The sequence below is a fragment of the Boleophthalmus pectinirostris genome, unplaced genomic scaffold (assembly GCF_026225935.1).
Source record: "Boleophthalmus pectinirostris isolate CB_2022bp ecotype Guang Dong unplaced genomic scaffold, ASM2622593v1 HiC_scaffold_9, whole genome shotgun sequence".
NCBI classification, from domain to species: Eukaryota; Metazoa; Chordata; class Actinopteri; order Gobiiformes; family Gobiidae; genus Boleophthalmus; species Boleophthalmus pectinirostris.
This window is the reverse complement of record NW_026571541.1, coordinates 2,158,005-2,230,093: the sequence shown is the minus strand read 5'-3', so window position 1 is coordinate 2,230,093 and position 72,089 is coordinate 2,158,005. Positions and strand designations below refer to the sequence as shown.

The following is a 72,089-nucleotide window of genomic DNA, read 5'->3' as shown; positions in this document are numbered from 1 at the left end:
TAGCAAGTAGCTGATTTTTATTTATTTTTTTTCACCTGTATTAAAATGAATACTGCCAAATCCTTCGTGTAGCACTGATTATAAAAATAAAATTGGAGAACAAAGGAAGTACAGAGCAGTGGGTGTGTGCTCATGGGGGTGAAAACAGGGCTAGAGTAAAGGCATTTGAATACAGGAGAATAAACTAATTACTCAAACATGCACAAATCACTCTGAATAGAAGTGAGAATACAGAATTACCTCTACACATGTCATATCTGCTGTCCATGCCCAACCAAAAAGTAAGATTATAAACTTCACTCCAAAAAATAAATAAATAAATAAATAATAATTATTACAATACATACATACATACATACATACACATACACCACATACATACATATGTACATACATACATACATACACATACATACATACATACATACATACATACATACATACATACATACATACATACACACATACACATACATACATACATACATACATACATACATACATACACACATACACCACATACATACATACATACATACATACATACACACATACACACATACATACATACATACATACATACATACATACATACATACATACATACATACATACATACATACACATACATACATACATACGTACATACATACATTTATCTACACTAATTCATTGCACACTGCCCCCTGAAAAACAGCCAACACAGGTGAGGATGCACATGAAAACTTTCGTCCTCCATTTGGTTTGGTTTGAAGGATTATGCTGCAATCATGTGATTTCAGAAACTTGTAAATGCTGCTTCCAGTGACAAACTAACCCTAAGCTCCTATGTTTGATGAAAAAAAAAAAAAAAAACAGTTCAAAAATAGTTCAGAGATACTGTAACATTTAACGGGGTTTAAATAATGCATCATGCATGTGTAACTATAACTAAATCTATATAGAGGTATTCAAAGGGCCTCTGTGTATTTGTCTCCCCTCACTTAAAGCAGTGATATAATAATGCCAGAGGACTTACCCAGACACTCCAGTCTCTCTTCCAGGTCAGTTCTTGTGTGAATAAGTCAAAGGTAACTCCTCAGCAGTGTTGGACACCTTCACTTCCAGCCTTTATATTCCAGCATAAATATTGTTCCAATTGCTCAGATTTTAAATTTGAGTCCCCATAACAATATATATCCACAAGCTTGGAAAATAGCAATAGCAAATAACAATTTTACCATTACCAAAGAGTGCAAGTGTTAGGGAATCACTGGTCGGACCCAAATGTGCAGAAGGAAAAAAGGTATTTATTTAACACAAATAGTCTTGGCGGGGGAATAAATTCCAGGGGAGGCAGGACGGGTCCGGGTTGGCTGCAGATGGGAGGTCGGTGGAGATGGAGGCTGACTGGAGACTTACAGAAACAGGAGGGTACGGGATGAGGCTGGCTCCAGATGAAGTGCTGGGGAATAGGACAAAAGAAACAGGTAAACATCAAAAAGTCTTTGGAGTTCTCAAAAAATCTTAAAAAGCCTGAGTTGATCACCACAGGGATGACGGAACGATCTGGCACTGGAGAGCAGGTCAGCAGGTCTTTTATTGTAGGAGATGATTGCTAGATGAGGATCAGGAGTGGAGCTCAGCAGGTGCATGATTGGGGCCCGCCCAGGAAAAGCCAAACAAGGTAAGTGGAAACAGGGAGCAGGGAAAGGAGGGGTAGGAGGAGCAGGGAGAACCCTCACAGTACCCCCCCCTCAACGGGCGCCTCCTGGCGCACCACCAGGCTGATCAGAGTGAGCGCGGTGAAACTCCTTCAACATGGTAGAGTCCAGGATCAGGGCACGACTAACCCATGACCGCTCCTCGGGACCGTACCCTTCCCAGTCGACCAAGTACTGGAGCCCACGTCCACGACGACGGACATCCAAAATCCGCCTCACAGTATAAGCCGGGTGACCATCAACCAACCGGGGGGGTGGAGGGGGCTTGGAAGGAGGGCACAGAATACTAGAAAGCACCGGTTTAATTTGGGACACGTGGAAGGTAGGGTGAACACGTAGCGCTTGTGGAAGTCTAAGGCGAACGGAAACAGGATTAATCACCCTTTCGATTTCAAATGGCCCAATGAAGCGGGGCGACAGTTTCTTGGATTCAGTCTTTAAAGGGATATGTTTTGAAGATAACCAGACTTTCTGACCTGGGGTGTATTTTGGTGCTGGGCGGCGATGACGGTCAGCCAAGGACTTAGTTTGAAATGATGTTTGCAACAGGGCCTTCCTGGTCTCCTTCCAGATCTTACGACACCTCCGCATGTGGGCTTGGATGGAGGGTACAGCAACTTCAATTTCATCCATGGACAGGAGAGGAGGTTGATAGCCAATAGAGCACTGAAAAGGGGAGAGACCAGTAGCAGAGGAGGTTAACGAGTTATGTGCATACTCAACCCAAGGTAAGTGTGAACTCCAGGACGCAGGGTTGTGACTGGCCACGCAACGAAGAGCAGATTCCAGGTCTTGATTGGTCCTTTCGGTCTGACCATTAGTCTGTGGATGGAAACCAGACGAGAGGCTGACGGTGGTACCTAGAGACTGGCAAAAAGCTTTCCAAACCTGGGAGATGAATTGGGGGCCCCGGTCGGAAACAATGTCGGTAGGGATGCCGTGTAGACGGAATACATTTTGTACCATGATGTCGGCTGTCTCTCGAGCTGAGGGCAATTTGGGGAGGGCCACAAAATGAGCTGCTTTGGAAAATCTGTCTACGATGGTCAAGATGACTGATTGACCGTTCGAGAGGGGTAGACCAGTTACAAAATCCACTGCGATATGGGACCAGGGACGATTAGCAATAGGTAGAGGCCTGAGGTGACCAGAAGAGGGTGTGTGAGATGATTTATTCTGGGAACATACAGTGCAGGCCGATACAAAACTGCGAGTATCAGCATCCATAGTTGGCCACCAAAAATGACGCCTGAGACTTGACAAGGTGCGCCTTACCCCCGGATGACAGGCAAAAAAGGAGTTATGGGACCACTGCAAGACCTCGCTGCGTACAGCAGATGGTACATAGAGTCTGTTGGGTGGTCCACCTCCTGGATCTGGCTCTGCCTCCTGCGCCTTTTTCACATTGGCTTCAACCTGCCAACAGAGGGCTCCAAGAACGCAATTAACAGGCAGAATGGTTTCCGGATCAGAGTGTTCAGACGGGTCAAACTGGCGAGACAGAGCATCGGGTTTCACATTCTTAGAACCAGGGCGGTACGTAATTGTGAAGTTGAATCTTCCAAAGAACAGAGCCCACCTGGCCTGGCGTGAATTTAGCCTCTTAGCGGACTGGATGTAGGCTAGGTTCTTGTGATCAGTCCATACGACAAAGGGTTGCTCTGCTCCTTCCAGCCAGTGCCTCCACTCCTCAAGTGCTAGTTTAACAGCAAGGAGTTCTCTGTTGCCCACATCATAGTTACACTCAGCAGGGGCTAGCCGCCTAGAAAAGAAAGCACAGGGGTGAAGACGAGAATCTGAGTCAGAGCGTTGGGAGAGAACAGCTCCAACTCCCACATTAGAGGCATCAACCTCAACAATAAACTGTTTAGATGGGTCGGGGTGAATAAGGACAGGTGCTGTAGTGAAAAGTCCTTTAAGCTTGTTGAAAGCACCCTCTGCCTCAGGAGTCCATTGGAAAGGAAGCTTTGCAGAGGTTAGACGGGTGAGAGGAAGTGCGACCTTGCTGTAATCCCGAATGAATCGCCTATAAAAGTTAGCAAAGCCAAGGAACCTTTGTAGTTGTTTTCTATTACAAGGAGGAGGCCATTCAGAGACAGCCTGGATCTTCTTTGGGTCTGCTTTGACTTGTCCACTTTCAATTATGAAACCCAAAAAAGAGACAGAACTGGCATGGAATTCACACTTCTCACCCTTCACGAACAGTTTATTTTCCAGAAGCCTTTGCAGGACAAGGCGGACATGTTGGCGATGTTCAGATGGGTCTCTGGAAAATATTAGAATATCGTCCAGGTAGACAAAAACAAAGCGATTGAGGAAGTCCCGAAGGACATCATTTACCAAAGCTTGAAACACGGCAGGTGCGTTTGTGAGTCCAAATGGCATGACACAGTATTCAAAGTGCCCCAGAGGTGTGTTAAATGCAGTCTTCCATTCATCGCCCTCTCTGATACGGACAAGATGATATGCATTACGTAAATCCAGTTTTGTGAAAATCGTGGCTCCCTGTAAAGGGTCAAAGGCAGAAGAGATGAGAGGCAATGGATATTTGTTTTTCACAGTGATATTGTTCAAACCTCTGTAATCGATACACGGTCGTAAAGTCTGATCTTTCTTAGCAACAAAAAAGAAGCCGGCCCCCACAGGAGATGAAGATGGACGAATAATACCTGAAGCTAGAGAGTCCCTGATGTAAGTTTCCATGGCCTCTCTTTCTGGTCGAGACAGGTTGTACAAGCGAGCAGGTGGAAGATGAGCTCCAGGAAGAAGGTCTATGGCACAGTCGTAGGGCCTGTGTGGTGGTAAGGATAGCGCTTTCTTCTTACTGAAGACTTCCCCTAGGTCATGATATTCTGGTGGAACATAGGTTAAATCCGGAGTTGACACAGGCAGTTTGGTTTTAGTCTCTTCTGACAGAGGGAGTGCTGACTGCAAACAAGACTGGTGACAAAATGAGCTCCAGCTGACAATCTTATTAAGAGACCAGTCTATCACAGGATTATGGATCTTTAGCCAGGAGTAGCCCAACACTATTGGAGTCAGAGGAGCAGAGAAAACAAAGAAGCGTGTCACTTCGTGATGGTTACCAGACAGAATCAAGTGGAGGGGTACAGTGTGGTGAGTAATCTTAGCTAGAACAGTACCATTCAAAGCACTGACCTGGATAGGCTCTGGAAGAGGCTCAATGGAGATCCCTGCCTGCAATATCAAATCTGAGTCCATAAAGTTTTGTTCTGCCCCAGAGTCCAGTAGTGCTTGAAGGGGAAGTGACTGGTTATGGAGACACAGGGTTGCAGGTAACAGGAGTCTGGGTTGGTCAGTGGGGTTTTTAGAAACCTCGCCCATCAGTACCCCCATTACTGATGAGCGGGCTCTTTTGGTCGGACAGGACAATGAAAGAGAAAATGGCCACCTTTACCGCAGTACAAGCACTCGCCAGCCTGGATTCTCCGTGACCGCTCCTGGACAGTCAACTTGGCCCGGCCAATTTGCATAGGAATCTCTGGGGATAGTGAAGCAGGGGGCAGAGCAGGAAAATTACCAGTCTGACTTAGGGCTGGAGGTGAGGAGTGAGGCACGGAGGATGTAACCCGAGGTATTCTCTCTCGTTTTCGCTCGCGCAGCCTGTTGTCAATACGAATAGACAGGGAGATTAATTCCTCCAGAGAGACGGGATCATCACGGACTGAAAGTTCATCCTTTAAAGTGTCGCTTAACCCTCGCCAAAATACTCCCTTTAAGGCTGTTTCATTCCACCCCACCCCGATTCCTCAGCCAAGATCCGAAACTGAATGGAGTAGTCTGCCACACTTTTGTTTCCCTGGTGGAGATCTAGAAGCCCCTTGGCAGCATTCGCCTCACAATCAGGGTGTGCAAAAACTTTTTTAAAGTCTGCTAAAAATTCAGGAAAACTGATACTTTCAATGCCCCTACCACCCAACATAGCCTCGGCCCAGTCAAGGGCTCTTCCACGTAACAACCCCGTAATAAAAGCTACCTTGGAATAGTCAGTCGAAAATGTCAAATGCTGGCAGGTGAAAACAGTCATACACTGCAAGAGAAAGCCTTTACTTTTACCCAGGTCCCCATTGTATGGCTCTGGATGAGGAACTGGAGTTTCACGGAGAGGGTGTACAGCGGAGGCACCGGTAGAGGCACCGGCAGAGGCAGCAGGGGCAGCAGCAGAAGTGGGATTACTGGGTTGAGAGTACTGCTGGGCAGAGAGTTGATTAGAAAGGTGCTCCACCAACCTGGTCAAATTTGAGACTTGGAGTCCAATATTTAGATTTGATTCTCTCAACTCCTGTAGTGATTTGTGGTGCTGGCCAAGTAAATTTCCTTGGGTGGCAATGATATTTTCCAAGTCGTTGGGTTCTGCTGGGTCCATTGTTTTGGCCAGATCGTTCTGTTAGGGAATCACTGGTCGGACCCAAATGTGCAGAAGGAAAAAAGGTATTTATTTAACACAAATAGTCTTGGCGGGGGAATAAATTCCAGGGGAGGCAGGACGGGTCCGGGTTGGCTGCAGATGGGAGGTCGGTGGAGATGGAGGCTGACTGGAGACTTACAGAAACAGGAGGGTACGGGATGAGGCTGGCTCCAAATGAAGTGCTGGGGAATAGGACAAAAGAAACAGGTAAACATCAAAAAGGTCTTTGGAATTCTCAAAAAAATCTTAAAAAGCCTGAGTAGTTCACCACAGGGAATGACGGAACGATCTGGCACTGGAGAGCAGGTCAGCAGGTCTTTTATTGTAGGAGATGATTGCTAGATGAGGATCAGGAGTGGAGCTCAGCAGGTGCATGATTGGGGCCCGCCCAGGAAAAGCCAAACAAGGTAAGTGGAAACAGGGAGCAGGGAAAGGAGGGGTAGGAGGAGCAGGGAGAACCCTCACAGCAAGTGCACCCTTCGGTGGGCCTAATAGTAGAGCAATTAGTTTGCTGCCTACTCTGAGCAAAAGTATGGGGAGGATAGTCTTTGAACAAATTCAGAATACATTTTCAGACAATAACTTCAATTATGTCTTTCAGCATGCTTACAGAAGTGGCCATTCGACTATGAAGAGCATGGCTCAAATGATGAGCTTTTGATCTTATTGACCACAACCTTGTGTTGATAAAAATGTAGTGTTATGGGTTCAGTTCAGCAGAATCAGTTTGACTTCAGTTATCTAGAAAACAGGAAACAGACTTTTTTTAATAGAAGTTTTTTCAGATGAAAGAGATGTTTTCTGTGGTGTACCACAGGGAAGCTATCTAGGTCCACCTCTGTTTTCTATATACACAAATGAGTTGTCATTGGTGCTACAAAATCCTAAAATAGCCATGTATGCTGATGTATCCTGGACTAAACACATCAGTGCTGTGGTGCGTGGGATTAGCAGGACCCTCGCAATGGTTAGAAGATGTTCCCATGTTATCTTTGAACATAGTTGTAAATGTCATAAAAACATTTACACTTTCAGAGTTAGATTACTGTGAGATTTGGTCATGTGCTGCTGTGTCGCACATAAAGGATCTGCAAATGTAAACTGGATGCATTCTGTGTTGTCCTGGTTAAAGGTAAAAGAGAGATTTAAAGCTTCCCTGAACCAAATGTGCTTCATCAAGAGCTCTGCTTTAGTTCAGATGGCACCAGTATGAAACCAAACATGGCACAGAGGGCAGATGCAAATTACCTAAAGCAAAAAAACGAGAAAAAAAAAAACATGGAAGAAGCAGTGTAAAATACAAATCAATGTCTGCTTGGTATAATCTACCAAGAGATATTATTTTTTGCAAATACTAAATGTAATTTAAAGTTCTCCTGAAAAGTCATCTGGTTTATGCTGATCTATTGTGTTGCAGTTGCAGTGAGTGACGTGTCTCTTTTGAGCTGAGGTAACATCAGTGTGAACTGGGTCCAGTGTGTGTTTGGTTTATTTATTATTTGGTTAAATTAGTAGGAAATACAGTAGAATACAGTAGAAAGCAGAACCTAAACCAAAGTGACTGTTTTTTTCACAGTTTACCCAGACTAGACAAACTTTATTGATGGGTTTCATTAGAAACAGCAAGGCTAATTTGGCAGTGTGGGAGTAGTTTCACTTTTGTAGTAAACTGCACAAATCAAATGTATTTATCTAGAATCAGGGGTTGAGCTCCACATTCTGGGCTCTGGTACAAATCATCGTAGTGAGCCCAAACTACATCTTGTCTGATGAAAAATGCACTTCACACTTTGTGAGGGGCTACAGTCCACCGCCCCTGTCTGGAATATGAAATTATTTGTTACATAAAAATACAGCCATAAAACACTCTTCTGAATGATGAAATGGTGATTTGACATTAGGTTGTATTAGTTTGTATGGGGTTGCAGATCCTAACAGCAAATAAAATATAAAAGAAAATACATAAAGCTGTTTTAAAGCATCAGTGCAATGTGACTTCCTGACTCGACCCAGGAAGGTCTCTGCAGGTTTCTGCACTGCCCCCTGTGGCTCAGAGATTAAAGTGTCTCTGCTTGACACAAGTGTCTCCATGGCTGTGACATGTTAGTGTCAAATGAACCATCTCACACTCTGAGGAGCTCAGGGACCGGCCTCCTGCTGGTGCCCAGAGTCACGACTACACACGGGGAGTCAGAGTTTGAGATTCATGCAGCTAAAACCTGGAACAGTCTCCCTGAACATGAGAGACAGCTCAGAACAGTTCTGTTGAGCTGCATATGAGTGAAAGGTTTTCATTCTACTCTCTCTTTTTTATAATGTTTATTTATGTTTTGATTTGACACTTTGAATTATTTTGTGTATGAATTGTGCTGTACAAATAAACTTGCCTTGTTGATGCCAATGAACATTGGACTTTTTTTGCTCATTAATTAAAAAAAAAATTGACAGAGGAAAAACAGCTCATTTCACACAAGTCCCTTCGTTGTCTCCTTTGACCTGCACCAACCTCAAGAGCAGCCAACCACTCCACTGACATGGGAATGGGAAACTATTCTGTTTACTTTCAAACACTGGAGATACATTCACCTTAAACTAAGCACACTGACAGCTGTCTTTACATTACAGTGGATAACAAGTATAAGGAGAGTTTATTTGGAAAGGTAAGACATTCACTTGCTCTTGAAGCTCTCTTTCTATTTCAGACTTAAACTACAGGCAGGCGAGGAGTATGTGTGTGTCTGTAGTATTGTGTGTATTATTATAATTAGTAGTATACTTATTAGATTTATCAGTACTTATACAAATGCTAACAACGAGGAGTCTGTTACAAATGCATAAAGCGCAGCTCCAAGTTGTATACTGTGCTCATACCACGGCTACAAACTGAAATGTATTCCTTGTGATGTGAAAAGTTTGTTCCCTGTTAATAAATGTCCAAAATAACAGTTATTTCAGTATTATAAATGGTGCTAGTCCCTACATTCTACTCAGAGCAGCTGAGGATGTGTTTACCTGTTGCTACTGTGATGTCATGGCGATGGCAGCAGAGCAGTGATATAGAACAGTGATTTGGCTGTTGCTGGAACTACTTGTGCATTATGCAGTACTGACCGTGGTGTAATAACACTTCAGACATGATTTCAGTACTAAGGAATTGACTCAATATTGCTCATTCTGATACCAGGGATATAAGTAAAACTCTCTTTAGGCAACAGAATGTCATATTCATCCTTAAATAGTAGTAGAGCTCTTATATTTGTTCTTATTCTCATTTGAGCAGATATCAATACCTGCTTCAATACTAGTTTAAGTATGGATTAATATCTGATTTTTAAAAATACTTTTAACACCCTAGAAGGCATGAAAAAGAATCAGATGGGCCCAAAGAAGGTGATGAACGCAGACGCAGAGATGGAACAGAGAAAGCAGCAGACAGTGCAGCAGTTCCTGAAGGTGAGGAGGGCAGAACCTGACAGACAGGAGCACAGGTCTTTACATTTGAGTTTTTTTCATGGAAGTCTGTTTTCCAGGACAAACTGAAAGAGGACGAGAGGAGCTTAGCCACCCTGAGACTTTCATCTGATCAGAACTGGAGGACTCTGTTTCGCCAGTGTAAAACCGAGGAGCAGAGGAGCCACACAGAAGCACTGAAGAACTCAATGGAGAAGCAGCTGGATCACATGGAATTCCACATGAAGGCCAGTATTGGTGCTTTTCAGATCTGAGAATGTGATGATGTCATACTCCCTAATGGGGGAAAGGGTTCCTGGGTTTTTTATTCACTCATAGAAATGATCCGATCCAAACTTTGTGACTTTAGCTTTAGGATATTCCATGGCAAATACAACGTGATCAACTGCTGGTTTTCAGATGACATCACACCATTCTACAGGTCAGTGTTATTTAATACAGATCGTGCAGCTAAACTGAATGTTGTTCAACTGCAGATTTTTGCTGTAAAACAGCAGATCTCAGGTCTAGTCAGGAATAGAAATGATCAGGTTCCATATTTGGGAATTTACATTTGTGGTATTTTGTAGCAAAGTACAGTGTGATCAACAGGAAAATCTGGCTCCTGCTCCTGTCCTGGACTATGACATCATCATTAGACACCTGCAACTCCCACCCTGACTCCAAATCCATCTCCTGCCTCCAACTGGTTCAGAACACAGCAGCTCAGCTCCTCACTGGGTTTAACAGACATCATCACATGACCCTGTTTTACTTTCACTGGCTGCCTGTGCGTTTTAGAATCGATTTGAAGATTTTACTGATCACTTTTAAAGCTCGTTTACGTCTTGCACCAAGTTACATTTCAGAACTTTTAACCCCGTATGAGCCCTCTCGCAGCTTTAGATCTCAGGCAGATCCCTGAGGCTGTTCCAAAGTCCAGGCTCTGGACGAGGGCTGATGGAGCCTTTTAAAACCCATTTTTATCAGTTGGCCTTCATTTAACTGGTTTTAGCTTGATTTTATTTGTTATTTATTTTCATTCAATTTCTTTTTATTTATTGATTATAAATAATTGGATTGTTTGCATCGTTGTCTGTTTTTGTGCTTTCTGTCTGCTTTCTGATTTTTGTATTGTTCATTGCTGCTTCTACAGCACTTTGTAAACCTTGTTTTTTAAAAGATTTTCTTCTTCTTATTATTATTATTATTCTTATTACATTCTAGAATCTGAAAACCACCAAGTGATGACTCTACTTTGGCCATGATGTTATTGCTTTGTCTCACTGTTTCACAGTATGATATTAAACCTTTCTATCTACATGGAGACCAAACCAGACCAATTTACAGGTCAGATCTGTGGAGAGACAACCCTGCTCACAGTCAGAATGCTTTTTTAGTTTTAGTTTTCTTTATGTATAAAACCAGACAGGGCAATGACATGTGCATAGAAACAAGCAGGTGATGGAAACCCCAAACTGAAGAGTTACACAGTGCACCTTTGAAGAGTCATTCTAAAGAGCCGCCCATCTGTGTGATTGGCCGTGCAGGAAATGTGCGAGGAGGAGGAGAGACACATGGTCAAGGAGATGGAGCAGTGTTTCCTCGAGCACGTGTCCCAGCTCAGTAACATACAGAAGAAGCACTTGGAGCGGAGGGAGCAGGAGTGGGAGCGCACCATGAACCGTCTCAAGAAGTACCACAGTCTCAAAGTGTGAGTCAGACACGTCCCTTAAAGCACCTGGAACATTTATAATACTAAAAAACAGTTAAGATCGTTGAACAGGGTGAACCCAAACATTTGACATCATTTCGCAGGCCAGTAATTTTGGCAATTCTTGTTGAAATAATCTCAAATTTTCACAGAATGAATAGAAATAGATCAAGATTTTATATGAATGTTTTGTTTTTGTTCTGTTTTCAGGTTGAGCCGTTCACTCCCAAAGAGAAGTCATTTTGCACCCACCAGAGACTGTGCAGCCTTCAGTGCAACATTTGGAAAAACTTCACCAACTGGCAAACAAATTTAGACTTGGTTCCAAAAAAGAGGAAATCTGTTTATGCAGGGCTGAAGGATTTACATAGTGTGTAAGAGCAGATTCCAAGACGCAAAATGACTTCTCTTTGGGAGTGAATGGCTCAACCTGAAAACAAAACAAAAATAAAACATTAGAGAAAATATGATATAAAATCTTGATCTGTTTCTACACATTCTGTGAAAATTTGAGGTTATTTCAACAAGAATTGCCAAAATTATTGGCCTGTGAAATGATGTCATTTTTTTGGGACACCCTGATTTAAGATTTTACTAAAAATGCTTACACAGTTTGGACATTTTATTTAGGTTGGGTTTCAGATTTTACTTCCTGGTTGGGAATTATGACATCACGCTAGGGAATTCCACTCTGTCACCTGGCAACCATGTTTTGACATCTATGTGGTGTTAACTGTTACGTTTTATTGTTCTGACAGATTGGACTCGTCATTTTTAATACTAAAATGCAGTTAAGATGATTGTATTTATGATTTAACAACACATTTTAACACCGCGGCCATTTTATTTTTAGGTTTCAGTTTTTTACTTCCTGTTTGGGAATTATGTCATCACTCTGGGGAATTCCACTCTGTCGCCTGGCAACCATGTTCTGCACTGGACCCAAACTCCTCGAACCTGCACAGGAGTTATTATTTGACAAATAAAAATACAAGAAAACACTTTATTTTGCTGAAATGACGTATAAAGTGCCAGAAATTTGACACAGAAAATTGTGACAAACTTTTGGACAGAATTCCCAGTGTGATGTCACAAAATGTTTCTTTGTGTAAAACGGTCATTTATATTTACAACAGGTATTATACCAAATTAAGCCACAGTTAGAGAGGGGTATTAAAGAGCGGGTATTTGAACCAGAGTACTGCATGGGTCGGTTTTTGGAGACCCGCACCCGCCCACACCTGCGCAGTAGAGCACCACACCCGCCCGTAAACCCGTCATTATATCAAAGTTAAACCCGCATCCGCCTAGACCCGTTACGCGCCCGTGCACGAGATAAACCACACACAAATGAAAAACATTCTAACTGAAGCATCCATCAGAATATGAATTGAAAAGTTACGACTTCAAGAATTACAATCACCAAATGAAATTGAACGGTTACGCTTTCTTCAGTACGACTACGAAGTCACAGACGCGACTCGACTGTCAAAAATCCATCCTCACTTCACAGGCTTTATTTACTGAGCAGAAGAAACACTGATTGAGACCACACACACCGGGACTAAACCAGGACTAAACCAGGACTAAACCAGGACTAAACCAGGACTAAACCAGGACTGAACCAGGACTAAACCAGGACTGAACCAGGACTAAACCAGGACTAAACCAGGACTAAACCAGGACTGAACCAGGACTAAACCAGGACGGACCCAGGACTAAACCAGGACTAAACCAGGACTAAACCAGGACTAAACCAGGACTAAACCAGGACTGAACCAGGACTAAACCAGGACGGACCAGGACTAAACCAGGACTAAACCAGGACTGAACCAGGACTGAACAAGGACTAAACCAGGACTGAACCAGGACTAAACCAGGACTGAACCAGGACTAAACCAGGATGGACCCAGGACTAAACCAGGACTAAACCAGGACTGAACCAGGACTAAACCAGGACTAAACCAGGACTGAACCAGGAATAAACCAGGAAGGACCCAGGACTAAACCAGGACTAAACCAGGACTGAACCAGGACTAAACCAGGACTAAACCAGGACTAAACCAGGACTAAACCAGGATGGACCCAGGACTAAACCAGGACTAAACCAGGACTGAACCAGGACTAAACCAGGACTAAACCAGGACTGAACCAGGACTAAACCAGGAACCAGGACTAAACCAGGACTAAACCAGGACTAAACCAGGACTAAACCAGGACTAACCAGGACTAAACCAGGACTAAACCAGGACTAAACCAGGACTAAACCAGGATGGACCCAGGACTAAACCAGGACTAAACCAGGACTGAACCAGGACTAAACCAGGACTAAACCAGGACTAAACCAGGACTGAACCAGGACTAAACCAGGATGGACCCAGGACTAACCCAGGGCTGATTCCAGGACAGAAGCAGGAGGACTAAACCAAGTCCAAGATTAGTCCTGGTGTTGTCCTGGTTTATTCCTGATTTAGTCCTGACCCGCCCGTGTGTAATCATACCCTCCTGTAAAATTCCAGAACATTAAAACCCGCCCGTTTCAGCAACTATTCGCCCGTACCCGTGAGGTATCCGCGGATATCCAACCCGGTGTAGATTTGATTGATTCTGATTTGAAAACTATGTGGTATTAATGTTAGGTTTTATTGTTTTTGAAAATGCTATATTCACCAAAAACAACATATTAACATGTTCTTTTTACTTTCCGCCCATCCTTTGCTCTCCAGCCTAAGTCACCCCCCCTTCAGAGCACTATTACAGTACACTCGTTGTGCGTTGCGCTAATGGAACTACTGCACATCCAACTGAAGCTGTAAAATTGTGATGTGGGAGCCTGGGAGACGTGGGCTTTTGGGCTGGATCATACATCTGTGTATTAAACGTCGTGTTGGTGGGTTTGATTGTGATTTTAGGGAGGAGACGTCTTCTGAAGACATGTTCAAGTCACTGACGCTGGACGACCCTTTGTCCAGTCCTGAAGACCAGTACGAAGAGCTGCTCAAACAGATGTTGTCCGTCATGTCCTCTCTGGTGGACAAGAACGAAAAAATCTTCCAAACCAAGGTCTGTGGAATTGTGGAAATGTTAAAGTGTGTTTTTCTTTGACTTCATTTGGTGGGATAATACCTGATGTAAATATTTAGTTTTACACCAATCAAGAAACAATTTGTGAAGAAAAGTCCCAGTCCATTCACAGTTTTAAAAACAAACAAAACAATCTTAAAATCAATTCTAAAACAAACTGGAAGCTTGTTTTTTTTTTTTTTTTTTGGTTCCTGTTAAAAGTGCGTTTTGAGCAGTGGTGGATAGATCAATTTGATTAGTTAAAGGTGCTTGTGTATGTATCTTTTTGGTTGGGGGTCCATCACCCGTCTGTTTCTATGGACATGTGACTGTTCTGCCTTAAACATTACATTCACATTCAACAGTTCTACTTTACATTTATTCAATTACAGGTAGTTTCATAGTTCAAAAGTATTTAGAAAAAGAGACATTCTGACTGTGAGTGGGGTCGCCTCTCCACAGATCTGACCTGGAACTTGGTCTGGTTTGGTCTCCATGAAAATAGAAAGGTTTAATGCCATACTGTGAAACATTCCAAACAAAGCAATAACATCTCCATGGAGAAAAGCAATGGACGGACCCTCCACCAAAAAATTTACACAATGTACCTCTAAGTAAAAGTACAGACACAGGGGCAAAAGGTTACTATTAAGTTAAAGTATCACATGAAAAAAACTGACTAATAAAACGTTTGAAGTACATGCTTAAAAATGTACTTTAAGACTAAAAAGTAAAAGTATTTTGCAGAGATGTTTACAACTATTCAAACTTTCTTCATCAGGGCATGTTGTCATCTCTTTTTTCAACTAGTAAGTTTATCTGCCCACTTGGAATCTCCGAGGAGCACCTGATTGTTACTTCTCTTAGAGGTGATCCAGCAAGCGCTCTAACTACATATTTTCTGTGTCACCTTCTCTTTCTTGTATTTTGCAGAGAAGGGAGATGTTAGAAAAGTACAGAGAAGCCATAAACAAGGAACAAGACCAAATGGAGACAGCAAAAGACAAGTTAGACATGGTGACCTCAGAGCACCAGCGCCTCACAGAGAGACTGGAGAGAGTTGCCAAGGAGCTCCAAAATGACAAGGTCCGTGCCCTTCACTTGTGTCCATTCACACAACATATGTCAATGGTAAATTATAATAGCATTTATCTACTCAAGCCGTTAGTGTTGTCACGATAGTACTGACATTTTCAAAACTCTGCTTATTACAATTTTGCGATATACAAAATATACAAAGCCTTGTCTCCAATAATATATAGACGTGGGCAAAATTGTTGATACCCCTCTTATAATGAAAGAAAAATCAACAATTATCACTGAAATAACTGAAAAAACTGAGAAAAGCAATAATAGATAAAAAATTAATGAAAATTGTCCAATGAAAATCAAACATTGCTTTTCACCTGTGGTTCAACAGAATAATTTGAAAAAAACAAAACAATGAAACTGGCCTGGACAAAAATGATGGTTCCCTTAACTTAATATTTTGTTGCACAACCTTTTGATGCAAACTCTGCAAACAAATGATTTCTGTAACTGTCAGTGAGACTTCTGCTCTGGTCAACTGGTATTTTGACCCACTCCACGTGAGCAAACTGCTCTAGTTGTCTCAGGTTTGAAGGGTTCCTTCTCCAGACAGCATGTTTCAGCTCCTTTCACAGATGTTCAGTAGAATTGAGATCTGGGCTCACAGAAGAACACTCCAGAACAGTCCAGTGTTTTGTTCTTAGTCATTCTTGTGTGTTTTTAGTTGTTTTGGGTCATTATCCTGTTGGAAGAACCATGATCTACAACTGAGACAAAGCTTTCTGACACTAGGCAACACATTTTGTTCCAAAATCCCTTGATAGTTTTGAGATTTCATTGTGCCCTGTCAAGACACCCTGTGCCAGATGCAGCAAAACAGCTCAAAAACAAAACCAAGTCTCCTCCATGTTTCACAGTAGGAACAGTGTTCTTTTCTTGGTCTGCTTCATTTTTGCGTCTGTGAACATAGAGCTGATGTGTCTTGTCAAAAAGCTCCACTTTTGTCTCATCTGTCCAAAGGACATTCTCCCAGAAGCTTTGTGGCTTGTTAATATGCATTGTGACAAATTCCAATCTCACTTTTTTATGATTTTCTCAACAGTGGTGTCCTCACATGAACTGCACTTTGGTTCAAACAGTGACCTTAAACTTGTGAACCTTAAACTTGTGAAGAACATGTGTAACTGTAATCACAGGAACATCAAGCTGCTTGGAGATGGTCTTATTGTCTTTATCTTTAACCTGCTTGTCTATCATTTTCTTTCTAGTCTCCTGACACAGTTCTCTTCTTCTCTTTCTCTGCTCCATGTTCAGTGTTGTGTCCATCATGTCCATGATGGACACAACAATTATAATAAAAACAAAAAAAAATACAAGATGGAACAAAACAAAACACATGCACAAAAATATAATAATAATAATAATAATAATAATAATAATAATAATAATAATAATAATAATATAATAATAATAAATTATAGGGCTGCCTCAATATTTAGCTACTATTTAAAATAGTCAATAAAATGTTGCCAGATAGCATAAAAATGCTTTTTTTTTTTTTTTTTTTTTTTTTTTGCGAGTGCCATCATAGGGTCCATTGGAGGCTGAGTGTTGAAGATCAGTGATAAGAGTCTTGAATGTCTGATACAGACATTTTCAACATTCAGTCTTTTCTGTTCCCATGTGGTCTTATACAGTATGTGTGTAATCCCTCAGTGGTCCAGGTAGGTTCCATCGTGGTCCATGGGTGTGTACTAGTCTCTATACTATATATACTATATATACTATATATAATATACTGCTCTTCTACTTGTTCTGATCCAGCTCAGCATTATTCTGAAGACATTCAGGAAAAGTTCATTTCTGTCCTGTGAATGGGACTTTTTTAGTATTGATACCTGCTCAAATGAGGATCTAGTTTTGATAGTAGTTTTAATATCAGTTAGTATCTATGGATGATTTTTGATGCTTTTCACAACCCTTTCCATAGCAGCATTTATCTACTCAACTCATACAGAATCAGTCCCCTCTTGAAAAATATTGACTTAGTTTCCTTAGTAGCTCTGTGGTTCCAGTTAATGTCTTCAACATCACAGAATAATGAAACAGTCACCAAGTCCAGTTTGACATTTTATTTGGGGTTTGTTGATGAATTGGCATTGTGGAATAGGCAGGAATATGGAGGAATTAGTGTGGTAACTGACAGTGGTAAATAATAAGTAAAAATGCAGTGAAATAAATTAAACTCAGCTCACTTTCATTTATGCACTAATCCATGAAATCCACAATAACAGATTCCTCCTGCTCTGCACAGCACAAAGAGAGTGGACAATGGGAGGGCCCACAAAGGAAGCAGGAGTGGGAGGGAGGATTTTCTAAACCTCTGAATCATCCTTTCTTCTGTTTTTCATTTGATCCCAGAAAAAAAAGAACGTGCTCCAGTCCAAACGCTTATCACAAGAGACAGAGTTGGCCAAAGTGAAGGAGCAGCAAGTGCAGATCGAGAGCCAGAAGCAGAAGTTGAGGAGCCGGGTGGACTGTGGTAGAAAATCAGCCAGAGAGCGTCTGATCCAGCTCTCCATGCAGAGTAACCGAGCAGCCACGAGCCTCAGCCACGCCATCTCACAGGTCAAACACACAGACAAAATAAAAACATATACAGTGTTTTTCCACCTTCAAGTGCTTTTACAACAATGAACCACTCACCCATTGACACACCAGTGTACACAGACACAGGGGTTGAGGTGGGTTAAGTGTCTTGCTCAAGGATACAACAACAACATCAGCATGTATGTGGGACATGTGAACTGCCAACCTTCAGATCAGTGAACAAATGCTCTACTGACGGAGCTACAGCCGCTCTACTGTTATTCTGAAGTAACGTTACTCTCAGTCGAGTACATCTTTTGGCTACTCTTCCCACCTATGGCTCTCGTGTCAAAGATATTCCTGAATCATATTTCATTTAGAGCGCATTGTGTAACTTTTCTGGTGGAGATGTTATGGCTTTGTCTGGAATGTTTCACAGTATGGTATTAAATCTTTCTATCATCATGGAGAACAAATCAGAACAAGTTACAGGTCAGATCTGTGGAGAGGCAACCCCACTCGCAGGTTTTCCTAGGTCTTTATGAGTAATAGGAGTAGCAGATACTGGCACACAAGTCTAGAGCGCCCTCTCGTGGCTGTCAGTGTGAAAATTTTAATATATAAGTCACAGGACCACCCAAACCATGAAAAGTGCGACTTACAGTTCGAAAAATGCAATATTAAAACTTTAAATGTAGTAATTTTGATTAAAGAAAAAAAAAGCAAATTTTAAGTGGCTTAATTGATTTGTGTGCTGATGTGTACTGTCACAATACAGGGTTCCTCAAACATGTGAATGTGTACTTGAAACAAAACACAACTCCAGGTCTGTTTCTGAGGAGAAAATATAACATGGTTATACATTCATGACATTTACTACACAATTTAAACATGATTCATTTAGAAACAGTCAGGCTTGTCTTGTGTTCATAGTTTGGTAACAGCAGGTGTGTTTCAGGGTGAGAGGGTTCTGAGGATGGCTGCACTCTGTAAGAAGATGGAGGACAAACTGCAGCTGACTGAGGAGCTTCAGAAGGTTGTTGAGGAGAACCAACAAACAGAAGATGGAGCACAGGAGGTCAAACCACCATATCCAGGCCTGTTAACATATGATGTAAACATTGTACTTTCTCTTATAGACTTCACATTTGTTTATGTTGATGTTTTCCATGATGTCAAGATTTGGGCATTGAGACATTTAAAAGTGTACTATGTCACTTTTTTGGGGAAAGGTCTGCCACCTGCTTGTCTCCATGGAGATACTGTTGCCTTGCCTGGAATCAATCAATCAATTAATCAATCAATCAATATCACTTTAACTGGACAATGTAAGCACACTGAGCAGTAAAATGTAATAATAATAATAATAATAATAATAATGATGATAATAATAATAATAATAACAACAACAACAACAATAATAATAATAATAATGATGATGATAATAATAATAACAACAACAACAACAACAACAACAACAATAATAATAATAATAATAATAATAATAATAATAATAATAATAATAATGACAGAAAAGCTCCAACAAAAGTTTCAGTGCAGCTCAACGGGTCGAGTCATCAGATCCAGTGCCAGGGCAGTTTGAAAAGAGAAGCCCTCAGGACAAAAATGTCCCTCCTCTGTGTCCTCTGTGTCCTGTAGTATCACAGCAGCCTCCAGGGGGCACCAGGTGAATTCTGGACACACAACAGAAAGTGTCCTTCAAGACCGTTTGTCTCTCCACTGGTGGTGATTCCCTTAAAATGTTTCTTCTGGAAGGTTTTCTGTCATATTTAGAGGAGAAAATCTGTCGCATGGTAAAAGTGTAAATGTCTGTAGCATTTCAGAGCTACACAATCCAACAGTCCTTAGCATGTGTCCCACAGAATGTTCAACAGTGTGGCATTAAACTTACCTGTCACCATGGAGACAAGCAGATGACAGCATTATTAATATTAATTAAGACTGTATTACAAGTGCATCACATGTATAAATGTCTGTCTGTGCAGAAGTGTGAGCTCCCGGAGCTCAGACTGCTGGAGCTGCAGAGTGCTGTAGTCAGAGAAAAGTGCAGTGTGCTGCAGAAACAGAGAGATGCTCTCCGCCGCCAGAACCAACAACTGCAGAGCCAAATCACAGACAAGCTGAGTGCACGCCGCCACCTGGAGGTCAGGAGGGGTTCTGACTCTGGGCCTCCCCACAAACTATAACTGATTGTTTCTCTTTTAAACTACATATTCAAAACTGTTTCACAGGCTAAAGCTTTAGAAGGAAAAAATAAATAATTAAATCATATTTTGCCAATTGAAATAAAGCTAAAAGAAATTAAAATATTATGAGCACGTTTTGTAATTTTGTCTCAGTCATTTGACATATGGCTCTCAAATGGACCCAAAAAGTGATGTGCCCCATTTCTAATACACACAAATATCCACATACAAAATGTTCACTGCAAACTCAGGATGATTTAGACAGTCAAAGGTTTTCTTTTTCGTCCTTCCTGTGGATCAATCCTGCCCATTGCCTTCACCTTTCACAATTTTTCAATTCCGTTGGGAAGAGAAACAGTTTGAACAGAGGATTGAGTCACACACATCTGATTCACTTTTGCAGTTATGAAATTCGCAAACAAATTTCTCGAGCTGTTTTCCGCTGTTAGGATCCAACAACCACACAATTACGATGGCTGAATCCCAAAACTAAAATATGACAATATCAGAACCAGAAACAAAAGCGATATGGTTGAAAAGACTAGAAAAGATCGACTTTGTCAATACAGTAGACGCTTCCCACTGGGAAAACAAACTTGCTCACTTTTTCGGAAAATCCTTCCCAGTATGTATTGCACAATGACCGGAAGTCCAAAATTTGAGATGCATGTATTAAAGAATCACCAAATGAATGTGCTGTTTAAATATACAAGTTACTTTACATTTATTTTGTTTTTGTAGGTCCTTTTCTAAATGGAATCTGTTACCCATTTCTCATTCTCCCTGTAGAGATCATGTAAAATATGGTTACTAAATATAGACCTAGAGTTTGAAGATCTAGATCAAGTTTAGACTGGAAATAGTACAAGTCATCTGTGAGTTACGGAAACCACCTGAAGCAGCATCTGCCCGTTATATGCATGCATCACTTTACTTCCTAATAGAAGGTGGGAGGTGCAAGTGGTTTCAAAGTTTCTTTAGAATGATAATTTTTCATTTGTCGTGTAGCATATCAGAGAGCTCACTTCAAGATGAATTGTTCTTATAACATTACTGTGCTGAGCTCTGTCCTCCCTCCAGTCCTGGGTGTGGCGTTCACTTTGGGAGCTGTGGGGAACGCCTTTGCTCTGTGGATCTTCTGCTTCCACCTGCGGCCCTGGAGGAGCAGCACTGTCCTGCTCTTCAGCCTGGCTCTGGCCGATGTTCTGCTCCTCGTGGCCTTACCGTTCCGAATCAGTTACTACAGCTCCAACCTTGAATGGGAATTTGGAAACACTTTTTGCAACATCTGTTACTTCCTTGTAGTTATGAATCGCACTGGGAGTACATTGTTTCTAATCGTGATTGCGTTGGACAGATACATGCATGTGGTTCATCCTCATCACCCTGTTAACTTTATGAGTGTCTCCAAATCTGTGTGTGGGGCTGTGATTCTCTGGCTCCTGACAGTCATGTTGGGCGCCTTCTTCACTCTATACAAATCCAACAAGAGCTACTGTGGAGACTTCAGAAGCCAAATTGAGCGGAATCAGATTATATCCGGCCCCAAACTGGCATATCTGTTGGCCTTCTATGTGCCTTTCCTGGTGATTCTCTTCTCTACTACGAGTATCGTCCAACACCTGCGGAGAAGACGGCTCGCCCAACACACCCAAGTGAAAAAGGCATTGTTGGTCCTGATATCAATGATCATTCTCTTTGTCGTCTGCCTTCTCCCAACTAACATCACCCAACTGGTGATTTGGTCAAAGGCAAGAACCATGGCAACGTGGGGCTGTGCAGAAAGGGAACAAATGACAAAAATCTATTCTCTGACTGTGAGCTTGACCTACCTGAACAGTGCTATGGATCCAGTTGTATATTTCTTTTCCAGCTCAGAGTTTAGGAGCAGGTGCAGGAGAGTGTTGGTTCTAAAGCCGTCCATGGATTCACCTGCACAGGGAGACGCCAGAGAGCCAGACGCTGTAGGCAGAGAGCAAAGTTGGGACCATCTTAACATCTGATGTTTGTTCAAAGTGTCCAGGGGTCTTGTATAGCATGAACGTGACTTTCCACATTTAAGGCTAACAAAATGTACTCTTTGAGCTTTAAGATAGAATGCTGTTTCATTCACATGTTTGAGTAATTATTTTTATTAGTCTCTAATCTCTAATGCTCAAAATGCTTTGTTCCACCCTGTGATGTCTTGAAGTAGTTTTCAAGTTGATAGTTACCTTTTGTTCTGTAGGAATTGGCAGCTAGATCCAAATGATTCTAGTGAAGGTGTATGGAGTTTAAAAAAAAACATTGGAATACTTCCTGCATTACCAGATGACATCACAAAGTGAAACCGAGTACTTCCTGTTTGAGCTTTGTGTTTTAAACATGTGTGCATAAAACAAAACACAACTCCAGGTACAGAATAGAGGAATATAGGTAATATAGTTTGTAATTTAAAACAACAACTTAATGTGAAAATACAGTTGAATTTATATTACATTTTCAATGCATTTATTGCAGTGGCTGAAATTTATGAAGTAATATATAAAAATATGATCTTATTCTGCATAAAAAACTGCTAACCCTGTAGTTTAGCTCTATCCGAACATGTTCTGAATGATTCTTGTATTAGTGTGTCAGTTTATAACAGAAGATTTCAGTCTTTTTGTCATTTCCTCTGGGCAGGTTTAAAATGTGAATTTAGAACAGAATCTTGTAAGTCTAACCTATCTAAATGCTCATCAGAATTCCCCCCTCCACATTGCAGTTTGGTTGAAACACAACTTTGTGCGTGGGTACTTTCAGAGATAAGGCTGAAGGACATCTGTGCTCAGACTGAAGAGAGAGAAGAGAAAATTTGTGCTTATGTATGTCATTTTGGTTAGATTTCTACGTGCAGTTTGATAAATGAGATCCCAGATGTGTGATTAGGCCTTTACACTATTTTCTGTTTTTAATGCACTTCTAACATCATTGAGTTACAATTATATTATTTCAATTTAAATGTTTCAGGCATGGACAAAAAGGTCATTGATGGTTTCCAATACAAAAGAATTCATTATTTTGCCTCCAATATTATTATTAGAAAAATATATGTACAACTTTGATTCTATTTGTAATAAGGTGTGTTCTTTCAGTATACTGGTCATTTTATTTGTGTACATGTGTAATTTGGCACATGTGTGAGTAATTTGATTTGTGCTTGCACAATTCAACTTGTGTGTCTATGCCACTGGAGACACACAATGCCATCGTCATTGTAAATTTGAAGGTAATCTCAATTGTCTTACCTATTTGACCTCAAAAGCTGTTTATACAATATTTTGGCATACTTTGCTCAAACACACAGGTAAAAAAAAATAAGGTAAAGGGCCATTACCTAGAAACCAGAGTTCCTCTGAAACTGAAATTTCCACACTGTACCAGGTACCATGGACAAACTAAAAACTTTGTGCTGAAGTGGAGCACTTGACAATCGTGTGTACATGCTCTTAGAACCTTGGTGTACCTGGACAGTGTCTTTGCCCCAGGGCTGTACTACTTCTCTAAAGTGACTCTTACTTTTGTAGTACTTTTCCTAAATTCTTTTTTACTTGAGTAATTTCTTGGCTCACTACTTTGTATTTCTACATGAGTAAAATTAATTTGAAGTAATGTTAACATTTTTGGCTATTCTACCCACCTCTGCTCATTATTCTGAAACCCATGGACACCAGATTACAGCCCCAATGTTTTGTTTTTTTTTTTGTTTTTTTTTGGACAGTACTAAGGTAACAGTATGACTTTTTATATATAAGCTATTGTATGTATTTAGTGTGTAAATATGTAAAAATGTTGTCTTTACTTGGTTTATTAGAGGAGACCAGGGCATCTTCTTGGTAATCCTTCCTTCATTCTTTCTGTAACAAAACACAATAAAGACATTATGAAAATACTACATCTCAGCTGGATTTGTACTTCTGATTTTATCTTTCTATCTTACATTCACACAGACAAACATGTAGCATGACATTTTAAGTCATGGGCACAAACTACTGTAGTGTTATACTTATATAACACTATAAGTATATTAGTCTTATAATTTTTCAGATACAGCTCAAGATTGTTGTAAAGACATTCAGGAAAGGTTCATTTCTGTGACTTTTTAGTATTGATACCTACTCAAATGAGTATCTAGTTTTGATACAAGTTTAAGTATCAGTTAGTATCTGACATTCAATACTCCTGACAACCCTAGTAAAAACCATGACATGTTCTCTAAAAGGACAGTTACAAGGCTAAAATATACTAAATTAAAAGATTTTCAACGCCATTTTAGATCAGTATTTTATATAAATGGAATTATATAATAAAATATAAGTGGAATTTAATCATTTTAAACCACAGTCTGCATTTTCCTGAGCTCTGTCCAGTCAGAGCAGGCGATGCTGTGCTGTTGTGTGTTGTGTGTTGTTTTGGAAAGGAGTGGATACAACAGTGAAACATTTGTGGAATAATTTGGACTTGACAAATATAAGAACAGGTTTAAAAATCTACTCAAAAAAAGAAGTTACTCAAAAATCTACTCAATTACAATAATGTGAGTATTTATAATTTGTTACTTTCCAGCCCTGTCTCCGGGTGGACTGTGTACAGTCTGAATATTTATGTTTGTAAAGGGCTAGAGTGACTTCCTGACCTTTCTAGAGACTGCAATATAACCTCAATAATAGATTAGAAAAAAGAAAAGTACATGGAAACTGTATAGACTATTTATATACGAGACAAATTTAACTTGAAAATCATGAGTTTAATCTGCCTTTTTACATAAATAAATACCAAATATTCAGCAAACTGCTGTGAGTGAGTAACTCACTCCTTTCTGCTGTCCCCATATAAATCCTTATCATCTAAATTAGTGGTTCTCAAATTCAGGTCCAGGAACCACTGTGTTTGGGGTTATGATATATATCCCCAAACATATAATAATGTTGACTGAATGAACTACATCAACAAATAATGACTACAAAGAAATTAATCTTTCATCCAAATGTGGTTATAAACATGGTCTGAAAATGTTTGAGAATCTAAATAAATTAAATGATTAGCCAACTAATACAAATGTTCGTTGACTATGACATCATGACCGACTACGACTAAAGGAATACAATACTAACCTGATCATTTCTATTAGGGACTACTAGATCCAATTATTTATTTATTTTTTTTTAATCTGCATTTTAATAATATATTTTAGCCACCCCCATCTATATTAAATATAATTGAATGTTGTGATGTGAGGTAGGGATGGGCATGATTAATCGATTAATCGATAATTGATCATTAAGAATTTAATCGATTACGTTAATTTTAATCTACAAACTGAATGTAGGTTGCTGTGTGTAGTGTGACCAAACAGGTCTGTACATGTGTCTCTGCATCAGAAGGAGCGAGACACAAACAGTCGGTCAGTCTGCAGCATACCGAAGCATAAATGTGTATTTAACGATGATTTGTACAAGAAATTCCACGGTTTCCGTTGCATTCGGGACAAGTGTGAGTCCATGTGCACAGTGTACAAAGCAGCACATATGTTTCAGTGTCCAGTGAGAAAAGTTTTGCCAGGTGAGAGTAGCGCAATGTCGATGACGAGTCCCCACACCCCTATGGTGTCCTGGTTTTGACAAACGCAAATCTGGTCACACTAACCTGTATTCACCTGAGTCATGTCTTTTAATCTGACAGAAATTGACCGCATCAGCGACACAAGAGCTGTAGTTTTATCTTCACTTAGTTTATGCAAATTAGTGATGTGGTTTTAAGTTTTGTTTCTGTGAGAGTTGCGCAAAACTGAATTAAACACATTATAATGTCAAACGGATTGATGTGGCTCTAGAGTGGTTACGGTTTATATGTCGTAAAGTTGAATTTATTTATGCAGATTAGTAGTGCAGATAGTAATAATAATGATGATCATTTTAATATAAAAACGTTAATGATTTATCGATAATCGATCATTAATTCTTCCGACGATCGATTAAGAAAATTTCATCGAATGCCCATCCCTAATGTGAGGTAAATAATGTAACTTTTCTGACCACCTGCTTGTTGACATGCACTGTCAGTTGCTTTGCCTGAAATGTTCCACAGGTTAGCATTAAATAATATCATGCAATCAAGTGTTTTTATTGCTCAAAAATGTAGAAATAAACATGTATTCTCACTGTTAGTGGGCTAGATTCTCCATAAATCTGACCTGTGACTTGTCCTGATGGCACCACCTGAGCTCCTTCTCCAGCTCGAGAAGCTATTGTCCTACAAGGAAAACTAAAGTGTTTAAAAGATGTTATGGAGCAGTAATGGTAATAAAATACCTTATAGAAGCCATTCACATTCTGCCCCTTTCTCAAAATTCTGTCTAATAATCTAGTAACTACCTCTTCTCTAGAGAATCTTTGGGGACCTGATCCCGAGCTTGGGAATGGCTGAGATAGAGTTCTATGCCAATCAAGGCATTCTTGGTGACACATTCTATCAGAAAAGTTCTAGTGCTCCTTTAAGGCTACTGTAGTTGAAGATCTGCACTTCTGCATAAACAGCCTATGACAGACTTATGTGTTAGGTTTATCTAAACATTATAAACAAGAAGAAAGACAAGAGATTAATTCAGTTTTACTCATGAGGAGAACGGGCAGAGAGTGGGCATCAAAACCAACAGTCTCCACACGTTCTGATGACTCAAGGCCGTTCTCCTCCTTTTATTTCATTAGGAGGCCCTAGTTACAGAATGATAATTCTCAAGGGGAAGGGGAAACCAGCAAAGACATAATAAGAAACTGATGCAGCTATGCATAGTACAAACACATAAAACATGATTAACAATCAGGAGGTGCCTTAGGTCAGACACCATCATAACTCTTGCATGTGTGACAGTGGGAGTTGGCTTCATGTGAGGAATCATCTCGAGATCACTAGAGCGATAGGACACTGCACACAGTTGTCAAAACACAGAGAGGTTATTCAACAAGTGACAAGTGATTGGTACATTATAAATCAAAGAATTGTAGTACATAAATGGTTAACTCATAGGCCTAGAATATCACACAAGCATTTAGCAAATATGGGATAATAAAATTATTCTGACATTATGAATTGCCAATATATAAACAAAGACAAACCGGTAGTACCATAGTTGTATCAGGTACTTCCATGTATGCGCTGTCTTCCCCCGGGCTGGAGTCAGAGGAGGCGGGGTGTGTGGATGCTGCTTCCCCCGGGCTGGAGTCAGAGGAGGCGGGGTGTGTGGATGCTGCTGCTGCTGTGGGCTCGCTCCTCGCTCCGTGACGCGAGCCTGACGCAGTCCGCCTCCATCAGCTGCAGAGCCCGAAAGCTCCGACACAAACACCGCCTAGACACAACCGAGCGAGACCCCGACAGCCGCGGAAACATGTAGATCCAGCGCACAGCTCGACACACAAGCACAGAGCAGGGGATCGGGGACGCCGGTAAGTCCACGATCTTAAACAATCGCCCTGAAATCTGAACGCATCTGCCGTGACTTTGAGTCGGCTGTTTCGGATCTGCTAGCTAGCCTCGAGCTAACTGTAGCCTAGCTAAAATGACGACGCCTGTGACTGGATGATGGCAGCCCGTTACCTGCAGCTGCTTTGTGCTCTAGTCGAATGTGCTGCAACTTGTTACAACTTGTTACATAAAACCTATTTATGCTGTTATTTTGATGACGCCGTCCACCATTTTATATAAAACAACGCATCTAAGCCATGTTGCTAGCGTTGGTATCAGTGGCTAAGATTAGCTTTACGATCATCGTCCAGAAACGTGATTTAAAGCAACAACCATCCTTACACTGGATTAAAATTAAAATTAAGGGACGTCTGGGTTTTATGTTAGACGTGTCGGTGTAATATAAATAATAGATGTGATGTAAAGAGTCACATCACGGCGTCCCTTTCCCCCGTGGCCCTCACACATTCCACATACATTCCGCTGGTGTTCTCTTGACCATTAGCATAGGAGCTAGCATGCTAAAGATGCTAATCCACTCTCCCTCAAATGTTGTTATTATATAACAGGAATAACACCTGACATGGTTTAAATTATGCATTTACCGTTATATACATGCAAAATATACTGCCATGATGCAGGATGTGCTGTAGTTATTTGTTTTAGTTGAAGTTTCTTGTAAATGAAAGCAGTGTTGTGGCTCCTTTTTTCTAATCGCTATAATAGAATAAGATCACTGCAGACTGCCTAATTCTGAATGTCTGTACAGCTGAGACTCTGGCAAACAGACGCTATCAGAAATGATTAAATATTTCTTTCCACTGTGGATAATTACAACACATTTGTAAAAAATAGTTAAATGAACTGAAATTCCTGACATTTATTTTGGATTGACACTAGCCAGAATAGTGACCATTAAAAAGTAATGGTTAACACTACAGTTCGAATTCTCCAAAAATAACTCCACAAATGACTGCAAACGTCACAGCAATAGATCTAAACCACTGCAATGCTAAAGATGACTAACCTGGCTGTCTGGCCATATTCCACTCTCCTTAAGTTTTTGAGTTGTATTATATGATCAGACTATCCAGAAGTCTATAATTAGCCTTATTTAGGTAGCTTTGCAAAGGATTTTCTCACCTTTGTGGCTCTGTTGTCACTCATTTGCGATATGTATAACTTCAGATCTAGTAACTTTATATTTATATTCCACTACACACGGGTTATTTTACATTGACCAAACTTCAATAATTAAGCATTTACTCCAGTCATCCCATGCTTTCCTATGGGCTGCTGTATAATGATGTGGTTGCCAAGGAAAGCGTCACACAAGTAGTAAATACCCGAGTGGCCATTCCCCAAAATACTGAGATATTTATCTTCATCAATCTCTTTCACTTCAAGCCTTAGGCCAACAATTTTAGCATTGTTTTTATACCGCAGGACTGGATACAGCACCACCTACAGCAAAACATAAATGGCCCTTATTATGCTTTTTTTTTTTTTTTTTTTTTTTTTTTTTTGGATCTATGTTATAATCATCACATACCTGGAGTTGTGTTTTTCTCTCAAACTGAAAACACTGTTCCGCCTTGTGATGTCATGTGGTAATACAGGATGTGCTCCACTGTTTTTAAACTCCATATACCTTCATTAAAATCATTTGGATAATTTCAGCCCTGGAATTGCCAATTTCTACTGAACAAAAGGTAAAGTGTAGCTGTTAACTTGAAACTACCACATCATGACATCACAAGGTGGAACAGAGCATTTTGATCTTTGGGGATTCTGACAGTGTAATAATCCTGGATTACACAGACATGTGTGAATGAAACAAAACACAGCTCCATATATGTTTTTGAGGAGGGAACAACATTATGACATGGCTTAAAGCTCAAGAGTCAATTTTGTGCAATCTTTAGGTGACCATTCAACACAGACTCATTTCTGTGGGTTATGGGTTTTGTTTCACATGTTAGGAACCCAATTAGAGCACCTGAATTTTGAACATTTGTCCTTCTCCTTCAGAGCTGTTTCATTGTCAGCAGCCATGGGGGGCCACGACGATGAAGACATGCCTTACCTGGTGGGCAAACAGAAGCAGGACGAGGAGCTGAAGAACAAGTTGTGGTGCGACCAGGAGCCCACCGCCAACAACGCCAAGTGGCTCAAAGAGGGACAGAACCAACTGAGGAAAGTCACAGAGAACCAGCACGATCAGGACCACAACTGCAATATCAGCCACAACGGCAACAGCACTCAGGACGAGCAGCAGGGCAACGAGGAGCAGAGCAAGTCCCCCAAAAAGGCTCTGACGCCCGCGCTCAACCAGGAGGAATCCAAGAACATCCTGAACGAGGCGCTGGTGGAGGTGAGAGATACGTTGGGAAATATATCATTTTTGAATCCCAATGGAGCATGCACCCATTAGTTCAGTATGCTTTTAAATGACTTTCACGGCACGCTATACAATGATAAGTGGTTGCAATTTGGGCTATGGCCCAATGCTGGTGTGTTTTTTAAAGATCACTTTCATGTCAAGTAATTATACTTCTAGCAATGTGTGATTAGACATGAGATTTGACTTGATATTTGATGTGTGTGTGTGTGTGTAACCAATGAGGAGGCTATCTAGTTTCAATAGTCTAGCTCTTACAAAAGCTACAAAAACACAAGATCAGCTCTCCATATAAGGTTTGAATTGTGCTTTTTTCAAGAGCTTGTCCAGACTGTAGTGTGATCTAACTCATATGCAGTGAATCTACTGAAGTAAAAAGTAGAGATTCAAATATTGACCAAACAGTAAAGGGTTAGGCTTTGCTCAAATTCGCATACTTATGTGGGCTAATAATACTAGTAGAAGAGTTCAAGCAGTATAGTAGGCTAGTAGTAAATGGCCAGGCTACTGTATTCTCTTATATATTGGCCTGCTATGATAACACTAAACTATATGGGACACCAGCTCATTCATTAATGCCTAAACAATGCGGTGACCCCAATCAAGTCTTATTACACACATTTATTTACCTTATTCAGCAAATTGCCACGGGTCCCACACTGCATAACATTTTTAGCAGTAAAAATTCTCTGTTGTACTCCAGTGAAATAAATGGGATTCCTGCTTAACCACAAGTGCCAAGTGCAGGTTAGAAGTAAACAGTGGAAAGGGGAATATTCTGCAACCAATACCCAAAATTAAAAAGAAAACAAACCTGCAGTGCTTACTTTTTGTGGTCTATTCACATTTTTTGCAATACATCTACAAAACATTTGAGTTAACATTTTGTTAATATTGCTCACCTGTAGGCGCTGGTCATTGACTCCCTGGACATCAGTGAGAAGGAGGATAAGACAGAGGAGGATGACCATGAGAAGGACGAGCAGATGGGAGGGGGCAGCAGAGGAGAGAAGGAGCCGGAGGGGCAGGAGGCTGAGGAGGCTCAGACGGAGTCAAGTGCAGAGGTGCACAGGGAGGGCAGTGTGAGCGGGAGGAGTGCATGTTTGCTTTTCTCCAACATGAATGAGACGCCCGTGGAGGAGGAGACCAGCTGGGCTCCTCTGTGCCAGGATAACCCAGCAGAAACCACGCCCAATGGTAACAGAGGTATGCATGCATGTCTGGAATAGATCAGATTTTTGAAACAGTTTTGCTCCATGCTGTTTCAGTGAACATGTAGTGTGTATGTTTTAGAGCCCGACCGATATGGATTTTGCTGTGGCCGATATGAAACCAATATAATGGAAGTTGGAGCTGCCGATAGCCGATATAATCACCGATATATTTAGTGATGTAAAAATTCACTGTAAATGTTGAATTGTTTAAAAAACTTAGGTTTGGCTCTGGTGGATTTTAAATTGGGTTTATTTAGGCAACGTTTATTGTTATCTGCCTCTTTACATCATATTTACAGACAGTAGGATGACTTAATGGCATTTTTGCATCACATTCTAGACACTAGTGATGGGTATTCCAGTTCTTTTTAGAGAACCGGCTCTTTTGGCTCGGCTCACTAAAAGCTGCTGGTTCTTTTGGCTCCCAAGTGGCTCTTCAGATTGTTTTGTTGCAAGCAGGACTAAAGCACGTCTAAAGCAGGACTGAATCAGGACTGAACCAGGACTGAACCAGGTCTAAACCAGGACTGAAAAAGGACTAAACTGGGACTTATTTATTTTATGCTAAACTACAGTCAAATATGCTCGGTTTTTTTTTTTTTTTGTTTTTTTTATCCTATGTACACGCAGATTTCTCAAAGTTTCGTTTTTAGCCGCTGTCAAACCACGAATCTGCACGTGGCGTGAAGAGAAAAAAAGTGAGAGAAAGAGAAAACACGGCTCCCAATAAGGATCAGGCTCCCGTCGTTCCCTTCAAAGAGCCGGTTCTAAGAGTCATTTCGTTCCCGACGGACCCATAACTAGTAAAGAAACTAGCGCTATTAGCCTTTAGCCGTAAATACGTGCGCGCCGTGGTAATTAATTATATGCGCAAATGTCATAATTCACACGTCTGTTCACAGCTCATTTACATATCAGTGCAGGTCCAGTAGCAAATATACAGCCAATATAGTCACTTTAGAACAGACCAATAGAAAACAGTCTGTTTATGTGCGGAGCTACAGCAGCTAACCCATAACAAATGACCAAAACTAGCTTCAGAGTCGACATATTTCCAACACTCACCGCTCATACAGGCTCCTCCTCACATCACAAATCTGCACTAATAAATGTCCTTTTAATCCAGACTCAAACCGATTGTCCGTAAAAAGAATATAATCTCAGTGTTTGGATCTGTGTCTGCAGGTGTAAACAAACACACGTGAGTGACGCGACTCTGTGGTGTGTTCAGGGACAGTAAGGACACACACAGACAAATGACTCCGTAGATAAATACTGATGTGGAGCCACATATTAGGACATTTATCTGTCTGTAAATTGGATTAAATGAACAGAATGTAGAGAGTCTAAGCTTTATAACGAGGTATAACATGCCCACGTGAAATATCGGCCCCTATCAGCTGATATGCCTAAAGTTGCCCATATCAGCCGATAATATCGGCCAACCGATATATCGGTCGGGCTCTAGTATGTTTACATTGTTTCCTGGAGACTATGGGACATTTTTTTTTCCTGATTTTGAGGAAAAACATTTTGGGATCTTTGTTATCAGACAATTATTGTACATATCAGTCTTGCTAAATTGCAAAATATTTTTTTGTTGTTGTTGATGAACAACAAATTGGGAATGTGCTTCATTGCAAAAATAGAACAAGGAGGAATCATGATATTGTAGGCATAGCATGATGTTAGTAAAAGATTGGGATGTCTTCAATGAATTAAACTGGGAGTCTCTGGGTAATCATCTTAAATCAATCTTATTGCATATGTTGGCTGAATAAGTTTGACTTGCAATGTTCTGCCAAAAAAAAAATCTTTGAAGGAAAGAGCCAAACTCTTTTGTTCATCTTTGTTCATCAACTCTGATGTCTCACAAGGAAAATACAGTTCTCACCAGAACAATAATGCAGTGCTTTGCTCAGACAGACACTTTTCCTCATTCACTTCTCTTATTGGACAGTCTCTGTAATGCAGAGTGAGCAAGAGATGAATTTAACCAATCACAGTGAAGTATGAACTTTCAGATGAAGTGGATGGCTTTATTTACATTTTAAAGGCAAAAGAAAAAGTGCACATAAATAGTTATCAAACTGAAATTGTCATCTGGCTCCAAGAAAATTGTGTTTATTATTGTTTTGCTGTATTTTCCACACTGTCTTTTGGATTTGGATTTTAAACCATAAAGCTGCTGGTTATATGAATCAACTGGGAAAACTCAGTGAAGATTTTTACATCAACCTCTGAATACTTTTTTGGACAATATTAATTATCAGAATGAATTTGTTAAACTGCAAATGTACAGATAAATACTGTTCTCACCCTTTAGAATCTGATCCATCAGTTAAAAAGTCCTCATTATTAGACTTTAGTCCTCATGTCTGTGACTGTTTCCTCTACAGAGTCCTTCTGGGATTCCAGTGCTTTTGAGACGGACACAGAGCTGCCCTCAGGGTGGATGCGAGTGCGGGACACCTCAGGCACATACTACTGGCACATCCCCACAGGGACCACCCAGTGGGATCCCCCCTCTCCCCTTGGAAGGGTCTCTGACTGTCTGCTGTCCTCCAGCATGTCCCTGGAGACTACACCTGTGGAGGAGCCTGAAGTGAGACACAGCCCACACGTAAGACATGACTAAGTTCTGTTAGGTATTCACTCATCTCTTTTCTGTCAGGATTCTTGGAGCCATCTTTCCAACACAGAAGAAACTGCTCAAGAAGGAGAGCTTTGGAAGGTCAGTTCATACACTATTCAAACATTTACACAGTAACAGCTGAGCCTAAACCTAGTCTAAAGTGTCTTCTAAATGTACCATCTGTATATTTGATTTGGTTATGCAGGAGGGCGAGGTGGCACCAGACCCAAGCCTAAAGGAGTTTGAAGGAGCAACATTACGCTATGCATCCATTAACCTCAAGTACGTCATTCACAAGAAAAACATGCTGTTGTAAGTGTTTGTATTAAACCAATTAAACCAATTTTTCATGTTGTCATTGTAGCTACAACAGCTCCCAGTCTGAGGATGAAGAGAAGCTTGCTCCCCTGTCTTCTGGTGTAGAGGCAAAGGTCAAATACTTTTCCTTATTGACAGTATAGCTCATTATTTATTTTACTATACATTTTTACAATTCCTATTGATATACTTCTGAGTTTTAAGTGCATTGTTTTATTACAGTGGTAAAACTACATCATCCACAATGCTTTGTTATATTCCATACACTTTTTATTATGAGATTGAAGCTTTTTTTCAATAGACTTTTGCTTCTAACATAATTTAAAGAGGCCCACAAATATACAAAACTGTACACAGCAGTCTGACTGATGCAATGTGCAGTTTCATTAGTGGAGTGCACGGTGATTGTGTTGTGATAGTACTCTGAATCACAGTGAGTAATGTTACGTCTCTCATGTACAGTGTTTTGCTGTGCGCTCGCTGGGCTGGGTGGAGATGTCTGAGGAGGATCTGACTCCAGGCAAAAGCAGTGTGGCTGTAAACAACTGCATCCGCCAGCTGTCCTACCACAAGAACAACATCCACGATACAGCCGGCATCTGGGGAGAGGTACACTGACAACAACACAGCAACCGCACTGTGCATGACTCATGGTTCATTTACATGGAGCGCTCCAATGGTTAATAATTAACTATAAAAATAATCCTATTTGTATTTGAATGAACATTGGATCGGCTGGACTATACAGATTCTAAAATGCACAGAAAAAGACCTTTTATAACAGACAGTGACATTATTATAACAAAATAAATTGATAAATATTGTATTGTTCCTGAAGGAAATCACATTAATCAATTAAATTGATAACAATAATAGAATTTACTTGTAATTATTATCTATTGAGAAGCCTTCAGTAAGCATGACCCTGTTTCAAGAAGCTCATTTAGCCCAAACATGGGGTTTGTTCACTCTGAAAACATCAACTGGACGATATTGGGGAAAAAAGAATCACAAAAAAGTGTTTTGTTTTTTTTCCCCCATATTGATTGCTCTCGATTTGATCTTCTTTCATCTTATTAAAAACAGACATGCAGACTTCAGGCACAAAGGGCAGGCTGTCAGAATCACTGCAGTTTTTATTTCATGTTAATAGGACCAGTCATTCTGGAGGAATTCACATTTAAATTTTGTAATGTTTGAAAGTTTGTACAATAGGCGAGTTTCAGCTGACGTCATTGTTATTAAAAGCCCGCGTTGCATGCTGGGAAATATTTTGGTCGGAGGCAAGAAACATGGTAGCGGTCAAACACAGTACGTAACCTCGCGTATTTATCCCCGATAATGGTAAATTCCTGCTGCATTATCGGAGGCACAAATAGAAGCATGGAAGAAGGAAAATGTTTTTTTCGTATTCTGAGTGAAAAGAACCGCTAATGGTGAATTAAACGGCTTTCATCAAACATCCGCAGAGCAAACATAGAAGATCCTAACAAACCGTGGACTCCAACAAGTTCAACAACACATCGAGACTCTTGGAGGTTTTCATCTTTTCTGCTGTGAATGACCCAGGAGTTTCCACCAAGTCATTGTGGATATCGCCGAAGTGAATATTTGGCCAGGTAGTTGGCGATTCTGACCAGAAATTTGGTTTGGTCCAGGCCCTGTCGGGGTTGAAAAGGGTGATTTGTCGTCCATCGATGCTTATGACCAATTTCTGGTCAAATGGTCTTGGGTCCTCTGCCGTTAGAGTGGATAAATAACCGGGATCAATACCCTTTACGTGCTTTCTCGCTCCGTCCGTCATGTTGAATTAGTGTTTCTTGCCGCGGACCAAATAATTCCCAAAATGCACCGCACACTTTTGTCAACAATGAAACTCGCCTATACATTAAATCTAACAGCACACGCATGTTACAGAAACACATGCACGTGCACTACTGCTATCAACAGAAACACATGTGATGTCTGTGCATTAAATGAAGTCTCAAGTTTCCTTCATACAAATTCAAATTCATTGAAACTGTGAGAAAATAGTTTTTCTGTGGCTTGGATTGTAAAGATGAGAAGCCCCAGAAGAGAGAAAGAGGAGAAAAGGTGAGGATCTGTATCAGAGAGGGATGAGATTCCAGCGCACACAGAGACACTGGACTTCAAGTCAGTCAAATGGCAGATTTAAGTTAAAACTTCTGAATATGTGAGGAAACTTAAAGAACTTAAACTTAAAGTGCTGTGACTCAGGCTGCTTTTTCCAAACAAGAGCTTAAATCGTCGTCAGCACCACATGCTCTTACTGCCACATGATTGGCTGTTGACCTGTCGAAAAAGTGCTTGCCTTATTATTGAGATTGACCAAAGTAGAGATCGAGATCTGTTGATCTTTTGATTTTTGCCACAGCCCTATTTTTAGTTTCACAGAGTTTCACAGAGTTTCACAGAGAAACCCTGAGTCAGTCACCATGGTAACTCAGTCTGTGACCCTATCCTGGTCCAGAGCAGGTTTTATTCCTCCAACACAGAGTTTAATCAGACACTGCTCCTGAAGGAGAGCTCTGATTGGACAGTTCACTTCCCCGTTCACAAAAGTAGGAACAATTGAACAAGATTAAATGATGAGAGTTTGATTTAAGTGAATTTATTTTCCACTTATATACATTTTATTTCAATTTGTAATTCATAATATAACACAAATCACTGCTCATGATGATGCTCTTATATTGATCAAGTTTATATATCAAGCAAATAGATGAATTCATTTTGTTAATACATTTAATACATGTTTTTAATGTCACATATTAAAGAAGTGTAGTTTAGTTTAGTTTATGTTTCTACACTCCAAATGCTCAAATGTATATCATTCATCAGTGACATGTAATATGTGTAAAATCATTTTTAGTTTTAAAATACTGTTTAATGAGCTGTGAATTGTGAACAATACATCTAATGTGTTTTAATGCATCATACCAATTATTCATTAAAGTATGTCCAGATTCACATGACTATCCTGTCCCTGTAAATGGAAACTTGCTCTGGTTTACCGTTGCTATGTTGAATCTTCTTTTCCTTGATCCATTGATCAAGGCTTTTCTCCTCAGCTAAACTCAAAGTGAACAAACTCTGAGTGGTCTAACGTTACTCCAAACTTGTTTTCTGAAATGGAAAACTCTGAGTTGGCCCTGTCTGAATTTAATAACTCTGGGTCAAAAATTAAACTTGGAGTTAGTTCAACCTGCTTTGTGAAATGGGGCTAATGTCTTGATGACTCTTAAGGCTGAACATGTGTTTTGAAATCCAAATTCACAATACAAATAATTGTTTGTCTAGCTGACTGACTAAACTGAAAAAAAATAAAATGTGCTGACTAGTCGAGTACTAAAATAATAATTTAACATGGCCATGTTTTATTGTTTAATGGACAAAAGCTTTATCATTAAGACCAGAGAGGACACAGTGGACTCATTCTGGCCCAAGAAATGCTTATACAATATATCTGTACTGGAGCAAGACACATTTGTTCAAATACATGGGAAGAAAAAACAGGTGCAGTGCCTTGAATGTGTATGATTGAAATGTATCACCACACAAGCCATGTTTTATGCCCAATAGTGTGCATTGTTTTACTGAAAAAACTCTCATGTGTTTGAACCAGGGCAAAGACATGCTGATGGTGTTGGAGAGTGACACCATGAAGCTGATCGATCCTCTGGGGCAGACCCTGCTCCACGCTCAGCCCATCGGCAGCATCCGAGTGTGGGGAGTGGGCAGGGATAACGGCAGGTACGGACTCACCCAGCCTGGACCATCCTAAGACTGGTCACATACAGCCTCATGAATGGATGCACTGGTTCCATAGAATCTAAAGTATCATTCTTGAAAGTATAATTCCTCCTCTATTTGCTCCACAAATCTGACTGACCACAACTTACTTTTGTTCCTTGCATTATTTCCTGCTACAAACATAAGGCTGACTTCATTCTGACTCACTATGCTCATTCTCCTGTCTGCTGCTGCCCTCTGCTGGAGAGTTTTGATAACTACAACAGAGAAAGAGAAAGCGCTTTTTGTTGTAATCAACCTTATTTATTCTAACCTCTCCTTTTCTCTTTCATGCTGCTTTTTCAACACTCACAGGGAAAGGTATATTTCAATCTACATATTCCTTAAACTTGTACTTTACTTGTAGTCCTTTTGTACTGTATAGTGTGCATGCAAATTAATAATTCATTTATTTATTTAAAGAGCCTCTATGAGACTGTTTTCTGATCTATGTTCTAATATTTCCTCATCACAAGCGTACCTGGAGTTTAGTTGTGTTTCATTCACACACCCTGCATATTTAGGCAGAGTTCTTTTCTCAAACAGAAAACACTGTTTCACCTTGTGAGGTCATACAGTCCCTGACAAAAGTCTTGTCGCTTATCCATTTTGTAGAAACAAAAGCTTATAACCTGACTTTAAATTAATCGATTGGTTTTAGAAATGTCTCATATGAAAGCTAAAACCCTCCCAAATTATGCTCAATGTACTAAAATAAATTTGCTTCACCGAAGAAAAATTGATCATTTAATGAACACAGAAAGGTCAGATTTTGGCAAGACAAAAGTCTTGTCGCCTTGTCATATGGTGCACCCAATCCTAGATTACAGCCTCACCTGTGATCAGTTACTGATCAATCAATTAGTGGGTGTGTATAAAAAGAACCCCAGCACACCAGACCTTCACATCAACTGCAACTTGACCTCTGACAACATGCCTAAGATCCACCCTGAGACCAAAGCGTTAATTATCAAGAGGCTGAAGACCAGATCCACTGCTGAGGTGGTGACACCTTCAATGTGTCTCAGCGTCAAGTACAAAGAATAAGAAAAAGATCTGAAATGACTGGAGATGTTTTTGACAAGCCCAGGTCCGGCAGACCCCGCAAGACAACTGCTCGGGAGGACCGTTTGTTGATTCGAAAATCCAAGGTCAGTCCCTTTTCCACTGCAGCAGACTCCACCAGGCCTGGTCACCTCAAGTCCCTGTGTCAACCACAACAGTTTGTAGAAATGGCCTCCATGGTCGAATCAGTGCACAGAAACCAGCACTAAACAAAAGGCAATTAAAAAACCATGTTGCATTTGCCAAGGCCCACAGCCTGCTAAAAGGATGGACACTGGAAAAGTGGCAGAAGGTGGATTTCTCAGATTAATCTTCAGTTGAATTACATCACAGTTGCCACAAATATTGCAGGAGACCTACTGGAGCCCGCATGGATCCAAGATTCACACAGAAAACAGTTAAGTTTGGTGGCGGAAAAATCCTGGTCTGGGGTTCCATCCAGTATGGGAGTGTGTGAGACATTTGCAGGGTGGAAGGCAAATATCAATAGCCTAAAATATCAAGAAGTATTAGCTCCTCTTACATTCCCAACCATAAAAGGGGTCAAATTTTGCAGAAAATGTTCGCATACTTCTATCTCTACATCAAAGTTTCTCAAGGCGAAGAAGATGAAGGTGCTCCAGGACTGGCCAGCCCAGTCACCAGACATGAACATCATTGAGCATGTCTGGGGTAGAATGAAAGAGGAAGCATGGAAGGCAAAACCAAAGAATCTTGATGAACTCTGGGAGGCATGTAAGACGCTTTCTTTGCTATTCCTGATGACTTCATCAACAAATTGTATGAATCATTGTTGAACCGCATGGATGCGTCCTTCAAGCTCATGGAAGTCATACAAGATATTAAATATGGATCTCACAGCACCACTACTTCATTCACTGACGTTATGCAACATATTTTTGTATTTGAAGTAAATTATTTGTTCAATTTTCTGTAGGTGACAAAACATTTGTCTTGCCAAAATCTGACCTTTCTGTGTTCATTAAATGATCAATCTTTCTTCAGTGAAGCAAATTTATTTTAGTATATTGAGCATAATTTGGGAGGGTTTTAGCTTTCATATGAGACATTTCTAATTTACCAAGTCAGGATTAAAAGTATAAGCTTTTGTTTCTACAAAATGGATAAGTGACAAGACTTTTGTCAGGGACTGTATGGTAATACAGGGAATGCTCCAGTGTGTTTTTAAACTAAGTACACCTACACTAGACTCCTGTGGATGATTTCAGCTATGCACATAAAATAAAATAAATAAAAGGTAAAAGTAGCTGTTCACTTGAAAACTACCACTTCGTGACATCATGAGGTGGAACAGAGCATTTGGAGCTTTGGAAATGTAGACAGGGTTACTCAGAAGTGTGAATGAAACAAACATAATTCCAAATATGTTTTTGTAACAACATTAAAACATCTTGAAGTTCACAAGAATCCATTTTATGTGTTTTAGTACCTTTAACAATGACATTATTTTTTGTGTTGGTGCAGGGACTTTGCTTATGTGGCCAGAGACAACCTGACACAGGTCCTAAAGTGCCACGTGTTCCGCTGTGACTCTCCAGCCAAAAACATTGCCACCAGTTTACATGAGATGTGCTCAAAGGTACTGGACAATTCCTGCTTAAAGAAAAATGACTTATGTTTCAAATATGTTGAGGGCTGACAAATAAGACATATACTGGTAATTCACAGTTCACATTGACTTTATAATTACATATTTGTATATATTTGTTTCTTAAAAGGCCTGTACCAGTTTTGAATGTATTCTTCTTAAGAGAAATGTTCTTTACATCACACATTATACTGCTAAATTAGAAAAAATTAGAGTGTAAAATATACTTTATTCATTTAACATATCATTCATCTTAGGTAAAAGTAAAAGGTCAGAACTAACAGACTAAGAACAGTACTAAGAATCATGGGAAGTGAGTGCATGACACTATCCCAGACAATGACTGTTGGTTATGTGTAAATCACAGCGGCAGGTACAGGCCTATCATGTTAATCTTTGATTTTTCAAGCCAATATTTTATCGTCTTTCTGCAGTAGTTATGCACTAGCATCCTTTTGGCTATGTGAAGGGTTAGAAGGTTTCATCAACAACCCTAAATGTATCATTAATATATTTGTGTAATATTTTTGCCTATATAACTTTTATACAGAGAACAACATTTTTCCCAGATGTAAATCACACAGTTTCTCCATTCTAGGATGTATAATTCATATCTTATTAATAGAATAAAGGTAAATATTTTTGTCACTAATGTGCAATGTGTTGTAAAGTACATAATATTTAGGTGTTTTTTTTTGTTTTTTTTGTGTGTGTGGGGTCAGATCATGAATGAGAGGAAGGCAGCGAGACCCGGGGGAGGCAGACTGAGCACTGATCTGAACAAGCCATTGGGAATCCCTGAAGGTAACAGCTCTGTAAACCTCAGCAGAGAGATGCCGTGCTGGTACTAGTGGCAGTGTTTAGCATGAAGGCTGGTGAAATGAAGCATTGCAAGACAAACTCTACCCTGCCATCATGTGGACAAAAACTGTATCACCGTTTCTAGTCATGGGCCTCAGTTCACAAATGTGCTCTCACAATTCCCTAATTTTCTTTTGTTTAATTTTATATTTTTGCTGTCATTGTAGCACTGTTTTTTTGGAACAGCATCTCATAACATTATTAACCAGCACTTCACACATATTTGTCTGAGCTAAAGAATGAACAGTTGAAATGTAAGTTGGGGATGCAGTATGAGTGGAGGTTAACTGTACTAGTGGAAAGGTTCCACTCAAGTAAATATCCATACACATTGTGTAATTGTACAGCCCAAAGGGAATCTATTCTGTTCAGCTGACCTTATATTTTGAATGACAAAGCTGTCAAACTTATGAAGCTGTTACTGACTCAGTCACATGGCACAGTGCATACATCATCAACACACAGACTGCTCCACACTTCACCAGAAGAGCCTGAACGTGTGAATATGGAGCATAACGCAACTATTAACAATGCAGTACCTTTGCCCTCTGTTCCAAACAGAGTTCCCCGCGCCCAAGAACGAGCTCTTCCAGCGCTTCCATGTCTACTACCTGGGATGTGAAGTGGTGTCCAAACCAGTCGGTAAGAAAATCATCAACATGAGCTACATAGACATGGCTCTAATCAGACATAAGTACATCTGACTTGTGTCAGCATGTTCACGTGGCCCAGAGACACGTGATCATCAAGAACACATGGTGACACGGGTCGACTGATTTCTAAAGAACTGTTTGATTTGGAAGACTAAGTACAGTCACATTTCTTATATCAGATATAACAGTTTACATGACTTTTCAGGAAACTCAGAACTAGGGATGGGCATGATTAATCGATAATTGATCATTAAGAATTTCATCGATTACGTTCATTTTCATCGACAAACCGAATGTAGGTTGCTGTGTGTAGTGTGACCAAACAGGTGTGTACATGTGTCTCTGCATCAGAAGGAGTGAGACACAAACAGTCGGTCAGTCTGCAGTGTACCGAAGCACAAATGTGTATTTAACGATGACTTGTACAAGAAATTCCACGCTTTCCGTTGTGTTCGGGACAAGTGTGAGTCCATGTGCACAGTGTACAAAGCAGCACATATGTTTCAGTGTCCAGTGGGAAAAAGCTTTACCAGGTGAGAGTCGCTCAATGTCGATGACGAGGACCCACCTCCCTCCCCCCGTACGGTGTCCTGGTTTTGACAAACGCAAATCTGGTCACACTAACCTGTATTCACCTGAATCATGTCTTTTAATCCAGCAGAAATTGGCCGCATCAGCGACACAAGAGCTGTATTTTTATCTTCGCTGAGTTTATGCAAATTAGCGATGCGTTTTAAGTTTAGTTTCTGTGAGAGTTGCGCAAAACTGAATTAAACACATTATAATGTCAAACGGATTGATGTGGCTCTAGAGTCGTTACGGTTTATATGTCGTAAAGATGAATTTATTTATGCAGATTAGTAGTGGAGATAGTAATAATAATGATGATCATTTTAATATAAAAACTTTAATGATTAATCGATAATCGATCGTTAATTCTTCCGACGATCGATTAAGAAAATTTCATCGAATGCCCATCCCTACTCAGAACTCCAGAGAATATTCAGATTCTTGTGTGCGTGTGGATATAGCCAGTGTGTGAAATCTGGTAACATCTTTAAGACTGCAGATGAAAAGGGGCAGCACGTTAGCACCATCTACAAGTTTGGGGACAAATCGTTAATCACTATTACCGCTATACTAAGTCAGTATAGCACTTTCACTCAAAGACACTTTTCAATATAGGACTAAAAAAAAGTGTCAAATCAAATAGTTCATCCCCCAAACTTTTTATTATTATTATTATTTTTTTATGCAAAAAATTCTCTTTTTGTGTATTCATTTAGTAGTCAAATGCTTGCATGTATGTTTCAGGAGTGGACGTGATCAATGATGCTTTAGAGGCAGCCATGAACAGCAAAGAGCAGAGTGAATGGACCCCAGTGTCTGTGAACGTGGCCCCAGCTACACTCACCATCCTGACCACACAGGTAACCCTACAGCTGCTCCTCAGGTCAGCTTCACTACACAGACAGTATACTGCAGTACCTGGTCCTATTCAGCTCATTCAAACTGCGTTACACACAAGTAGGGATGTAATGATATCCAATCTCATGGTAAAATATTTTTTGTGTATACTCACGGTGTTATAAAGGGGCTTCACAATATCATATCAATATCGATTTCTCTTGCCTATCTAATAAATCAAATTGTGCAGTAAAGTTTATATTCTTTTTTTTGTAAACATCATAAGACATAGAATGGCCGGCAGTGTTCTTCTGCAGTGTACGTTGTGCTGTTGTCGGTGTTGTAGGGCAGCGCTGTTGCTCTCAAGTCTTTTAGCCTGGACTGGACTTTATTTTTGGTGAATTCATGGAACTTTTCTGAGTGTCATTTTTCCTAATGAGTCCTCACAGTGCTTATATTTCATGAAGATATTTTAATAGCTCCATGGAATACAGACACAGTGTCTCAGAGCTAACCCAAACACTAAATTGTTGTTTGTCTCCTTTTGTCTATTCATGCTTGTGTCATTTTCTGTTCCATAAACATGACTTAACATGTCCCCAGATACAGTAGATCAGATACAGTCTTTCTTGTAACAGCTGTAATGGTATAATGCTTATTCTTAATTACAAAATTGGACATGGGTAATGTTGTTTATGCAATCATTTAGGGCACATTTTTTCAGATCTAAACTAGAGGGTTTTGTAACTTTGCAACTTGTATGTGTCCTCTATCTGCAGGTTAAAGTGCCTATGACAGGATGGACTACATTTGACTAAAACACAGTTCACATCATTATATTTAAGATTTTACTAAAAACACTTTCTTTACCAGTCTGACCATTATTTAGATTTCACATTTTACTTCCTGGCTGGAAGTCAGTAGGCCAAAACTCCTCTAATGCACAGAGAGATTATTATTTGACAAATAAAACTATAAGAAAACACCCTTATTTGTTGAAATCATGTTTAAAATATCAGAAAAATGTGTTTTGTGTTTGTAAGTGTAAATTGTGCCTAAATTTTGGACAGAATTCTCCCAGTGTGATGTCATCAGTGTGGAACTCTAAAATAGAACTCTCTACTTCCTGTAATTTTTCATTTTAACATATTTTTCAACTTTACTTCACAAACTGTGAAGCAGATTTATCTGTTCAAATTAAGTAGAAATGAATGAATCATCAGAAACTTGTCATATGCACTTCACGGCACTGGCATCCTAGTTTCAGTTGTGATTGTAGTACCCTGTTTACATCTGTAAGAGATTCCATACAGTTCCTTTAAACCCCACTGTATTCTGAAGGTTAAACCACACAACCAGTGCCTGACATCTCTCTGTTTCTTGTGACTTGTGTGCAGAATGAGGAGGTCCTAGCAGAGTGCCGTGTGCGCTTCCTGTCCTTTATGGGCGTGGGCAAAGACGTGCACACCTTCGCCTTCATCATGGCCGAAGGACCCAGCGACTTCACCTGCCACATGTTCTGGTGTGAGCCCAATGCAGCCAGTCTGAGCGAGGCTGTGCAGGCCGCCTGTATGGTGAGGGACTGAAGCACCACACGTTTCACTAGAGAACTCCAATCTGTCACTGTGACAGGCAGGGCCCAGAAAAATCTGTCTTGAGCTATTTTTATCTGTCATTGTGTATTTACACCACGTGTGCACAGATACTTTACATGCAGTGTGTGTGGAGCTCCTTAAAAGCAAAAACACAAATCACACTGTCATTATGAAGTCATATGTCTTTGTTCAACATATAGAATAGCGGCTTATTAGTGTTTCCTTTCTTTAAACTTAGTAGTTTCCGTAAAGTCCAGTTTTAGTTCAGTCTCAGCTCAATCCATCCAAAAAGACAGAAGATTAAAACTAGTGTTGATGTTTTGTGTAAAACTATGAGTTGTTGCGTGATGTTCAACCCATCAAAGTGGCACAGCCTTCAGAACTTTCCACAACAGTTGAAAACTCTTCTCTGTAACTTGTGGTCAGCACCAGTGTGACTGGGCAGGCTGCCTGTATGGTTACACTCCACCATAAAGTCATTCTGTATTCACTAAATGCGGTGAAATGCCAATTCAAAACCTGACACAATAGAGGACAAATATACATAACTGTATGTATCCAAACATTACATTTCTCTAAACTATGCCATCAGTTCTAACTTCTGCTTTGAGCATTTGTTATTATGTTGCACTATGTATAATGTCCACTCCACTACACATACTGGACCATGCTAACTGCACTTTTCTTCTCCCCAGTTGCGTTACCAGAAATGCCTGGACGCCCGCCCGCCCAGCCTGGCCTCCTGTCTGCCCACTCCCCCGGCTGACTCGGTGGCTCGGAGGGTGCGTAAGGGCGTGCAGAGCCTGCTGGGCAGCTTTAAGAGCTACAGGTCGGGCTCTCAGTCTCCTGAAAGCACCCCAAGCAAGAGCCCCAGCCAGAGGCAAATCTACAGGTTTCCCCCCCAAGAGCCCCAGCCAGAGGCAAATCTACAGGTTTATCCCACATCGGAGCACCTCTGAACACCTATGTATGGCTGCACAATATTGGAAAAGGCAATCTGAAAATAGCCATGAACATTTTCTGCTTGACATGTGAGACTGGTTGATATGGTGATAAAAACAGAATGTTGATCTCATTCCTGTGACGTTCTGCTGTTTTGGTGATGCCATATTGTGATTCACTATTTGTCTATTTAATGTAGCTCAAACAGACACTTTTTTCCACTTCTACAATTGGTTAGTCATCTGTAAGGCTCTGAGTGACAGGTGGCTTTAACCAATCACAGTGAAGTGTGAGCTTTCAGAAGACACCAATAACTTTATATACCAATACCAAGAAACATAAAGTGAATCCTGATCAAATCTAAAATTATTCTATTCATGTTTTGCCATATCATCCACCACAATATTTAACCTGTTGAAATCAACTGTTAACTTTGAGAGCGAATGGAACATGTCTCCTTCCTCCAAGAAGGGAACAGTCTATTACATGTTCAATGACTACACCTTATTTTTCAATATTGTACAGCCTTATTCAGTGAAAACACAAAACCAGATCAACAACTTTGTGCTGCCATTTTCAAAGTCTTACCTTTTATTTCAATTTCCACACCAGTTTGAATGTTGGACATGGATGTGTATTCCACTTGATTTGCACCACGATGTTACTGTAGCTCCTTTTTCTAAGAAGGGCCTGTCTAGCGTTACCATAGCAACGCCTTCCTCTCACTTTGATTGTAACTACGGCCCTTCTGTGCACTTTGTGTACGGCCTCATGTCTGTGCCACGTTGTAGTTTAGTCTTCCAAAAAAAAAAAACCTCTCACTACGTTTACATGAAGAGTACTCAGACTACGTGCGTTGTCCAGTTATAGTCTGATTTCTGCCAGACCACCCTTGTCCATTCTACCTGCAGGTTCTAAAGCGTAATTACTGGGAGGTGTGTAGGAATTGATAAACAGCATTGGCATTTTCTAGTTCTATACGCTAGTCGAGTAAGCTAACGTGCAGTTTGTTATTGTTTTGCTAATTAATCTTAACTTTATTATAATTTTTAATGCGGAATATTTTGTTAGGCTAATTTTAAACAATGTGGGTCAAAAACGATGAAAAACAAGCTCAGTCGTACATTGTATTACGCGGTTGTGCAGTATGATCTGGCTGTGTTTTGCCCGGTGCAGTTGAATGCCTCTCCTTGTGTAGTCAGAGTACGCTGTGGATGCAGTACTCGAGTTCTAATGGGAGGAGCACAGTAATGTGGTTTTCTTTACATGTGAACGTAGTGAGTGACACATGTGAGGAGAGGGGCCCTGGTCACATGGAGCTGACATTGTTGAAAAAGGGACATTTTTATGAACAATATGACAACAATAAGTTTATCAAGTCCAACTGTTTGATTTTAAATGTGTACAATATTCTCATTACGTGTGTAAAACAATATTCACACAGGTTATTTATAGTTTACATGACATTTTTACTAGATATTATTACTGTATTTTCCGGGCTATTAGACGCGCTCTTAAGCCTCTATCCGCATCAAAAAAACGGCCGCGCGCCCCGCAATCCAGAGCACCCTATACACGAATCCACTCGAGTGTCCCAGCACGACTTCAGTAAACTACAAAGCCACACCACCCACAGAAAACACAAACTCACACGGAGCAGACACACTCATCACTCCACGCCAACGGCCGAGGAACGGAACGGAGGAACGAACCGAAAAAGCGAGTGCAATGTGCACTTCTAGACACAACTGAACAACTGAGTCACTGCGAACACGCCGACAATCCGTTGGTCCCAGACAGCACCCTCCCTACACGCCACAACTGAACAAAGCCCAGAGTCACCGTGAACGCCACAAACAAACAAAACCACTCACCCATCACACTGTTGGGTTTCATTTAAAGTCCGGTGCGGTTTATTTATGAAAAAAGTTAGAAAATGGACCGTTCAATGACAGTGCGTCTTATAATCCAGAGCTCCTAATAGCCCGGAAAATACGGTACTCCTATTTTTTATAATAATTTTAATAAATCATAAAACATAATTGATTTTTGAGCCTACATTTTGACTTCTCTGGATATAAGGTAGATATTGTCCTCCGTGTGGCCAGCGCCCGAGAGTCTGTTTGATTTGTGCATGAACAATTTGCAAGTTCAATGCTCGTGTGTGCAATAACGCCATGTTGTTCTCATTTCTTTGTTTTTTTGTAAGTTAAGCCTGACCCGGCTGGATGTGCGGAGCCGTGTCAAAATGGCTTCTGGGTTGTACAAATGATTGTGAAATGTCCACTTTCCACAGGTAGACTAGACTATTCCCACTCGCTGCATGTTTGAGAAGTAGAGCTTAGGAGCCATCATGTACAAAGTAATTCCATTTTGGTGAGAAAAGACTGAATTGTGTCCAAGGGGTGGGCGATATTGCAATAATGATGATGGTACAGTTTGAAAAGTGAATGAATGAAGAATACCAGCTGCATGCAATACTAAACTGAAATAGGGCGACGCAATTCAATTTTATTTGTGATAACGATCAATCAAAATCAAAACCAAATCAATCAAAAAAGTATGTCGTTCGAAATGTTTTTACTTTCTATTGTGAATGTAATGTGCGCTGGTTCTTATAAAAAATATTAATACTAGGATTGTTATAAATATTGACACCAAGATTCTAATCGATACTTAAAGTCACAGTATGTAACTTTCTGCACATCACTTATGCCATCTGCAAGTTAAAACCATACTACGGAACATTCTTGATGGAGATGGTCTAAATTAGAAGTGTAATATGAATGTGACTCCTGTTAGTTTTGAAAATTATTTGTCTTAAAAGACACCTTCAAAAGATTTTCCTTTTTTCGTTTTTAAATTGTGATCAAACTAAATTATACAAGTTAATATTTGAAAAACGTGACGTAAATTATCACCACAATTATTCGATTACAATTCTGACCCAAATAATCCACGACACCACATATCAAGTGCACTTCTAGTGTACATGAATTTAACTGAAATCAAAATGAAAGTGTTAAATTTCTTTTTAAAATGAGATCTGACCTTTGCTGTATCGCCTGCCCTGGTTTGCGTCTCGTGTTCATAGGCATGTTCCTTCTCAATGTCGATGTGTGTCTAAATATATCTGTAGATTTTAGACTGAAATCGTGACTCAACAGACAGCAGGTAAATGTGGATAGTGGGAAGTCTTCACTTTTGAAATGGTTTTAACGTGTGTGGACCCGCTCTGGTGTAATGTATTTTTTATCCTCTCCGCACACTCAAATGTACACTATTAAGATGGTTCTTTTTGCATTAGCTGCTTAGATTTTACTTTTTATAAAAATTACACTACATATAGAAGTTTATCTGTAAGTGAGTGACTAAATGTATGTAGCACAATAGTGGACTTTGTAAATGAGGCAGCTGGGAAAAGATTAACGCAAGACTAGACTAGTTAAAGATACACTATATCACTTTTCTTGTGGAGTTCTTGTCTCCATGGAGATGTTATTGCTTTGCCTAGAATGCTCCACAGTTTGGCATTATTATTATTATTATGAATTTTTATTCATTCAATTTTAGGTGTTTTTATTTCTCAAAGACAGTGTGAAAAACATATATTGTTACGGTGATCAGAACTGACACAGAATTGACCTAGCACGCACGCACACACGCACGCACGCACGCACGCACGCACACACACACACACACACACACACACACACACACACACACACACACACACACACACAGCACTTTCATACTCAGTCTTTAGTCAAGACACTTTACCCACAATACCAAGTACTGGCCGGGCCTTGCTTAGCTTCTCAGATCTGACGAGGCCTGATCTGATGGGTTTAATGCCATATTGTGAAACATTCCAGTTTATAGCATGTTGGAAAAGATCTACTCATTCACAGAAATCCTTAATGAATAAAATAAAATCAGCTATAAAAAGAAAAAAGTTGCTAAAGCCTTGTTTTTATTATTTTAGAATGCAACTTTGAATTGTAACACTGTCCCATCCTCAGCTGCTCTCTGTGTGCATCACTGTTCCTATGTTCTCTGTTCTGTGCAACACTAAGAGTCCACCATCAGCAGATTAATTTTATTTCTCTTCATGTAAATGAAGTGTACAAAATATGTGTATATAAAAGTCACCGCACAATAAATGTCGACATATCCCAACACTGTTGTCTGTTTCTTCGGGAGTTTTTTCTTTCATTTGAGTCACATTTATTGAACTGATGGGAACTGTAATTGGGCTCAATCATCACAAATGTGCCTGGAGTTTTTTGGCTTCATTCACACAGACTTTGAGGAATCGTGTGTATTTACACTGTCCTGCTTCAGTCACTAGCACCTTTACCTCACAGCAAGAGGGTCTCAAAATCCCAGATTGGGTGGGACTTTTTTGTGCAGAGTTTGCATGTTGTTCTTCCTATGTTTTGGTGGATTTCCTCTGGTTTACACACAACCCAAAACATGATGTAAGTGATATCCTCCCTGGAGTCTGACAGGTTGAGCTAATGGCATTGAAGGATGGGGTCAAATGCAGAGAATTAATGTCTCTTTAGGACACAGCTGTGATACTCGTACATGCAGTGCATATGATTAGATGATTTTACAAATTATCTTGCCTAGAGATTTAAAAAAGGCTGTCAGTTTTGGTGAAGTTATTCGATGTACTTTTTGCTTGGCAGCTGATGTAACATTTGAAGAAACAATTCCATTGTAACTTAGCAGCCATACTGTAAACAAGGGCCTAAGCTATGTCTGATTTACACAGTGGATCCAAAAACAGACATCTTTATGTTCTTTAGAAGCGCTCGTAAGTTCAGGTCGTCGTGTACATTATGCCTGCATTTGGAATTGTAGAGAACTGTGACATACAGTCTACAGAGAGAAGACAGCATTTTGTTGAGGTTCATATTTTTCAGTGGGCTGTGGCCTCAAGGCTTGACATGCACAACACATCACCACTGTGAACACACTTTAAGGTCACATGAAATATCCCCAACACTAGATTTGTTTCAGTAATAATATTATAATATTCTGGACAAACGCAGAATTAATAAAGACATATAGTGCATGTGTCTGCTCTGTAGTTATAATCTATGACACCTGCCCACCATTATTCTACTGAACATCTGTGAGGAGCTGAAAACATGCTGTCTGGAGAAGACACCCCTTCAAACCTGAGACAACTAGAGCATTAGACATAGAGAAATGGGTTAAAATACTTGTTGACCGGAGCAGAAGTCTCATTGACAGTTACAGAAATCATTTGTTTGCAGAGTTTGCATCAAAAGGTCATGCAACAAAATATTAAGTTAAGGGAACCATCATTTGTCATTATTTTGTTTTTCTAATGATTTTGTTTAACCACACAGGTGAAAAAACAATGTTTGATTTTTGTTGGTCAATTTTCAGTAAATTTGATTTATTATTGCTTTTCTCAGTTTCAAGTTATTTCAGTGATTATTGTTGATTTTTCTTTCATTGCCAGATGGATACCAGTAATTTTGTCCATGACTATATATATATATGGACTGAGATGTTTGTTGTTTTTCCAGGTATCTGTTGTAGCCACTCTTCCAGTTTGGGGGTTACAGCCCCGAGTGTCCGATCACCACAGGCTCCACTGATGCCTTCACTTTCCAGACCTTCTCCAGCTCCTCCTTGAGCCCCTGGTATTTCTCTAGTTTCTCGTGTTCCTTTTTCCTGATATTTCCTTCTCTTGGTATTGTGATGTCAACCACCACAGCTCTGCTCTGTTTCTTCTCCACCACCACTATGTCTGGTTGGTCCATCACCATCCTGTCAGTCTGTATCTGAAGTCCCACAGGATCTTGGCTCGGTCGTTCTCCACAACTTTTGGAAGTTTTTTCCCACCTTGATCCTGGGGTCTCCAGCCTGTTGTCTGCACAGATGTTTCTGTACACTATACCCACCACTTGGTTATCGGTCGCTCCATGTTTGTTTCCCTGTAGCATCTTACACCTGCAGTTCTGTGCTGGACTGTCTCAGGAGCCTCTTTGCACAGTCTACACCGTGGCTCTTGTCTGGTGTGGTAGATCTGGGCCTCTGTTGCTTGAGTGCCCAGGTCCTGCTCCTGAGCAGCCAGGATGAGCCTCTGTGTGTCCTTCAGACCAGCCCTCTCAAGACATTGGGAGGATTTCTTGATATCAGCCACTTCAGGTTATGTTCCAGTGGCCCCGTGCAGGGCTTGTCCTGCCATGATGGTCCCTCCAGCACCTCTTCCTCTGGACCCCACTGTCTGAGACCATTCTCTGAGGACCTCATCTGTTAGGGAGTTGTCCTTGATCTACTCAAGGAGCTTGGATGTTTCATCCTAGTCCTCGGTCTCCTTCCTTCCGGCTTGTGTACAGTCACAGGGTGCTGGATTTGGGATGGAACCCTCCATGCATGGTCAGGAGCTTTCGTGTCTTAACATCTGTGGTCTGTATCTCCTCCTTTGACCAGTGCATGATTACTGCTTATGTATGCATGTATGTATGTATGTATTGAAGGCTGTTACAAATAATAAAGTGTGGTGAGTATACCACTTGCAATTATTAAATGCTGAAATCATATATTTGTTTAAATGTTGTTAATGAAGTCACACAGTTAATGCTTAACTACTGAAATCTGATACATGTGTTTAAAGAAACTGCTGTGTAGGTTGTGTCTTTTTTAAGGAAATTCTGTACAGAGCAGCTGACAAGGGGACATCCTGGCTGGCACCCAAATCTAAATAGATCCGGTCATTCCCATAAATGGAGAAACTTCAAGGAGGACCCAAGGCGTGAACCTGATCAACATATCATTATACATATTTCTGTGAAAGTATATATACTGGGTTAAGGGACAGATGCAGGCGTTCAGACTGCCTGAAACTAAGTCCTGTGTAGAATAGGCCATCAGGGATAGTGGTCTGACCCAGAGCTCTGTATTAGAATTGTATTGGACAGGGAATAAATTCTTTTTACTTTTAATCGATTGATTCCAGTTGTGATTTTTGATAGAACATGCCTAACACTATGTATGTATGTATGTATGTATGTATGTATATGTATTTATTTATTTATTCATTTATGAGATAGGGTCAGTGCACAATTTTTACATGAACCTTAACAGGAGAGGTTCTTGTACCAGGTTGTAGCATCAGTGTTAATTTCCACCTGTCGTCCCTGGACAGGTTCACTGATTGTTTGTATGTAAGTGACCTGAGCTCTCAACTGGTCTTCTTCTTCCTGTGTGGCATGTTTTGGGCATGCTGGGTATCTAACTGGCAGGACGTAGCTGATTCCTGAGCACAGTACATCCTCACTGTGGTGAAACATCTCAAACTCATAGACTAACTTTACAGAGCCACACCTCCTCACACACCTCCCTGGTTCTTGACAGGAGATGAGAGCTTCCCACACACTCTTCTGCTGTCCCCATGCCTGCTCCACTTCACACACTGTCCAACCTGACAGTGGCATCAGAACCTGTTCTCCACTCGTGCCAGGGGAGCTTAACAAACTCATTATCCTGCTGTCAACCACTAAAGAAAGCAATAATTACCACACATTCAGGAGCTGTCTCTGCTAATAAATGAAATCCCACTCCATCCCTTTGTTAATTCAGACTATATAAAGAGAAAGTTTCTGCAGAAGAGCAATGTCAAGAGAAGGATTTGGAACCCACGACTCCATTTGGAGGCCAGAAGTCCATTTGCTGAGGAAAGTGAGTCTGGCACCAGTCTGCTGCCCGTCGCTCTTGATGTGTGCTGTCAGTATGTAGGTCATAGTTCATTATCACCGCTGTACTGGCACAAATGACCACACTCGTACTTACTGTTGGACTGGTACTACACACATATAACTAGTGTTTTATTTAAAGGTTCTTTGAGACTAACATGTCATTTTACAGCTGCTACAATTCTGTCATCCAGGTCATGTGATATACAGAGAGAGCTGTACTGTATATAACAGGCGACTTTGGATCATCAGTAACAGACAAAATGTTTGATTGAGTCTGAAGTTTATGCACAGAGACAAATGTGTTTATAAAGCATATTACTAAGAGACTAGACACAAAGTACAGATAGTAAAGATAGACACTAAATACAAGGATATATAAAGCAGAAATAGAGCAACTCCATGTGCAAACATCGACCATCACATTACGGTCCATCTTCTGAATAAACACATAAAACTATGTTTGAGTGAAGCCCAAAGCCTTTCATTCTGGAGATGAATTGAAGTGTTTCATTGTGTTGTCACTGTTGTGATTTTAATTCAGTGTATAAAAAGGCCTACATTTCAAGAGAAAGTCTCTGCAGAACAGCAATGTCAAGAGAGGGATTTGAACCCACGACTCCATTTGGAGAGCAGACGTCCTGTACTGAGAAAGATGTTCACCTTGAGTCTGGTGCCTTAGGCCTCTGGGTCGTCCTGACAGTCTGCTCCCCCACAGTCTTGGTGTGTGCTGTCAGTATGTAGGTCATGGTCCATTATCACTTTACTGGCACAAATGACCACACTCGTACTTACTGTTGGACTGGCACCAAGCACATAGAAACTAGTGCTTTATGTAAAGGTTGTTTGAGACTAACATGTCATTTTACAGCTGCAGCAATAGTAGTGTATCGAGAAGCACTAAACATAACCAATATTCAACCTTGAGTAAAGCAGCCCGTGAGACTATCTACATGCTTATAACCTGCTCAAAGCACATTATGTATAAGTCCTTGATTACTGACCCAAAGAAAGGTCACATAATAAAATGCTCTAGTTTTATGTTATTATTTCTTTTATGTTGTATGCTATTCTTCTGTATTGCATAGGACAAAAAAAATAAATTTCTGGATTGAGAGGTGGAACGATGGCGCTTTTGGAGGAGACCAGAGCGATCCTGGCTTCTTGCCCTCGATAAGACTGTGTCCAGGGTCTTTTCACTGCAGCCCCGTATCCATGGACACTGAGCAAGAGACTATCTAAGGAGGACAAGGTGACGCTGCAGGACACAGAAGAGGGACATTTTGTCTTTTCCTCTCCTCAAACTGCCCCACACAGATCTGCTGACCCTCCCTGGCCAGGCCTCCTCTTAAACTGCACTCAGACCTTTGACTGAGACACAAGCCGAGTGTAAATGTTGCTGTAGCAAAATTTGAATTTCCCCCGGGATCAGTGAAATATCTCTCGCTCTCTCTGCACCGTGGATCTCCCGTCTCTGCTTTCCAAACCTCCATCTGTATCTGTTGCATGCGCTGGTGTTTAAGTCTGGCTCCACTTCACAGGCTCTGGGCTTTGGGGGGGTCCGGAGGAAGGAGTCTGTGGGGGGCGATGATTATTCACGCTCACTCCTGCGCTCGCCACTGATCCCTCCCATCACACGAAACTATAAATATTAATACCTCTATGGCTTTGTTTTAGCGACCTGTGTGAAGATGTGAAGTACGAGTACGTGATGTTGGGAGTTGCCAGCGTACGTGCCCTGGGGGAAGGGGGAGGAGGGGGGCCAGAGGGAGGCTCCGGGGCCGATTCAGTCAAGGGCACCTCAAGGGGAAGTGCAAATGGAAGAGGTTTATAAAGCAGAGTCCCGAACAATGGAAGCACCGCTGGCTGTTTACTGCGTTAAATAGTGTGATTGTGGATTGTTTTAAGGTGGAATTGAACCTGTAGCAAGGTCGAAAGGCACAACGGCACTCAAGGGCCGCTGGGTAATGAGAGGAAATTGCATGTGGATTACTTCTATACACAGACAGCCTCTTCATACCACCTCAAGATTCAGGAGGAAAATTAGGGCAAATTTAAGAGACGTACACCACTCTTATATTTATCAAGATTCTGACAAAATGTAAGTATTTTATTCTTTTATTATTTATTATTCTTTTATTTATTATTTTTCTTTCTTTTTTTTTTTTTAATCTATCTTATTTATTCAACGTTTAACTCTTTTCATATTTCTGTGTTTTGAACGTCCCAGATGTCAGGTTTTTTTGGCCATTTTAACTTATTTTTATATGAAAATATTGTATGATGTAATACGTTTTTTTTTTTTTTTTTACCTTTGTATAAGTAAACTATATTTTTCCACAAATAGGTTAGAGATTGTAGCATGGTGGACTATTGTAATTATGAATTATTATTAATTAGGATTAGGGTTAGGTTATTAATTATTATACTGAGTCATGAGAAATGTATTCTGTTATTTCACGAGGTTTAACACAGATGTCAGTCCTTTCTATGCACTTCACTTCTTGTAGTGGATTGAAGTATTGGGTTTTTCTTAAAGGTCCTATATGAAATTAAACTGACTCTTGTGAGCTTTCAGACATTGTCATAAAGTTGTTCAAAAACATGTGGTGAGGAAATAACTAGGGCTGGGCACGTTAACGTGTTCATTTTGTGTTAATCAATTCATTAATGCCGACAATTATTTTAACGCCATTAACGCAGTTTTTATTATTATTATTATTTATTATTATTTTTTTTTTTTTATTGTAAACGTCTGTTGCTCAACTGGCTTTTATTTTGAAAAAGTCCATCGCGAGCGTTTCTTTAAGCTTGCTGTCTTTTCTTTACACTTTTTAAATTTTTTTCTGACCACGTGAGATGCAACGTGTCCGAGCTGGTCCCCGCGGCTGAGCCCGCGGCTGAGCCCGTGGCTGAGCCCGCGGCCAGGCGTGCGCTCTGAGCTTCCGCGGACTCCTAGCTCCGACCAGGCCGTGTGCTCCGGTTCACGGGTCTTTGTCTTCTCCTTCTTCCAGACGCACCTGATGCGTCCAAATCGAGGTGTCCAGTGAGGTTTTCGTCGCATTGGTCTTGCTTACATAACTCTATTACAGGGTTTCCACGAAGGCCCGGAAGATTTCGTGATATGATCCCGCCCAGATTGGCTCAGACAACTGTCAATCTCAAACTTCGTTCCAGCCACCGAAGGTTCAGCGCTGCAGGGGGAGTCACTGATTTACCCAGATACCACTGGAAGAAAAACTGTGATTGGTCCATTTCCATTCCATTATATTAACTTATAAAAGGTTATAAATAATCTTTGTCTAAGTTTATAACAATGATCTAGATATTATTACTCATAGTAGTGTTTATTACTCACCGCATAAAAAATACTGAAAACATATATTAGTAGTACAAAAATTCATTCAATATTTTTTCTTGAGCTTTCAGAATACCTTGAAGACTCTAAAGGTTTAACTCTGAAAGAAATGCTGTTTGCACAACAAATGTGCAACTCTTTCATTTACATTTCCAATAAAAGTGTTCTATATGCTACTTTTTAATTCATTATTTGGTTTTGCATATAACATGTGATTAATCGTGATTAATCACTTGAACTCATGTAATTAATTCGATTAATATTTCAAAAAAACAGCTTAATATGGATGTGGCCCGTGTAAACTTAGTACAGAAATGCACTACTTTTTGTACAACTGTCAGCATGAAACATTCCACCAATTTAGTTCTACTTATTATGAAACTATAAAGAATTCTCAAATCGATATTTTCTGACTGCTCCTCCTCCCAAGACCGAGCTGACCTGTCCAGAGAGAGTCATCGAAAACTCCATTCAAAACAAACTCGTTTTCAAAGTGCTCCATCCTCCGGGCGCACACACATGTGACACACCAGGACTCCAAATGGGAAAAGGACAGTGCTTAGAGCCAAAATGGCCGCAGTGGCTGTAATGGGACTTTGTGATTTATAGGTGGGCGAGTGCTTCTCCATCAGAAACAACAGGCGTGACAAGGACCATTTGAAGCAGGGACAGATCGATGGGACAGTATGAGCTCCGTTTATGTCAAGAGCGCACTTTGGCTCAAGAAAAGGGGGGTGTTTATCACATTGTGGGGACTAATATGTGTGAGCTATACACACTCACATCACGGGACCTGCTTCTCTCAAACTAGTGCTGCTCACATCTGCTCATGGGTCCAGTCAANCATCTACAAGTTTGGGGACAAATCGTTAATCACTATTACCGCTATACTAAGTCAGTATAGCACTTTCACTCAAAGACACTTTTCAATATAGGACTAAAAAAAAGTGTCAAATCAAATAGTTCATCCCCCAAACTTTTTATTATTATTATTATTTTTTTATGCAAAAAATTCTCTTTTTGTGTATTCATTTAGTAGTCAAATGCTTGCATGTATGTTTCAGGAGTGGACGTGATCAATGATGCTTTAGAGGCAGCCATGAACAGCAAAGAGCAGAGTGAATGGACCCCAGTGTCTGTGAACGTGGCCCCAGCTACACTCACCATCCTGACCACACAGGTAACCCTACAGCTGCTCCTCAGGTCAGCTTCACTACACAGACAGTATACTGCAGTACCTGGTCCTATTCAGCTCATTCAAACTGCGTTACACACAAGTAGGGATGTAATGATATCCAAATCTCATGGTAAAATATTTTTTGTGTATACTCACGGTGTTATAAAGGGGCTCACAATATCAATATCGATTTCTCTTGCCTATCTAATAAATCAAATTGTGCAGTAAAGTTTATATTCTTTTTTTTGTAAACATCATAAGACATAGAATGGCCGGCAGTGTTCTGCAGTGTACGTTGTGCTGTTGTCGGTGTTGTAGGGCAGCGCTGTTGCTCTCAAGTCTTTTAGCCTGGACTGGACTTTATTTTTGGTGAATTCATGGAACTTTTCTGAGTGTCATTTTTCCTAATGAGTCCTCACAGTGCTTATATTTCATGAAGATATTTTAATAGCTCCATGGAATACAGACACAGTGTCTCAGAGCTAACCCAAACACTAAATTGTTGTTTGTCTCCTTTTGTCTATTCATGCTTGTGTCATTTTCTGTTCCATAAACATGACTTAACATGTCCCCAGATACAGTAGATCAGATACAGTCTTTCTTGTAACAGCTGTAATGGTATAATGCTTATTCTTAATTACAAAATTGGACATGGGTAATGTTGTTTATGCAATCATTTAGGGCACATTTTTTCAGATCTAAACTAGAGGGTTTTGTAACTTTGCAACTTGTATGTGTCCTCTATCTGCAGGTTAAAGTGCCTATGACAGGATGGACTACATTTGACTAAAACACAGTTCACATCATTATATTTAAGATTTTACTAAACACTTTCTTTACCAGTCTGACCATTATTTAGATTTCACATTTTACTTCCTGGCTGGAAGTCAGTAGGCCAAAACTCCTCTAATGCACAGAGATTATTATTTGACAAATAAAACTATAAGAAAACACCCTTATTTGTTGAAATCATGTTTAAAATATCAGAAAAATGTGTTTGTGTTTGTAAGTGTAAATTGTGCCTAAATTTTGGACAGAATTCTCCCAGTGTGATGTCATCAGTGTGGAACTCTAAAATAGAACTCTCTACTTCCTGTAATTTTTCATTTTAACATATTTTTCAACTTTACTTCACAAACTGTGAAGCAGATTTATCTGTTCAAATTAAGTAGAAATGAATGAATCATCAGAAACTTGTCATATGCACTTCACGGCACTGGCATCCTAGTTTCAGTTGTGATTGTAGTACCCTGTTTACATCTGTAAGAGATTCCATACAGTTCCTTTAAACCCCACTGTATTCTGAAGGTTAAACCACACAACCAGTGCCTGACATCTCTCTGTTTCTTGTGACTTGTGTGCAGAATGAGGAGGTCCTAGCAGAGTGCCGTGTGCGCTTCCTGTCCTTTATGGGCGTGGGCAAAGACGTGCACACCTTCGCCTTCATCATGGCCGAAGGACCCAGCGACTTCACCTGCCACATGTTCTGGTGTGAGCCCAATGCAGCCAGTCTGAGCGAGGCTGTGCAGGCCGCCTGTATGGTGAGGGACTGAAGCACCACACGTTTCACTAGAGAACTCCAATCTGTCACTGTGACAGGCAGGGCCCAGAAAAATCTGTCTTGAGCTATTTTTATCTGTCATTGTGTATTTACACCACGTGTGCACAGATACTTTACATGCAGTGTGTGTGGAGCTCCTTAAAAGCAAAAACACAAATCACACTGTCATTATGAAGTCATATGTCTTTGTTCAACATATAGAATAGCGGCTTATTAGTGTTTCCTTTCTTTAAACTTAGTAGTTTCCGTAAAGTCCAGTTTTAGTTCAGTCTCAGCTCAATCCATCCAAAAAGACAGAAGATTAAAACTAGTGTTGATGTTTTGTGTAAAACTATGAGTTGTTGCGTGATGTTCAACCCATCAAAGTGGCACAGCCTTCAGAACTTTCCACAACAGTTGAAAACTCTTCTCTGTAACTTGTGGTCAGCACCAGTGTGACTGGGCAGGCTGCCTGTATGGTTACACTCCACCATAAAGTCATTCTGTATTCACTAAATGCGGTGAAATGCCAATTCAAAACCTGACACAATAGAGGACAAATATACATAACTGTATGTATCCAAACATTACATTTCTCTAAACTATGCCATCAGTTCTAACTTCTGCTTTGAGCATTTGTTATTATGTTGCACTATGTATAATGTCCACTACACATACTGGACCATGCTAACTGCACTTTTCTTCTCCCCAGTTGCGTTACCAGAAATGCCTGGACGCCCGCCCGCCCAGCCTGGCCTCCTGTCTGCCCACTCCCCCGGCTGACTCGGTGGCTCGGAGGGTGCGTAAGGGCGTGCAGAGCCTGCTGGGCAGCTTTAAGAGCTACAGGTCGGGCTCTCAGTCTCCCTGAAAGCACCCCCAAGAGCCCCAGCCAGAGGCAAATCTACAGGTTTCCCCCCCAAGAGCCCCAGCCAGAGGCAAATCTACAGGTTTATCCCACATCGGAGCACCTCTGAACACCTATGTATGGCTGCACAATATTGGAAAAGGCAATCTGAAAATAGCCATGAACATTTTCTGCTTGACATGTGAGACTGGTTGATATGGTGATAAAAACAGAATGTTGATCTCATTCCTGTGACGTTCTGCTGTTTTGGTGATGCCATATTGTGATTCACTATTTGTCTATTTAATGTAGCTCAAACAGACACTTTTTTCCACTTCTACAATTGGTTAGTCATCTGTAAGGCTCTGAGTGACAGGTGGCTTTAACCAATCACAGTGAAGTGTGAGCTTTCAGAAGACACCAATAACTTTATATACCAATAGAAACATAAAGTGAATCCTGATCAAATCTAAATTATTCTATTCATGTTTTGCCATATCATCCACCACAATATTTAACCTGTTGAAATCAACTGTTAACTTTGAGAGCGAATGGAACATGTCTCCTTCCTCCAAGAAGGGAACAGTCTATTACATGTTCAATGACTACACCTTATTTTTCAATATTGTACAGCCTTATTCAGTGAAAACACAAAACCAGATCAACAACTTTGTGCTGCCATTTTCAAAGTCTTACCTTTTATTTCAATTTCCACACCAGTTTGAATGTTGGACATGGATGTGTATTCCACTTGATTTGCACCACGATGTTACTGTAGCTCCTTTTTCTAAGAAGGGCCTGTCTAGCGTTACCATAGCAACGCCTTCCTCTCACTTTGATTGTAACTACGGCCTCATGTCTGTGCCACGTGTATCGTTGTAGTTTAGTCTTCCAAAAAAAAAAAACCCTCACTACGTTTACATGAAGAGTACTCAGACTACGTGCGTTGTCCAGTTATAGTCTGATTTCTGCCAGACCACCCTTGTCCATTCTACCTGCAGGTTCTAAAGCGTAATTACTGGGAGGTGTGTAGGAATTGATAAACAGCATTGGCATTTTCTAGTTCTATACGCTAGTCGAGTAAGCTAACGTGCAGTTTGTTATTGTTTTGCTAATTAATCTTAACTTTATTATAATTTTTAATGCGGAATATTTTGTTAGGCTAATTTTAAACAATGTGGGTCAAAAACGATGAAAAACAAGCTCAGTCGTACATTGTATTACGCGGTTGTGCAGTATGATCTGGCTGTGTTTTGCCCGGTGCAGTTGAATGCCTCTCCTTGTGTAGTCAGAGTACGCTGTGGATGCAGTACTCGAGTTCTAATGGGAGGAGCACAGTAATGTGGTTTTCTTTACATGTGAACGTAGTGAGTGACACATGTGAGGAGAGGGGCCCTGGTCACATGGAGCTGACATTGTTGAAAAAGGGACATTTTTATGAACAATATGACAACAATAAGTTTATCAAGTCCAACTGTTTGATTTTAAATGTGTACAATATTCTCATTACGTGTGTAAAACAATATTCACACAGGTTATTTATAGTTTACATGACATTTTTACTAGATATTATTACTGTATTTTCCGGGCTATTAGACGCGCTCTTAAGCCTCTATCCGCATCAAAAAACGGCCGCGCGCCCCGCAATCCAGAGCACCCTATACACGAATCCACTCGAGTGTCCCAGCACGACTTCAGTAAACTACAAAGCCACACCACCCACAGAAAACACAAACTCACACGGAGCAGACACACTCATCACTCCACGCCAACGGCCGAGGAACGGAACGGAGGAACGAACCGAAAAAGCGAGTGCAATGTGCACTTCTAGACACAACTGAACAACTGAGTCACTGCGAACACGCCGACAATCCGTTGGTCCCAGACAGCACCCTCCCTACACGCCACAACTGAACAAAGCCCAGAGTCACCGTGAACGCCACAAACAAACAAAACCACTCACCCATCACACTGTTGGGTTTCATTTAAAGTCCGGTGCGGTTTATTTATGAAAAAAGTTAGAAAATGGACCGTTCAATGACAGTGCGTCTTATAATCCAGAGCTCCTAATAGCCCGGAAAATACGGTACTCCTATTTTTTATAATAATTTTAATAAATCATAAAACATAATTGATTTTTGAGCCTACATTTTGACTTCTCTGGATATAAGGTAGATATTGTCCTCCGTGTGGCCAGCGCCCGAGAGTCTGTTTGATTTGTGCATGAACAATTTGCAAGTTCAATGCTCGTGTGTGCAATAACGCCATGTTGTTCTCATTTCTTTGTTTTTTTGTAAGTTAAGCCTGACCCGGCTGGATGTGCGGAGCCGTGTCAAAATGGCTTCTGGGTTGTACAAATGATTGTGAAATGTCCACTTTCCACAGGTAGACTAGACTATTCCCACTCGCTGCATGTTTGAGAAGTAGAGCTTAGGAGCCATCATGTACAAAGTAATTCCATTTTGGTGAGAAAAGACTGAATTGTGTCCAAGGGGTGGGCGATATTGCAATAATGATGATGGTACAGTTTGAAAAGTGAATGAATGAAGAATACCAGCTGCATGCAATACTAAACTGAAATAGGGCGACGCAATTCAATTTTATTTGTGATAACGATCAATCAAAATCAAAACCAAATCAATCAAAAAAGTATGTCGTTCGAAATGTTTTTACTTTCTATTGTGAATGTAATGTGCGCTGGTTCTTATAAAAAATATTAATACTAGGATTGTTATAAATATTGACACCAAGATTCTAATCGATACTTAAAGTCACAGTATGTAACTTTCTGCACATCACTTATGCCATCTGCAAGTTAAAACCATACTACGGAACATTCTTGATGGAGATGGTCTAAATTAGAAGTGTAATATGAATGTGACTCCTGTTAGTTTTGAAAATTATTTGTCTTAAAAGACACCTTCAAAAGATTTTCCTTTTTTCGTTTTTAAATTGTGATCAAACTAAATTATACAAGTTAATATTTGAAAAACGTGACGTAAATTATCACCACAATTATTCGATTACAATTCTGACCCAAATAATCCACGACACCACATATCAAGTGCACTTCTAGTGTACATGAATTTAACTGAAATCAAAATGAAAGTGTTAAATTTCTTTTTAAAATGAGATCTGACCTTTGCTGTATCGCCTGCCCTGGTTTGCGTCTCGTGTTCATAGGCATGTTCCTTCTCAATGTCGATGTGTGTCTAAATATATCTGTAGATTTTAGACTGAAATCGTGACTCAACAGACAGCAGGTAAATGTGGATAGTGGGAAGTCTTCACTTTTGAAATGGTTTTAACGTGTGTGGACCCGCTCTGGTGTAATGTATTTTTTATCCTCTCCGCACACTCAAATGTACACTATTAAGATGGTTCTTTTTGCATTAGCTGCTTAGATTTTACTTTTTATAAAAATTACACTACATATAGAAGTTTATCTGTAAGTGAGTGACTAAATGTATGTAGCACAATAGTGGACTTTGTAAATGAGGCAGCTGGGAAAAGATTAACGCAAGACTAGACTAGTTAAAGATACACTATATCACTTTTCTTGTGGAGTTCTTGTCTCCATGGAGATGTTATTGCTTTGCCTAGAATGCTCCACAGTTTGGCATTATTATTATTATTATGAATTTTTATTCATTCAATTTTAGGTGTTTTTATTTCTCAAAGACAGTGTGAAAAACATATATTGTTACGGTGATCAGAACTGACACAGAATTGACCTAGCACGCACGCACACACGCACGCACGCACGCACGCACACACACACACACACACACACACACACACACACACACACAGCACTTTCATACTCAGTCTTTAGTCAAGACACTTTACCCACAATACCAAGTACTGGCCGGGCCTTGCTTAGCTTCTCAGATCTGACGAGGCCTGATCTGATGGGTTTAATGCCATATTGTGAAACATTCCAGTTTATAGCATGTTGGAAAAGATCTACTCATTCACAGAAATCCTTAATGAATAAAATAAAATCAGCTATAAAAAGAAAAAAGTTGCTAAAGCCTTGTTTTTATTATTTTAGAATGCAACTTTGAATTGTAACACTGTCCCATCCCAGCTGCGCTCTGACTGCTCTCACTGTGTGCATATGTTCCTCTGTTCTGTGCAACACTAAGAGTCCACCATCAGCAGATTAATTTATTTCTCTTCATGTAAATGAAGTGTACAAAATATGTGTATATAAAAGTCACCGCACAATAAATGTCGACATATCCCAACACTGTTGTCTGTTCTTCGGGAGTTTTTTCTTTCATTTGAGTCACATTTATTGAACTGATGGGAACTGTAATTGGGCTCAATCATCACAAATGTGCCTGGAGTTTTTTGGCTTCATTCACACAGACTTTGAGGAATCGTGTGTATTTACACTGTCCTGCTTCAGTCACTAGCACCTTTACCTCACAGCAAGAGGGTCTCAAAATCCCAGATTGGGTGGGACTTTTTTGTGCAGAGTTTGCATGTTGTTCTTCCTATGTTTTGGTGGATTTCCTCTGGTTTACACACAACCCAAAACATGATGTAAGTGATATCCTCCCTGGAGTCTGACAGGTTGAGCTAATGGCATTGAAGGATGGGTCAAATGCAGAGAATTAATGTCTCTTTAGGACACAGCTGTGATACTCGTACATGCAGTGCATATGATTAGATGATTTTACAAATTATCTTGCCTAGAGATTTAAAAAGGCTGTCAGTTTTGGTGAAGTTATTCGATGTACTTTTTGCTTGGCAGCTGATGTAACATTTGAAGAAACAATTCCATTGTAACTTAGCAGCCATACTGTAAACAAGGGCCTAAGCTTATGTCTGATTTACACAGTGGATCCAAAAACAGACATCTTTATGTTCTTTAGAAGCGCTCGTAAGTTCAGGTCGTGTACATTATGCCTGCATTTGGAATTGTAGAGAACTGTGACATACAGTCTACAGAGAGAAGACAGCATTTTGTTGAGGTTCATATTTTTCAGTGGGCTGTGGCCTCAAGGCTTGACATGCACAACACATCACCACTGTGAACACACTTTAAGGTCACATGAAATATCCCCAACACTAGATTTGTTTCAGTAATAATATTATAATATTCTGGACAAACGCAGAATTAATAAAGACATATAGTGCATGTGTCTGCTCTGTAGTTATAATCTATGACACCTGCCCACCATTATTCTACTGAACATCTGTGAGGAGCTGAAACATGCTGTCTGGAGAAGACACCCTTCAAACCTGAGACAACTAGAGCATTAGACATAGAGAAATGGGTTAAAATACTTGTTGACCGGAGCAGAAGTCTCATTGACAGTTACAGAAATCATTTGTTTGCAGAGTTTGCATCAAAAGGTCATGCAACAAAATATTAAGTTAAGGGAACCATCATTTGTCATTATTTTGTTTTTCTAATGATTTTGTTTAACCACAGGTGAAAAACAATGTTTGATTTTTGTTGGTCAATTTTCAGTAAATTTGATTTATTATTGCTTTTCTCAGTTTCAAGTTATTTCAGTGATTATTGTTGATTTTTCTTTCATTGCCAGATGGATACCAGTAATTTTGTCCATGACTATATATATATATGGACTGAGATGTTTGTTGTTTTTCCAGGTATCTGTTGTAGCCACTCTTCCAGTTTGGGGGTTACAGCCCCGAGTGTCCGATCACCACAGGCACCACTGATGCCTTCACTTTCCAGACCTTCTCCAGCTCCTCCTTGAGCCCCTGGTATTTCTCTAGTTTCTCGTGTTCCTTTTTCCTGATATTTCCTTCTCTTGGTATTGTGATGTCCACCACCACAGCTCTGCTCTGTTTCTTCTCCACCACCACTATGTCTGGTTGGTCCATCACCATCCTGTCAGTCTGTATCTGAAGTCCCACAGGATCTTGGCTCGGTCGTTCTCCACAACTTTTGGAAGTTTTTCCCACCTTGATCCTGGGGTCTCCAGCCTGTTGTCTGCACAGATGTTTCTGTACACTATACCCACCACTTGGTTATGTCGCTCCATGTTTGTTTCCCTGTAGCATCTTACACCTGCAGTTCTGTGCTGGACTGTCTCAGGAGCCTCTTTGCACAGTCTACACCGTGGCTCTTGTCTGGTGTGGTAGATCTGGGCCTCTGTTGCTTGAGTGCCCAGGTCCTGCTCCTGAGCAGCCAGGATGAGCCTCTGTGTGTCCTTCAGACCAGCCCTCTCAAGACATTGGGAGGATTTCTTGATATCAGCCACTTCAGGTTATGTTCCAGTGGCCCCGTGCAGGGCTTGTCCTGCCATGATGGTCCCTCCAGCACCTCTTCCTCTGGACCCCACTGTCTGAGACCTTCTCTGAGGACCTCATCTGTTAGGGAGTTGTCCTTGATCTACTCAAGGAGCTTGGATGTTTCATCCTAGTCCTCGGTCTCCTTCCTTCCGGCTTGTGTACAGTCACAGGGTGCTGGATTTGGGATGGAACCCTCCATGCATGGTCAGGAGCTTTCGTGTCTTAACATCTGTGGTCTGTATCTCCTCCTTTGACCAGTGCATGATTACTGCTTATGTATGCATGTATGTATGTATGTATTGAAGGCTGTTACAAATAATAAAGTGTGGTGAGTATACCACTTGCAATTATTAAATGCTGAAATCATATATTTGTTTAAATGTTGTTAATGAAGTCACACAGTTAATGCTTAACTACTGAAATCTGATACATGTGTTTAAAGAAACTGCTGTGTAGGTTGTGTCTTTTTAAGGAAATTCTGTACAGAGCAGCTGACAAGGGGACATCCTGGCTGGCACCAAATCTAAATAGATCCGGTCATTCCCATAAATGGAGAAACTTCAAGGAGGACCCAAGGCGTGAACCTGATCAACATATCATTATACATATTTCTGTGAAAGTATATATACTGGGTTAAGGGACAGATGCAGGCGTTCAGACTGCCTGAAACTAAGTCCTGTGTAGAATAGGCCATCAGGGATAGTGGTCTGACCCAGAGCTCTGTATTAGAATTGTATTGGACAGGGAATAAATTCTTTTTACTTTTAATCGATTGATTCCAGTTGTGATTTTTGATAGAACATGCCTAACACTATGTATGTATGTATGTATGTATGTATGTATTTATTTATTTATTCATTTATGAGATAGGGTCAGTGCACAATTTTTACATGAACCTTAACAGGAGAGGTTCTTGTACCAGGTTGTAGCATCAGTGTTAATTTCCACCTGTCGTCCCTGGACAGGTTCACTGATTGTTTGTATTTAAGTGACCTGAGCTCTCAACTGGTCTTCTTCTTCCTGTGTGGCATGTTTTGGGCATGCTGGGTATCTAACTGGCAGGACGTAGCTGATTCCTGAGCACAGTACATCCTCACTGTGGTGAAACATCTCAAACTCATAGACTAACTTTACAGAGCCACACCTCACACACCTCCCTGGTTCTTGACAGGAGATGAGAGCTTCCCACACACTCTTCTGCTGTCCCCATGCCTGCTCCACTTCACACACTGTCCAACCTGACAGTGGCATCAGAACCTGTTCTCCACTCGTGCCAGGGGAGCTTAACAAACTCATTATCCTGCTGTCAACCACTAAAGAAAGCAATAATTACCACACATTCAGGAGCTGTCTCTGCTAATAAATGAAATCCCACTCCATCCCTTTGTTAATTCAGACTATATAAAGAGCAGAAGAGCAATGTCAAGAGAGGGATTTGAACCCACGACTCCATTTGGAGGCCAGAAGTCCATTTGCTGAGGAAAGTGAGTCTGGCACCAGTCTGCTGCCCGTCGCTCTTGATGTGTGCTGTCAGTATGTAGGTCATAGTTCATTATCACCGCTGTACTGGCACAAATGACCACACTCGTACTTACTGTTGGACTGGTACTACACACATATAACTAGTGTTTTATTTAAAGGTTCTTTGAGACTAACATGTCATTTTACAGCTGCTACAATTCTGTCATCCAGGTCATGTGATATACAGAGAGAGCTGTACTGTATATAACAGGCGACTTTGGATCATCAGTAACAGACAAAATGTTTGATTGAGTCTGAAGTTTATGCACAGAGACAAATGTGTTTATAAAGCATATTACTAAGAGACTAGACACAAAGTACAGATAGTAAAGATAGACACTAAATACAAGGATATATAAAGCAGAAATATAGAGCAACTCCATGTGCAAACATCGACCATCACATTACGGTCCATCTTCTGAATAAACACATAAAACTATGTTTGAGTGAAGCCCAAAGCCTTTCATTCTGGAGATGAATTGAAGTGTTTCATTGTGTTGTCACTGTTGTGATTTTAATTCAGTGTATAAAAAGGCCTACATTTCAAGAGAAAGTCTCTGCAGAACAGCAATGTCAAGAGAGGGATTTGAACCCACGACTCCATTTGGAGAGCAGACGTCCTGTACTGAGAAAGATGTTCACCTTGAGTCTGGTGCCTTAGGCCTCTGGGTCGTCCTGACAGTCTGCTCCCCCACAGTCTTGGTGTGTGCTGTCAGTATGTAGGTCATGGTCCATTATCACTTTACTGGCACAAATGACCACACTCGTACTTACTGTTGGACTGGCACCAAGCACATAGAACTAGTGCTTTATGTAAAGGTTGTTTGAGACTAACATGTCATTTTACAGCTGCAGCAATAGTAGTGTATCGAGAAGCACTAAACATAACCAATATTCAACCTTGAGTAAAGCAGCCCGTGAGACTATCTACATGCTTATAACCTGCTCAAAGCACATTATGTATAAGTCCTTGATTACTGACCCAAAGAAAGGTCACATAATAAAATGCTCTAGTTTTATGTTATTATTTTTTTTTTATGTTGTATGCTATTCTTCTGTATTGCATAGGACAAAAAAATAAATTTCTGGATTGAGAGGTGGAACGATGGCGCTTTTGGAGGAGACCAGAGCGATCCTGGCTTCTTGCCCTCGATAAGACTGTGTCCAGGGTCTTTTCACTGCAGCCCCGTATCCATGGACACTGAGCAAGAGACTATCTAAGGAGGACAAGGTGACGCTGCAGGACACAGAAGAGGGACATTTTGTCTTTTCCTCTCCTCAAACTGCCCCACACAGATCTGCTGACCCTCCCTGGCCAGGCCTCCTCTTAAACTGCACTCAGACCTTTGACTGAGACACAAGCCGAGTGTAAATGTTGCTGTAGCAAAATTTGAATTTCCCCCGATCAGTGAAATATCAGTGATATCTCTCGCTCTCTCTGCACCGTGGATCTCCCGTCTCTGCTTTCCAAACCTCCATCTGTATCTGTTGCATGCGCTGGTGTTTAAGTCTGGCTCCACTTCACAGGCTCTGGGCTTTGGGGGGTCCGGAGGAAGGAGTCTGTGGGGGACGATGATTATTCACGCTCACTCCTGCGCTCGCCACTGATCCCTCCCATCACACGAAACTATAAATATTAATACCTCTATGGCTTTGTTTTAGCGACCTGTGTGAAGATGTGAAGTACGAGTACGTGATGTTGGGAGTTGCCAGCGTACGTGCCCTGGGGGAAGGGGGAGGAGGGGGGCCAGAGGGAGGCTCCGGGGCCGATTCAGTCAAGGGCACCTCAAGGGGAAGTGCAAATGGAAGAGGTTTATAAAGCAGAGTCCCGAACAATGGAAGCACCACTGGCTGTTTTACTGCGTTAAATAGTGCGATTGTGGATTGTTTTAAGGTGGAATTGAACCTGTAGCAAGGTCGAAAGGCACAACGGCACTCAAGGGCCGCTGGGTAATGAGAGGAAATTGCATGTGGATTACTTCTATACACAGACAGCCTCTTCATACCACCTCAAGATTCAGGAGGAAAATTAGGGCAAATTTAAGAGACGTACACCACTCTTATATTTATCAAGATTCTGACAAAATGTAAGTATTTTATTCTTTTATTATTTATTATTCTTTTATTTATTATTTTTCTTTCTTTTTTTTTTTTTTTTTTAAAATCTATCTTATTTATTCAACGTTTAACTCCAGAAAATGAAATTAGAATTTTTAGGCACATCTAGTTTACTGAAATACTAAATAAGATATCTAAAAAATTTTGTATCTAATATTTCAACGAAAAGAAGTAAGACACTTAAACCTGGCTCTTTTCATATTTCTGTTTTGAACGTCCCAGATGTCAGGTTTTTTTGGCCATTTTAACTTATTTTTATATGAAAATATTGTATGATGTAATACGTTTTTTTTTTTTTTTTTACCTTTGTATAAGTAAACTATATTTTTCCACAAATAGGTTAGAGATTGTAGCATGGTGGACTATTGTAATTATGAATTATTATTAATTAGGATTAGGGTTAGGTTATTAATTATTATACTGAGTCATGAGAAATGTATTCTGTTATTTCACGAGGTTTAACACAGATGTCAGTCCTTTCTATGCACTTCACTTCTTGTAGTGGATTGAAGTATTGGGTTTTTCTTAAAGGTCCTATATGAAATTAAACTGACTCTTGTGAGCTTTCAGACATTGTCATAAAGTTGTTCAAAAACATGTGGTGAGGAAATAACTAGGGCTGGGCACGTTAACGTGTTCATTTTGTGTTAATCAATTCATTAATGCCGACAATTATTTTAACGCCATTAACGCAGTTTTTATTATTATTATTATTTATTATTATTATTATTTTTTTTTTTTATTGTAAACGTCTGTTGCTCAACTGGCTTTTATTTTGAAAAAGTCCATCGCGAGCGTTTCTTTAAGCTTGCTGTCTTTTCTTTACACTTTTTAAATTTTTTTCTGACCACGTGAGATGCAACGTGTCCGAGCTGGTCCCCGCGGCTGAGCCCGCGGCTGAGCCCGGGGCTGAGCCCGCGGCCAGGCTGGACCAGCCGTGCACTCTGAGCTTCCGCGGACTCCTAGCTCCGACCAGGCCGTGTGCTCCGGTTCACGGGTCTTTGTCTTCTCCTTCTTCCAGACACCCCTGATGCGTCCAAATCGAGGTGTCCAGTGAGGTTTTCGTCGCATTGGTCTTGCTTACATAACTCTATTACAGGGTTTCCACGAAGGCCCGGAAGATTTCGTGATATGATCCCGCCCAGATTGGCTCAGACAACTGTCAATCTCAAACTTCGTTCCAGCCACCGAAGGTTCAGCGCTGCAGGGGGAGTCACTGATTTACCCAGATACCACTGGAAGAAAAACTGTGATTGGTCCATTTCCATTCCATTATATTAACTTATAAAAGGTTATAAATAATCTTTGTCTAAGTTTATAACAATGATCTAGATATA

The 72,089-nt window shown here is 40.4% G+C and overlaps 4 protein-coding genes across 4 annotated transcripts; all 4 read left to right on the top strand.

Moving 5' to 3' along the window:
• Positions 1–11,135: 11,135 nt before the first annotated feature.
• On the top strand, positions 11,136–20,184 carry LOC129407234 (dynein regulatory complex subunit 2-like). The gene is made up of 6 exons (XM_055147812.1): positions 11,136–11,296; positions 14,209–14,359; positions 15,293–15,445; positions 17,810–18,016; positions 18,936–19,091; positions 19,984–20,184. The coding sequence occupies exons 1-6, from the start codon at positions 11,136–11,138 to the stop codon at positions 20,182–20,184; spliced, it is 1,029 nt and encodes a 342-aa protein (XP_055003787.1).
• A 1,025-nt stretch (positions 20,185–21,209) lies between these two features.
• On the top strand, positions 21,210–22,199 carry LOC129412642 (hydroxycarboxylic acid receptor 3-like). The gene has a single exon (XM_055166770.1). The coding sequence runs from the start codon at positions 21,216–21,218 to the stop codon at positions 22,185–22,187; it is 972 nt and encodes a 323-aa protein (XP_055022745.1). The 5' UTR covers positions 21,210–21,215; the 3' UTR covers positions 22,188–22,199.
• A 5,276-nt stretch (positions 22,200–27,475) lies between these two features.
• LOC110172715 (amyloid beta (A4) precursor protein-binding, family B, member 1 (Fe65)) lies at positions 27,476–56,968 on the top strand. Its single transcript, XM_020938647.2, has 17 exons — positions 27,476–27,647; positions 29,698–30,040; positions 30,976–31,273; positions 33,681–33,886; positions 33,956–34,015; positions 34,122–34,198; positions 34,281–34,347; positions 34,697–34,843; positions 37,881–38,008; positions 40,598–40,712; positions 41,444–41,525; positions 42,144–42,224; positions 43,550–43,665; positions 45,040–45,216; positions 45,933–46,129; positions 55,596–55,744; positions 56,778–56,968. The coding sequence occupies exons 2-17, from the start codon at positions 29,720–29,722 to the stop codon at positions 56,966–56,968; spliced, it is 2,412 nt and encodes an 803-aa protein (XP_020794306.2). The 5' UTR covers positions 27,476–27,647; positions 29,698–29,719.
• Positions 56,969–58,307: 1,339 nt separating this feature from the next.
• Positions 58,308–65,087, top strand: LOC129412644 (amyloid beta precursor protein binding family B member 1-like). The gene is made up of 3 exons (XM_055166774.1): positions 58,308–58,456; positions 59,818–59,994; positions 60,706–65,087. Exons 1-3 carry the CDS (start codon positions 58,328–58,330, stop codon positions 60,859–60,861), a joined length of 462 nt encoding a protein of 153 aa, XP_055022749.1. The 5' UTR covers positions 58,308–58,327; the 3' UTR covers positions 60,862–65,087.
• The last annotated feature ends 7,002 nt before the right edge of the window (positions 65,088–72,089 follow it).

Coding starts and splice junctions, on each gene's coding strand:
- LOC129407234 (XM_055147812.1), top strand. CDS start 11,136: ATGTGCGAGGAGGAGGAGAGACACATGGTCAAGGAGATGGAGCAGTGT. Junction 15,446..17,809: donor AGGAGCTCCAAAATGACAAG/GTCCGTGCCCTT, acceptor ATTTGATCCCAG/AAAAAAAAGAACGTGCTCCA. Junction 18,017..18,935: donor TCAGCCACGCCATCTCACAG/GTCAAACACACA, acceptor GGTGTGTTTCAG/GGTGAGAGGGTTCTGAGGAT.
- LOC129412642 (XM_055166770.1), top strand. CDS start 21,216: ATGAATTGTTCTTATAACATTACTGTGCTGAGCTCTGTCCTCCCTCCA.
- LOC110172715 (XM_020938647.2), top strand. CDS start 29,720: ATGGGGGGCCACGACGATGAAGACATGCCTTACCTGGTGGGCAAACAG. Junction 34,016..34,121: donor AAGAAGGAGAGCTTTGGAAG/GTCAGTTCATAC, acceptor TTGGTTATGCAG/GAGGGCGAGGTGGCACCAGA. Junction 41,526..42,143: donor GCCATTGGGAATCCCTGAAG/GTAACAGCTCTG, acceptor TGTTCCAAACAG/AGTTCCCCGCGCCCAAGAAC.
- LOC129412644 (XM_055166774.1), top strand. CDS start 58,328: ATGTATGTTTCAGGAGTGGACGTGATCAATGATGCTTTAGAGGCAGCC. Junction 58,457..59,817: donor TCACCATCCTGACCACACAG/GTAACCCTACAG, acceptor ACTTGTGTGCAG/AATGAGGAGGTCCTAGCAGA. Junction 59,995..60,705: donor CTGTGCAGGCCGCCTGTATG/GTGAGGGACTGA, acceptor TCTTCTCCCCAG/TTGCGTTACCAGAAATGCCT.